The following is a 70,316-nucleotide window of genomic DNA, read 5'->3' on the forward strand; positions in this document are numbered from 1 at the left end:
AAGAACCAAAGGCAGGAGGTGAAAGGCAGTGTGGGAAATCACAAGTAAAGGTCTGATGCCCCTGAATCAGAATACAGATCTGTGGAGGAAGCAGCTGCTGTGGACACCAGAGTGTGTTTCCATAATCCTGAAGCCTGCCATTCTGGCCACACTTTAAAGAAGAGGATACTACCAGGTCTATTCTGAAGTGGGCAAGTGTGGCTGTTAGCTACCACAGAGAGGACCTGCCAGGAGCGCTTACTGAGTAAGGTTGCACGCCCAACCTCCCAGCCGCAAACCAAGGAGCTGAAACCAACTAACAGCCTCTTAGAGTTAAATTCCCTACCCACCCTTCCTTAAAGTCCCATGAGCCATCTACTACGCTTAGTATAGGGCTTAGCTGTAAGGGAGACAGATGCTAGTTCTTTCGCCGCCTCTGTTCTCGAAGCCCCAAATCAAAAGCTAGGCACTGCTAAGATGTACGAGGAACCCCAGGCCGTTCTGAGATCAAGAAAAACCCAAACTGCTAATCTCTCCAGGAGAGGCTCGGCGAACGCTGGGAATTGTAGTCGGCAGAGGCAAGTCTCCCGGATGCACGCTGGGACTGGTAGTCCGTTGCGCGGGCTCGCCCTTCACCTGGCCAGGGCGGGTGCCTCAGGGCCAATGGGAGCGTTGCCGGCCCGGCCTGTCCCGCCCTGCGCCTCCGGACGTCTGTGCCGGGACAGGGCCGCTGCGGATGCTGGGCCCTTGAGCTGAGTGCTTGCTGCCGGAGCCTACCTCTGCCGTCAACCGTCCGCACGGGCTGGGCCCAGGCGCCGGGACGGCGAAGATCAGCTGAGGAAGCTGAGGCTGCCATAGGACGCCGCCGCGGCAGGCTTATGGCCTCCATCTTGCTCAGGAGTTGCCGCGGCCGGGGGCCTGCCCGCCTCGCACCGCCCCGGGCCGCCTCCCCGCGGGGTAAGCGGGAGCTGCGCACTCGACCTGTTGTGGGCGACCAGGCGTCCGCACGGGACCACCACCTCTCCGGTCCCCGCGCCCCGAGGCAGCGCGGCGGTGACAAGCATCTGGTGGCCGCCTATGCTGGGTAGCTTTTGCTGTGACCTTAGTTGCCCTGGTCACTGCAGGTCACTGCTACCGACTGAGGCGCTGAAAAAGTTCCTTAGGGCCATGGCTTTCCTGGCGCTCCTCCCCTCGATGAAGAACGGAGCCCTGCCATGCTCTTTGACCAGTTCAGGCTTGGAAGCCGGAACTTTGGGACAAGGAGATTGGGTTGTGGTTGATGCCAGCATAGTGGGCCGCTCCCTGGGGTGGGGTGGCGGATGACCGTGCTTCCCTAGGAAACTTGTATGTGTCCTGTTTGTAAGTTACGGTAAGGATGAAACTTGGCCTGTGAAAGTGGGACTAAGACCTTATGGTTTCCTGGCAGAAGTACAGTTCTTGTCACCTTAACAGAATTGGAGAGCCGGGCATGGTGTGGAGCCAGGCGTGGTGGCACACGCCTTTAACCCCAGCACCCTGGAAGTAGAGGCATGTGAATCTCTGAACTCCAGACCATTTAGAAATTTCAGGACAGGCAGGGCAGAAGACCCTGTCTTAAAAACAAACAGTAGCAAAACCAGTTATGATGCATGGAAAGACAGCAAAGTATCCCTGCGTTTCATGAGGTTTTTCAAGCTGTCTCTGTCATAAGAGCTGTCTTCCTAGCTGTCTACCTGTTGATTTACTTGTTCAGGATACCATAAAGTACTTCTGCCCTTTCTTATTTATGTGACATGTTTATGGCTTTTAAATTACCTGATTGTGTGTGTGTGTGTGTGTGTGTGCGTGTGTGTGTGTGTGTGTGTGTGTGTGTGTGTGTGTGTGTGATTACTCCAGGTACAAGAATGTTTTCTGTAGTTAACCCAGTCCCCTTTGAACAAAAATACTGCTTCCCTGATAGTGGTTAGATGTAGAACCAATAAAGCAGTACTGGGTAGCAAGTCCCTGCCTTCCTTGTAATGATGTGCTGGCAGAGGCAACAGTGAACATTACATACAATGAACATCTTAACTTTTTAGTCATAGTGGATAAATTGAGGCCAACATTGTCCCAGAATGTTCTTTATTCTTGAGTACTTACCATATTCTTCACTTTTGTGTGACATACTTTATTTTGATTTTCTCATTATCTTCTTCTGTTACACCACATTACATTGGTCATTTTGGCTCTTCATGTTGTAACCGTTTCACAAATTTTGTGTGTTTTCCATGGCCTTGACAGCTTTGAGGAGTGCTTGGTGTGTTGTAGGATTTTTCTTTTGGTGCTTTGCTGATGAGTTCTGGAGGGGTTTTAAGTGTTTTGCTCATCGAATGTGATCAAGGCTCCACAGTTATATTGTTGATGTTGAGTTGACCTGGTTCCTTAGGGGGAAGTGTACCTGTCAAGTGTCCACTGTGAAGATCCTTTCCTTCCCTTTTCTGTGCTGTTCTCTGTGAAAGGAAGATACTTGGCATGTAAAAGTGGGACTGAATGATCCTGGAGTATGTGGGAGAGAAGCCAGTCCAGAAGCCACAGTGCCATTTTGTAAACCTGTGAGGACTAGTCAAGGCTCAGGAAAACTTGGAGTGAGACAAGTTCCTGCAACTCTAGACAGCTGCAAAGTGCTCCAAACCTGGAGGCTTTGCATGAATGTCAGTGAGAACATTGCCAGGAAGAAGCAGAGGTCTCCTGGAGGCCGGGTAAATCAGGGAAAGACGCTTAGTCTCTATCCCTGGGTCTGTCACTGAGCTCCTAAGGCTTTTGGAGTGATAGCGATCAATGCGTGTGTTACACATAAGGAGCCCTTTCTACCCCACCTGAGAAGAGAAGTCAGGCCTAAATAGATGCCTCCAGTGGGGTGGGGAGTATAGAGTGAGTGGTCCGCAGACCAGAGGGCAGAATACTGCTAAAAGAACCTGGGTTGGTCAGGACTCTCCTGCTTATGTTCCATGACTCTTCTGGCTACTCACTTGTGTCCTTTGTGATAAACTGTGACTCTGCTGGGTCCTGTGAGTTGTTCTAACAAATTATCAGAACCAAGAGTATTTTCACCCTTCAAAGTTGCTATTTTATTTTAGCTTTTAGAAAATGTAGGCACTCTTGTATGGGAATACGTGCTCTATGTGTGCAGGTAGGTGCCCATGGAGGTCAGAAGAGCTCAGAGCTGGAGTGACAAGCAATTATGAACCAGCCAGGATGAGTACTGGAAACTGAACCTAACCTCTGCAAGAGCAGCAAGTACTTTTACCTGCTGAGCCATCCCTTCAGCCCAAACCCCAAGTTTACAGAGAGCAGAACTGCATGCAGTCTGAGCAGCCATAGTGAAGTACAGGCCTGTGAGCCTGTCACCCTGGGTGCATCGATAGTGGAGCAGGAGCAGCCTGCAGTGTCATTTGAGGAAGCATAAGATCCACCCAAGCTCTCTTCTGGGTGCTATGGGGGTATTTCTGAGCCAAATCCTGTAAAAGTAGGATTGCAAAGGGGCAGAGAGAAAATTCTGAGCCTCTTTTGATTAAGAAGAATCTGGAAAAGTTTGTGTGCCCCAGGTGTGTACTTAAAATGTAACACTTGGTGCTTATGCTTGTAAGAATATAGCTGAGGGACAGCTAGAGGCTCAGGTTCTTGTTTTGTGACCTGAAAATCCTAGGACCCATATTGTGGAAAGAGAGAATCAAATCTTGGGAGTTGTCCTCTGACCTCTGAATGAGTGTATATATAATGAATAAATGCAAAGTAAAATTTAAAAACAGATGATTTTATATTTTAAAAATGTAGCTATTATCTTTGTTTTGCATTGTTTATGGTGGTGAAGGAACAACCAGAGTTTTCCCAGTGCTACCAGACGCTAAATGTGACCTCTTTCTCCCTAGAGCCAGAAGAGTTCCCTCCTGACATAAAATGGTAAATGAAGGCCTTTGCTGCTACTCCCACTGCTTGGAGGATTGGGCAGGGGGTCACCTAGCCCTGCTGTTTCCTGAAGTCTACTTGGGCCATGTGCCACTGTTGAGAATGGTACTTCTGCTTGTCACTGTGCAGGAAGCCTGTTCTCTCCTTCCTGCCTGCCTCACATAGCAGTGTTGTGAATAAATTCTCACCTTCATGTGTTAGAATTAGAGTGGATTAGGGAAAGTGTCAAAAATGTATTTCATCACTAGTGTTTTCCAGAAATGGCCTCTTTTAAAGTTTTTGCTTTAATTGTATTTAGTGTGTGTGTGTATGTGTGTCTGTGTGTGTGTGTGTCTGTCTGTCTGTCTGGACATGCTATGGCATGCTTGTGGAGGTCAGAAGACAACTTGTTGGGAGTTTTTTTCCCTACTATGTGGGTTCTGAGCATGAACTGGTCTTGGTGACAAGCACTTTTACCCACTGAGCCATCTTGCTGGCCCTGTAGAGGCTTCTTAGCATTTGTTAGTTCCCTGCCTTTGTCCCTTGGAATTGAGTTTCAGTCCATTGGACTATTTGTTAGGAGTCAGTGTGCCCTTCCCCTTGCCTAGCAACAACAGTGGTAGCTGAGTGGAAGGGGTTCCACGTTGGGAGAAGCCCACAAGCCTTCAGTGCTCCTCCCTGAGGCTCAGCCTGAGACCCATTTTCCAAATGGGAGAGTCCGTGCTGCTCCACCATGCTCTGAAGCCCTCCATCATTCACAACAATCTCCCAGAAACCTCCCACTTGGGGTTCCATTCAGACTTTCAAAGATGCCTGTTTGACACCTGTTTACTTACCTTTTCTTTGTTTCTGTCATAGGTAGTCTGAATGATCGAGCTTGTCTCAGTTGTACCAGGACCGTGGGGTTGACGAGCCATGAGTAAGTAAGCCCATGACTGAATATGACACCATACATGTCTGCTGGAGGCTGCAGGCTACATACCTGGACTTTGTGAGGGAACCGACAGCTTCTTCCTCCATGTTCCTTGGTTTTGTTTCTTTCAAATCCCGTGTGTTTATTTTGAAGGTTATAACGATATACTGTTGGCCAAGTTTAAGAGAGTTAGTACTCAGAATGCTAGTAGCACTTATGCATACCACTGGCTTTTTGGTGTACTTTTGGTTGTTGTTTTTGTCTTACTAATTTGGTTTTTGTTTTGTGAAAGAGTCTCCATATATAGCACCTGTAGCTTAGACTGGCCTTGAATTTTCGACAGCCCTCCTGTTTAGCCTTCTAGTTACTAGATTTACACTTGTACTCCAACACGCCCTGCCTGACATTTTCATTTATGTAGCTGGGTTTATCACTATATTTTGTCTATCAGCATCTTCCATGCTCACACACCTGTCTTCTTTATTAGCTTTCCATAGACTTTTGCCTAATTCTCTTCAGCTGTTTGTAGCAGCATTAGGACTGTTGGCAATCTGTGAGCAGGCAGACCTTTCCTTGAATACTTCGCTCTTTCAAGGATGCTTGCCTCAGGGATGCTCACAGCATGTCCCTCCCCTCACTCTGGAGGCATAGTGACTATGGTGTATTTAGCCCATTGACGGTGCCTATGAGATGGTGACAGTATCTCAGATGAGGCTTTGGTGGCATTGCAAGGCCAGTGTCAGAGTTTCTTGAAGAAAGTGGCACTCACACTTCCTGTTGTAAGTAGTCTTGGACCTCCACCAGAGTTGCTGTGCTTCTTGCACTGTGTCCTGCACCCCAGTCTCTACCTCAGTCTTAATCAAGAGGGTAGGGCCAGGAGATACCCTCTGCTATCAGCCCAGATTACTGAAGGCAGTTCATTTCCTGCTTCCATGTCCCTGCCCTTTTCTCTGGAGAGCAGAAAACCAGTGCTACTTTCTCTGCATGTCCCTGCCTCTCCAGCCCCTCGTCTCTGGAGATTTTGTGTTCACTTAAAGCTGTTAAGTAATTACTTGGCTCTGCAACATAAGCAGTGCTGCTTCTTGATACAGATTTAATTCCTTAAATTAAAGACAAGTCAGGACTAGAGAGATGGCTCAGCGGTTAAGAGCACTGTCTGCTCTTCTAGAGGTCCTGAGCAACCACATAATTGCTCACAACCATCTGTAATGGGATCTGATGCCCTCTTCTGGTGTGTCTGAAGACAGATAGTGTATTCATATACATAAAATAAATAAATCTTTAAAAAAATTAAAGACAAGTCAGCTGTGAAGACTTGGTCTTTTGTTAAAGTGCATTTGGTGTGATGCCTTTTGTCAAACGCTGAGATGAACAGATTGTCTAAGGTCCACAGGCTTCTTAGACAGTGCAACATTTCTGTGGCTGAATGGGTTCTGCACACCCATCATGGTCAGATCCCCACACAGCTGACTGAAAGAGTCCTCATGTGTGGGCTCCTGTTGGGTGAGATGTTCACTAATCAGATTTCTCTCTGGATAGTCTCAAGACTGCTGTCATGGAATCTTCTTTGTGCAAGTAAAGGCATTAATGTCTGTACAGAGCTTCTTTAAGTCTTGTTTGTTTTTTCAAGGTAGGGTTTCTCTGAATAACAGCCCTGGCTGTCTTGGAACTCACTATCTATACCAGGCTGGCCTTGAACTCGCAGAGATTTGCCTGCTCCTGCCTTAGCTTCTGCCTGTTGAATGCTGGGATTAAAGGTATGCACTACTATATCTTGTTAGCTTCTTTGGCTCTTCCTGAAGTGTGCTGGTGAGCTGGTGAGGCTTGGGGGTTTGGGGGAAGTTGAATAGGATTTGGTACAAAGTCTCTGGGTTTTGTTTTTGGTTTTTTTTTTTTTTTTTTTTTTGTCTTCATCATCTGCTTGGTTTGGTGGGTGGTTGATTGGTTTTGTTTTTTTTCAAAGGGTCTCTAGTTTTATAAAGTGCCAATACCAAATGAAGATTGGTGGAATGCTCTGTGGACTCAGTTTCCCTGCATAAGTCCACAAAGTGTGGGTTGCAGGTCCTATGATTTATGACTGAACTGGCTGTATAACCCTTGCTGTAGGCAGTTTGCTTGGCTTGCACTGAGATGCACCATATGCCGGTTTCCTTCCTAAGGTCTCTAGTCAGTATGCTAGGAACTAGCTCCTCACCCTGACTTCTCTGAGATTTTAGTGTCCTAGATAACTTCTGAGTTCTCCCTGTCTAAAACAGCCTTTGTGAAATGCCATTAAACCTACCAAACTCTGGAGGTTAGCAGCTTTTTGTTTCCTTTTGTGGAGTTGGGAATAGGACCTAAAGCCTTGCTTGCTAGATGGGCACTGTGCCCTTGGTACACCCTCAGCCCCAAGATTAACAACTTTTTTTTTGTTTTGTTTTAAACAGAATCTCTTATACCTAAAGCTGGCCCTTAACTCTTGATCCTACTACCTCCTCTCCAAGATTTTTGGTTAGAGTACGGATGGTAGCCGGGCATGGTGGCACATGCCTTTAGTTCCAGCAAAAGCGGGCAGAACTCTCTGAGAGCTAGGCCAGCCAGAGGTATTAGGTATATCCTGTCTCCCCCACTGCCCCAAAAAGACTTTTCCATTTTCTTTCAGAAAAAGAAGCACCATTTCTGTTAGGTCATGACCTTGGCCTTTAAGGCAGTTCCCAGGTGTATTCTGCCCTCACTTTCCTTTTCCACTGTCTTGCCAAGTGCTTGCTTCTGCCGGTCTATGATAATATTCTAGAGTTTGGTCACTTCACGTCACTGTGTTTGCTTTCTGCTCATCTCATAACAAGTTCAGGTTATGGCTGAAATCTTGTTGGCACAGCAGTGCCCACCTCTCCAGTCCTAATGCCTATGTCTCTGTAGTTTCAGGGCCTGCCTCAGCAGGAAGCCCTGCCTCAGGCCAGCTTCAGCTGGGCACATAGCATGGCAGCCTCAGGCCAGCTTAGCAGAGCGTGTTGTGCTGAGCATTATTAGCTTTGGGTCTCACTCTTGTCTGTCTACCAGCTGCTCATTCTCATTTTAAAGTGTTCTCTTTGAGAATATGTGCTAGATTTGTCAAGTACTTTTTTAGCATTGAAGATTTTTAAGATTCATATTAGAATGTAAAGAACTGTGCTTTATTAATTAAAAAAAAATGTTTTCAGTGCTGGGAATCAAAACCGGAGCCTTGTACTTCCAGACAGGTGTTCTCCATCTCCAGGCCTTGTTTGGTGTGAGACAGTCTCACTGTGAGATCCAGGCTAATCCCAAGCTCAATTCTGCCTCCCAGTACTAGGATTATAGATATGTGCCACCATGCCTGGCTTTAACTTTTTTTACTTATGTATTTTGGACATTTGCTTTAAAAGTTAGCTATGAAGTTCTGTTCAGCAACTTTTTAAATCAGCACTTACGGATGAGCGGCAAAAACTTCCATTTTAGCCAAGCAGTGTAAGAAATTTTTGTGTGTGATGTGGACATGCACTTGTGAGAAAGCACTTATATGTGGGTGCTAGTGTGTGCATGTGGAAGCCACAGGAAAATATGGACTGTCTTCCTTGATCATGCTCCACCTTATTTTTTGAAACATATTTCTCAGTGAATGTGGAGTTGACCGATTTTTCTAGGCTGGCTGGCAGTGAGCACTAGTAGTTTGCTTGTACCCACCTCCCTTGTACTGGGATTACTGGAGCACACACTGTATGCAGCTTCTGCCATGGGTGCTGGGGATCCAGATCCAGCTTCTCATGTTTACACAGCAAGCACTTTACCAACGGAGCCACCTCTCTAACCCATGCAAGAACTCTTGACTCCTGGACCTTCAGAGATGGCTCATTGGTTAAGAATATTGCTGGTCTTGCAGAGAACCCAGATCCCATTCCCACACAACCATCTGTAACTCCGTTTCATAGGATCCAGTGCCTTCCCTTCTGTGGCCACCTAACATGCACATGATACATATATATGCAAGCAAAATATTGCACATAAATAAATCTTAAAAGGATTCATGAGTTAAATTCACAGAACCCTCAGAAATGTTTTGTTTTTGTTGTTTTTTTAAAAAGAAAAATCTTGAGTCCTGGAAGTGACGTGTAATGGGTAGGTACACATTGGTATTGGTTTATTGTGGGGTTTTTTGTTTTTTTTTTTTTTTTTTTTTGGTTTGTTTGTTTGTGTTTGTGTTTGTTTTGTTTATTGAGACAGGTCTCTTTGTAGACCTGGCTGTCTTAGGACTCACTGTGTAGACCAGGCTGGCCTCAAATTTGGAGATTCATCCTCCTCTGCCTCCTCCTGTGTGAAAGTAGTGCACTGCTATGCTGGCCAGCTATACATACATACATACATATACACACATATGTTTATATTTTATATACATACAGTGTATCTATGTGTGTGAGTGTGCATGTGCCATGATGTGTATTTTCAGTCAAGGAACAACTTTTGGGAGTTGATTCTTTTCTTCTACCTTATGGGTCCCAGGGATTAAACTTTGGTCTCCAGGTTTAATAGCAATCACCTTTGCCCATTGAGCTTTCTTGCCTGCTCCCAGTATTGGTTCTTCAGAGAGAGAGAGAGGGAGAGGGAGAGAGAGGGAGAGAGGGAGAGAGAGAGAGAGAGAGAGAGAGAGAGAGAGAGAGAGAGAGAGAGAGTGTATATACACATTATAATGTAGGTGTTGATATCAGAAGACAACTTGGTGTGATTGGATCTTTCCTTCTACCATACAGATCTAAGGGGTAACTTGGGTCATCAGGCTGGTTAGCAAGTGCCTATATCTGCTGAGCCATCTAGCCGACACCAAATTTAGTGCTCACAGTGGCAAATTTTGCTCTGGGAAATTATACCATGCTAATGGGTATCCCTGCACAGCATAAGCCCAGCATATAATGACATCTAAGCTCAGAATCTCATGTTATGAGCTGGAACCAGGTACTAAGGATTCTAATATACTTTACTGTTTTTTTTGTGTTTTGTTTTTTTGTTTGTTTGTTTTGTTTTGTTTTTTCTGTGTCATCTAGTAGTCTGATGTGGTAGAACCATAGGCCTCTAAGTAGACTTGTCTGCACTTCTGGAATCATCTCCTGATTTTAGAGATTTACTCTGTTAAATTATAGCTGTTGTTTTTCATTTTTGCTGATGATAACGTGATTCCTTGACATCACTTTCCTGAAGAATAGAGTGACTTAGCCCGGCTGGTGTTCTTCCTGACTAGGCCTCTCCTTTGGTTACTAGCTTGCTTCATGCCTTTCTAAGGGTAGCCTGTGATTGGAGGCGCTAGGATGGCTCAAGGGAGTTGTCCTTCTGGGAATGGCCTATGGGCATACCTCTGACATTTACATAATGTTAATGAGTTAGAAACACTGACAGCAGAAGAGGTATTTGTGTCCTCCCTCTTCTATACCACCTGTGTGTGTAGGGTGTGTGTATGTGTGTGTGTGCTTGTGTATTTATGTCAGTCTGTGTGCCCCATTCCTGTTCTTGCCTGCCAGATAGCTGAGAGAATATGTAGCAAATAGTGTAAGGCTCATACACACTCCTCCTTTGGAAGGTATTCCTTAGTCTTCCTGACCCTAACATGAAGGCTGGATATTTAGGCTGGGCAGGACATAGGCTCAGGACCCTTATAAAGGGTCACCCTTGCTAAGATTCCCAGCTTTGTAATGTAGGTGGTTGGGTGCTATGTGCTAGTGGTTAACCACCCTGACAAGTGCGTATGTGTCACATTTTTTAGCATTTATTTATTTATTTATTTGTCTATTTATTTATTTATTTTGAGAGAGGGGACATGTATATGGGTGAACCTAAGCTATGTGCATAGGTGCATATGTGGCGATCAAGGACAAACTGGAAGTCAGTTCTCTCTTCGACCATGTGAACCTCTCAGGGATTGAACTAAGGTCATGAGACTCGATGACAAGCACCAATACCCACTAAGCCATCTGGCCAGCTCCAGCCATCTATTTTTTTCTTTTTCTTTTTTTAAAGAATTATTTATTTATTTATTTTATGTATATGAATATACTGTCACTGTCTTCAGAAACACCAGAAAGGGCATCCTACCCCATTACAGATGGTTGTGAGTCACCATGTGGTTGCTGGGAATTGAACTCAGGACCTCTGGAAGAGCAGTTAGTGCTCTTAACCACTGAGCCATCTCTCCAGCCCTACCCATCTATTTCTTGTTGGAATACTGTGTTTGGTTGGTGCTGTTTCACTCTGTTTGGTAGGTGATTTTTCTAAAGGGAAAGGCAAAAACCAGAGGAAGTTGGAGCAAGATGATGGAAGCTGGACCTGTAGTCTGGCCTCTTCACTAGTGCTAGATGAACACCAGCAGCACCAACATTAGTTCCATATCAGTCAAAAATTTAAGAATATTATTGTAATATATATAATATTATTATATAATTAATGTTCAGCACTTGCCCTAGCACGTGGAAGACCTTGTGTTCTATTCTTAGGAGTGCCAAACAAACAAGCAAACAAAGAAACCTTATAATGTGATTTGCCACCATTTGAAATGGCATAACATGTGTTAATAACGTTAGGAGCCTGTCTGTTGAAACCATGATGATAGCTCAGCGCTGCAGGCCTGATCCAAGCCTATTGACCTGAGTTTGCTGCCTGAGATCACGTGATAAAAGAATGGACTTCTGCAAATTGTCCCCACCTCCCCCAACAACAGCAGACTCTGATGAGTTTAAGAAGAGTAAGATCCTGACCCAACCCTTACCTAGAATGTTGTGTTGCCTGCTTCATCTTTGCGTATGTCTTTGCCTTGGCCTGTGGGCCCTTATATTAGCAGCATCAAGCCTTCTGTGGAAGCCACACTTCCTCACTGAGGATGGGAAGTGATATTTAAGCCTAATGATGCACTTGTCCTATGTGCAGAACTGTCTTTCCCTATATTTGGAGGTGAGGCCATGGTAAGGAGATAGGGCCTGTATCTCTCTGTTGGTAAGTAGATAAGTGGTACTCTGCGTGATATAATACTGTGGTTCAGGACAGAGTTGGTTCGAGGACTTCTTCACAGCCCCAAGATCATAGAGCTAGGGAAATCCCAAGTGTGGTGCTGTGGGGCTGGGTGGGGCTTGGAAAGAGATTGACAGCACTTTACAGGACCTTCAGGGAAATAGATGAAGAGGGCCGACTGGCGTGCATTTCACACTCACAGACACACTTTGTCATTGTCCTCACTGATCCACAGAATTGTCTGTACTACTCTTCTCTGCTTGCTGTAAGATCAGTGTGGGCTTATGATCTGTGACAGAGGACACAGAGTTGCAGTTTGGAGGGTGCCGTAACTAATGATGGCACTGGAGCTTTGGAGCCCAGTGAGTCCCATGCTTGGATTCTTTGTGGGCTAATGCTCTGTGCCAGCTTTCACTGGACAGCATACACTGTGAGCTGAGGCCGTGTGTGCCACTACTCTTATATGAGCCCACCTAGGAGGGATTATAGCTCTGGAGAGTCATACCTTGCTTCCTATTGCTTTGATAGGGCCATCACTTTTGGCTCCCTTTGTGATAGGTATATTTTAATATGAAATTACAAAGGAAGTTCCTAAAGCACAGAAAGCTTATGAAGTCATTGCAATTACAGCAAATGGATCAGCAGTGTGTGTGTGTGTATGTTTGTGCACGCGCGTTTGTGTTGGTGGTGCCGGTAGTGGTGGTGGTGCCAGTGGTGCCTGAGTCACGGGTTTTACTAAGCTAATACATACTCACTAAATTGCTCTGTAGCCCAGGTGTTTATTGTGTGTAGGACCAGAGGTGCATGTTGTAGCACCAGGATAGAAATAGAGGACAGCTTACTTACAGGAATTGGTTTTCTCTTACCGGTGGGTCCTGGGGGTCTCACTCAGGTCACCAGGCTTGGCAGCAGATGTATTTACTCACCAGCCCAGAGCTGCAGCTTCTGAGCCTGGAGGGATGGAGTCTACTTCAAAGCTCCATTCCTCACACGGGAATCCACCCAAGTGCTAGAGGCAGAGAAAGGGGGTTGTGGGAACCCACAGCAGGTCTCTAGAGTGAATTTGGAGTTTGTGGCCACCTAGAGATGGAACTGTAAATCACTGGTAGGGAAAGGTTTCTAATGTACATTTTAAACCTGAGGGAGGGTTGTACAGATCAGTTGTTTCATGGTCAGACTATAAGCTCATTACTGACCCTGGCTCCATATGAAGTCTGGAAAAGGTCTTGTACATAAACTCTCAGCTCCAGGTTAATTAGGCATGATCCCAAATAGCAGTTGGTCTTATTGGGTTCCTGGCAGCCCTGTGAGCCTGATTCAGTGTGGATGAAAAAGTCTAAGGTTCTTAGCTAATAGCTTCTGGCTGTGGCCTCGCTGCTTTTAGGGCCATTATGTAGCTCATTCTGGTGAGGCGGTACAGGCCTGATGACATATGTGCCTCTCATCTCTCTCTGGCAGGCGTTGGGTAGGTACATGCCTCAAAGAGTGTACTAAGGGGGAAGTGAACAAAGCTGGGGAGCCATGCTAGAGCCAGGTAAGGGAATGGGTCCTGGACTCTCCTTTGGGATTTCCTCTTTGTTCTAATGCCTTCTGTCAACCAAGAGTCACTTGTTGAGAGAGAATATCCAAACAGGAGAGACTCTTGACTCTGCATTCCATATCCTCAAACCCAAAGTCATGACTATCACTTCCTGCATCCTGTTCCAGGAATTAGGTAGAGTCCAGTCCAGCTCTCCTGTGTGTACATGTCCGAACTACTGCTGTGTATCTTTGGGAACTAGTAAGCCCTCCCAAAGGCTCCCTCCAAGGGAGTAGATAGTTGCATGCTTTGATCCACCATGAAGTATAGGTTGATGTTTGGGGCTGAGTGGTCAAGTAGGTGAGAGTTTCTCATTGCTGCTTTTATGTTTTTCTCCTTTTCAAGGAGTGTTCTGTCTCGCTGCTGTACTCCAGCCCACCCCGTGTACCTCTGCTTCAAAGGTGAGCCCCTCAGCTGTTGGACTCAGAGGCCTGAGTGCCAAGGCACCTTGGCAAGGGCAGCATGGACACCTGCCTCTGCAAGGTTGGTTGTTACAGGACCTCAGTACCTTCCTGTGCGCGGCTGGCACTCATCATCTCCACTAGGAGAGGACTCTGTGATAGAGAAGTCCCTCAAGTCCTTAAAGGACAAGAATAAGAAGCTGGAAGAGGGTGGCCCTGTGTACAGCCCCCCAGCTCAGGTGGTAGTGAAGAAGTCCCTTGGGCAGAAGGTACTGGATGAACTGAAGCACTACTACCATGGCTTCCGCCTGCTCTGGATCGACACCAAGATAGCGGCCCGTATGATGTGGCGCATCCTCAATGGCCATACACTGACCCGCCGGGAGCGCAGGCAGGTATGGGATACTCTACTTTTTCTGCTGCATGTTATTTTCTACTCCTTCTGGATAAAAAGTCAGGAAAGTTTATAGAAACAAAAGCCTGTCTCACGCTACTGGTGAGTTGTGATGTCAGTGCTGTTTCCTCCCTTGGTTCCCATACCCTTGAGGTCTGTCTCTGCCTCTACTATGTCTTCAGAGACACTGTATCCCTCTGAGGAACTTTCTTAGAGTTATTTCTTTGGCTACGTGGGCTTGGTATGTAATTCCTTCTGTCTTGAAAAGTCCTTCTGTCTGAAAAGACCCTTCCTGGGGATAGGGAAATGGCTCAATTATTAAAAACACTTGCTGTTTTTTCAGAGGACCTGGGTTCAATTCCCAGCACTTAGATAGTGGTTCACAACTGTCCTGTGTGATACAAGTTTCAGGGAATCCTGTACCTTGCAAATCTGTGGACCTTGCAAATCAGGCACACATGTAGTATTCTTACATACATGCAGGTAAAACATTTATACACAGAAAATAAAAATAAATTGTAAAAAGGCAGGGGTGGGGAGTAGAGGAGTCTTAAACCAAGTGCAGTAGTGGCTGTGCCTGTGTCCTGGCCACCTAGGAGCCTAGAGCCCAAGGATCTCAAGCTAGCCTAGTGACCCAGTGAGACATCATCTCAAAAAGACACCAACATATTCTTCCCTGTCTGTGTCTCTAAGAGCTGCAGCTATTGCCTCCCTTCTGTCTTCAGCTGAAGTAGTGTTTCCAGCTTGACACTCGGGCTGTTCTGTGCATGTGATTTTACTTCTAGAAGTTCTGCTGGTGTGCGCGCACATGTGTGTTTATGTGCGCACAAGTGTGTGTGTGTGTGTGTGTGTGTGTGTGTGTGTGTGTGTGTGTGTGTGTGTATTCACTCGAGTTTTGGTTTGTTACCATCACTTTATTTGGTTTTTCTTGGTAGGACCTTTGTCTTTTTCTTTTAGTTTTTAGTTCTTCCTTTTAAATCTTCAACATTTTTGAATATGTTTCATTCCTGAAATGAGAATTTCTATTTTCTGACATTTATGGGAGATGGGTTCATTCTTTATTGTGAACTTTGCCCATAGTCACTTGTGTGTTTTAGTTTTTATGTGTGTATGTGTGTGGTTTTATATGGTGTTTGTTTGTCTTTTCTTTCTTTATTTTAGACAGGATCTCTAGTAACTCAGGGTGGCCTCAAACACATTATGTAGCTTTTGTTGACCTTAAACTTCTGATCCTCTTGCTTCCAACTTCCAAGTAACTATAGGTCTGTGCCACCATGTTTGGTGTATACAGTGCCAGGGTGGATCAAATTCAGGTGTTTTAGTTGGTGTTCTATTGCTGTGAAGAGACACCATAACCACAGCAACTCTTATAAAAGAAACATTTAGTTGGGGCTGGCTTACAGTTTCAGAGATTTAGTCCATCATCATCATGGTGGCAAGCAGACCCTTTATCCAGATCCACAGACAGCAAGAGAGACACTGGGCCTAGCTTTGGCTTTTGAAATCTCAAAGCCCAGTGACATACTTCCTCCAACAAGGCCATATGTATTCTAACAAGGTCACATCTCCTAATCTTCCTCAAGTAGTGCAACCCTCTAGTGACTAAGCATTCACATATCTGAGCCTATAGGGGCCATTCTCATTCACCAGACGAGCACTCTATTTTCAAAGGAATCTTAACTATGGGAACCTTGAGTGATGGAAGTGCTAAGCCATTTTCTCCATGCAGGTGCTATGAGATGCATGGGGCTGTGTAGGGATCAAGCCTAGGCAGGAAGCTGTGTCTGTTTTTCTAGGCATGAATTCTCCTTACCTCCTTTACACCTCTTTGTTTCTAGCTCTTGGGAATTTTCATAATTTATTTTGTGGGCTTTAGTTTTATTTTTAAAATAGATTTTTTTACTTTAAAGTGTGACTGTGGGTCTTTATGCCCGCCCCAGTTCCCACGGAGACTATTTTTAAGCTTTTGGTCTTATAGCTAGACATTGTTTTTCACTTGTTCATAATTCAGTTATCCCATTTATACTAATTTAAGTAACCACATGGCTGGTTACCTCTCCTTCCTTCTGGCCTGCTTCTTCCTCTGTGTCTGGCTGATTGAATCTCCTGCACTGGCTTCTTCCCAGAATTCCTCCCTCTGTCTGGAAGTCCCACCTTACTATTCTGCCTTTTGCTATAAAGCAGAGTTTTTATTTTAACCAATCAGAAGGTGCCTTAGGCAGACAAGGACAGAGACACATCTTTACACAGTGTACAGAAACATCACTCCAACAAGATAACTTTAGATTTATAGAGAAATCTTAGAGATGGTGCTATTCTTGGACCCCTCACCTCAGTCCCCTAATGTTTCATAATGGTCATGGCTTAGCTTTCTACTGTACTGTGAAATTTCAGGCTTGATTCAGTTTTCCAGCTTTCCCATTGATAATTTTTTTCTAGTCCAGGACCTTACCTTGTATCCTGAGGTACCACTGCTTTGTGGTGAAGACTAGCTGTGTCCTGAATATCGTAACAGTCCCCTTGGGGGCTTATTTAGTATTTGTCTGTTGCTCAGGCAGGTGGATATCACAAGGCATTTGACCCAGGTCACAGAAACCCATCTACAGCTACTATCTTGCACATATGTCCACCCAACCTGGGATTCTGCCCCCACCGTGCTCACTGCTTACTGTGCTCTTGCTGGTTTTCTGTGTGCAATCTTAGGTTCAGAAAGCATGTCCAGAACAAGTTCTGGTCCTCCCCCACCCACTGGTGTACATCTCTGGGAGCCTCTGCTGCCATCAACTCAGCATAACGGGCAACAGGTACTCAGGCTGTGGCAGCTCTCAGAATCTGTTCTTCTAGGGTGCCTAGCAGCCTCCCACTGCATTGTGGGCAGAGGGGCCACCTGTCTCTGCACCCCAGGAGCAGCAATCTGACCACATGCTCCAGCCTTAGTCTGACCTTACTTTCTCAGCCCAACTGCCCATGTTAGGTCCTGGTGTGTTTTTGTGATGTTCAGAAACCTACTCTGTTACCTGGTGATACCTTTGCAGTAGGCAGGCTGAGGACCCTTCATTGGCAGTGCACAGGTGCTTTGGTTGGCTGAACCAGCATAAATTAAAAGTGGTAGTCCAGGTGTCATAGTGCACACACCTTTCATCTCAGTACTTGGGAGGCAGGGCAGGAGGCTCTCTATGAGTTCAAGGTCAGCCTGGTCTACATAATGAGTTCCAGGCCATCAAGGGGTACATAGTGAGATGCAAACACTGTAACTCCTGCTCTGGGGAACCCCTACACCGACTTCTGGTCTCTAGAAACCTGCACTCACATGCACATTTTCACACACACACAGATAAATAATTGTGTGAGCATAAGTATGTATACAGCTTTGGTTCTCAGTCCTTCCTTCAGCTCTAGGTCACTCGTCCACTGGCACTTTGCATGCCAGTAAACAACTAGCTTGGTGGGCTGAGTGTGTTAGTGTTGTTCAGTGTATATGCAAGAGGCCTTGGGCTTTTTCCTGGCACACACAGAGAAAGAAAAAAGAAAACTAGCTTCTTGATTTCCTTTTGCATTGAAGTCCATGTATACATTGATGTACTAGGGTCACATTTTTTTTTAACAATATCAAATGTGTTTAGAAAATACTTATTTTTTTTATGTGTATGACTGCTTTGCCTGCGTGTGTGTGTGTGTGTGTGTGTGTGTGTGTGTGTGTGTGTGTGTGCGTGCGTGCGTGCCTGGTAACCTCAGAGCCCAGAAGAGGGCATCAGATCTCTTAAGACTAGAATTACAGATAGTTTTAAGCTGCTCTGTGGATGCTGGGAATTGAACCTGGGTCCTCTACAGGAGCAGCAAGTAGTCATAATCAGTGAGGCATCTCGCTAGCCTAGCCCTGTTTACCTTTTTCCCCTTAGACAGGGTTTTACTGTGTAGCCAATGCTGTCCTGGAACTTCATATGTAGCCCAGAGTGGCCTCAAACTCATAGTGATCCATCTGTGACCCACCTGTCTCTTCTGTCTCTCAGGTGACAGGACAAAAGGCCACACCATTACTCCCAGCAGCTTTTTCCCCCACAAGTTATCACTATATAACCCAGACTGGTTTTTGAACTCACAATTCTCTTGTTTGTCTTTCCCAAATGCAATACCATCACGATGCCTGGCTTCCCAACCCACATTTATTCTCTCCCTCTTTTTTGTTTTTGTTTTTTGTTTGTTTGTTTGTTTGTTTTTTAAGACAGGTTTCTCATGACAGCTTACAACTGCCTTTTGTAACTCCAGTTCCAGGTGATCTAACCCCTAATACAGTCATGTGCAGCCAAAACAACAATGCTCATAAAATAAAAATAAATCATAGAAAAATAATTAAGTGATAAATTTTTGTGTGTATTATATATACTATACCATGTGTGTACAAGAGCCCACAAAAATCAAAAGAAGGTGCTGCTTCCTCTGGAACTGAAGTTGCAAATGGTTACGGTCCATCTGTGGGTGGCAGGACTCAAAGTTGAGTATTCTATAAGTAGCAAATGGATTTTATCACTGAGCCATTTCTTCAGCCCCAACCCAACCCGTCCAGTTTATTTTTGAGGTTGGCCTGGAATTCAGTCTTGTTTAACCTCTTCAGTACTCGATCAAAAACCTAGTCAACATTATTATTATTATTATTATTATTATTATTATTATTATTATTATTATTATTTAGGTGGTATATAAAAGCAAAAATTGATTATTTATAGGCTGGAGATGGCTCAGAGGATCAGGGTTTGATTCCTAGCACCCACATAGTGGTTCACAACCATCTGTAATCTGGTACCAGGGCATCTGACACCCTCCTGGCGTCCATTGGCACCAGGTACACACACATACACACACAATTAAATACTTATGAATAAAATAATATTTTAGTACAGGTATACATTGTATGGTGTCCACTTTTTTGTTTTTTGTTTTGGTTCAGTGTCTTACTGTGTATGTATGTATCCCAGGCTGAATTTGAAATTCTGCCTCAGATTTCTTTCTTACTTTTCTTTTTTGTTTAATTATTTGTTTGTTTATTTATTTATTATATATAAGTACACTGCAGCTGTCTTCAGACACATTGGAGAGGACATCAGATTCCATTACAGATGGTTGTGAGCCACCATGTGGTTGCTGGGAGTTGAACTCAGGACCTCTGGAAGAGCAGTCAGTGCTCTTAACCATTGAGCCATCTCTCCAGCCCCTGCCTCATTTCTAAGTGTAAGGATTATAGCTGTGTGCTGTCACTGTGCCTGACAATGTCACCCTCTGTCTTAAAGATAATTGTAGCGGGATTAAGGTACCAAAAAAAAAAGAGTTGTAATTCTGCTTTTGTTGTTTTGTTTTTCTCTTTTTGGTTTTTCAAGACAGGGTTTTTCTGTGTAGTCCTGGTTGTCCTAGAACTCACTCTGTAGACCAGGCTGGCATAGAACTTGAAGATCTGCCTGCCTCTGGCTCCCAAGTGCTAGAATTAAAGGCATGTACTACCAGTGCACTGTGTAACTCTACTTTTTTATGTTTCTACACACTTAAGGAATTCTTTCTTTTATTGTATTTATTTATGATGCTAGGGATCAAGCGTAGGGTCTTGTATGTGATAGACAAATTCTCTACTATTAAATTACAGTCCCATCCAAGAGGTCTTTCCTTGAAAAACTTGCACTTGGGCCAGAAAAGCCAGTAAAAAAGCTTAATTGGCACTAAGGATGATTGAGACCCTGGAACTGGAGAGATGTCTCCTTGGTTTAGAGTGCTTGTTGGTCTTTCAGAGGATCTGTGTTCAATCTCAGCACCCAGATGGTGGCTCACAACCTCTAGTTAGACACCCTCTTTTGACCTCTTTGTGTACCAGGCACACACATGGTGTACATACATACAAGCAAAACATTTACACACATAAATAAATCAAAATTAAAATTATGCATAGAGATTGGGACCATTAAAAACAAGCAAGTACTTTCTAAGATGTTAGGGCATCTAAAAAATTGTCCAGAACAAGACCTGTAATAGACTCCACTATGGACAATTATATATTCACTTGAAGGACTTCACAGGCTCCCTACTTGCAGGGGGTGGTCCAAGATATCTTTCGAAGATTATTATCTTGTCTAAATTGTCCTCTTTTGATCCTGTCTTATTTATTTCTATATATGCCCTTTGCATCTGGTGACCTGTAGGTGACCTATCTCTTTTTATTGAAGGCCATTGGCATACAGTTTAGATTCTGAGAGAGAAACAGGCTTCTGAAGGTACCTGCCAAGAGCTCTCAAGTCACCCTGCGGCTCAGTTTGTAGTGAGGGTGAAAGAAATACCTCTGCTTGTTCTGTCACTGCTTATGTGCCCACATCTTTGCAGTTTCTCCGGATTTGTGCGGACCTCTTCCGTCTAGTTCCCTTCCTGGTGTTTGTGGTGGTGCCCTTCATGGAATTTCTGCTACCTGTAGTTGTGAAACTCTTCCCCAACATGCTGCCCTCCACATTTGAGACCCAGTCTATCAAGGTAAGGCACTGGGACTTCGAGTTCACTTGAATGAGTCTAGTCTGAGGACTGGAGAGATGGCAACACAAGTAAAGAAAGAGCTTGCACAAAAGCACAAGCTCTTGAACTTAAATCTCTGCAACCATGTAAAAACCAAGTGGGGTAGTTCATCAGTAACCTTAGTGTTTCTGTGGCAAAATATAAGGTGGAAACAGTACAATTCCCAAAGGATGATATGCCAGCTAGTCACAAACAACAAAGAAGAAACCCTGTCTCAAACAGGTAAGGACCAAGGTATCCTCTGATCACACCAGTGTCCACACTCATCTAAGTACACACACACACACACACACACACACACACACACATAGACACACACACACACAAATAGAAAAATTTTATCCAGACCTCCACACACTGTTTCATGTGTGTCAACTGGTTCTTTTGTGAAACACCAGCTGAGTCAAGTGATTATATCAGAACAAATGAGCCCAGAGGCCCCAAAGCCTCACTGTCTGGCCCCTTATGAAGCAAGTTTACCAACTTCTGCTATTGAGGTAGAGTAGGAATTCACAGACTCTTTTTTTCAACCATGAAATAGAGTTTAAGTTTATCATACTTAGATTTTGTTCTTTGAAGGGTATGGGGATGTGGGAGACTTGTCTTGCAGTGGGCAGTCCGAGCAGGCTTTGAGACTACAGGTAGTGGTGGAGTACAGAGGTCAGAATAGGGCTGGAGTATAACCTTCACTTTGCTCTCCTAGGAGGAAAGGCTGAAGAAGGAGCTCAGGGTGAAGCTGGAGCTAGCCAAGTTTCTCCAGGACACCATAGAGGAAATGGCCCTGAAGAACAAGGCAGCCAAAGGGAATGCCACCAAAGATTTCTCTGCATTTTTCCAGAAGGTGCAGTACCTCCCCCCATCAGAGGATGATTCAAATGCCAACCACCAAGAAGCATTTCTTCCTCTTCCTTCCTCCTTTCTTTCTCTTCTCCCTCCTCCTCCTTTCCCTCCTTCTTTTCCTCTTCCTTCTCCTCCTCAGCAGATTTAAGCTCCAAGAACAGAGTTTAAGCTAACTTCCTACTCCCTATGGTCAGTCCCTCTCAGGGGAGCTGTAGGTATATACAAATGTGGCCTCTTCCTACCAATGAGAAACAGGTATGGCATGAGAGCTCCGGGCGCTGCCCCAAAGCCCTGATGGAAAAACAACAGAACTAATCCCACTGGGAGACAGCAGCCTGGATGGCGTTGAGGTATTGATCCTCTATATAGTAGTGCCAGCCCAGGCCTCCGCTGCCTGAGGTCTGAGAGTCCGGTGAGAGGTAGGTGATATGCATCCACTCTCGGTTCCTTCCAGCTGGACCAGAAGTTAACTGTGGAAACAGGAGAATGCATAGTTTGAACCTACTGAATAATACTTGGGATTACTTCTGCAGATCCGGGAGACAGGGGAGAGACCCAGCAACGAGGAAATCATGCGTTTTTCCAAATTATTTGAGGATGAACTGACCCTGGATAACCTCACGAGGCCTCAACTGGTAGCACTGTGCAAGCTGCTGGAGCTTCAGTCCATAGGCACTAACAACTTCCTGCGCTTCCAGCTCACCATGCGGCTGAGGTCTATAAAGGCTGATGACAAGGTGAGTTGTGCTAAAGGTCACCTATTTTAGGGTACTGTTCTGACCACTGTTGTCTTGGTGTCTAGCCTATGTGTCTTGGTTACCTATTCTGTCTACAATGCTCTGTCTTTTCGTTTTTCTCTTACACTTTCTTGTCATTCCTTTTTCTTACATAGCTCAGGCTGGCCTAGAACTCACTAAATGACCCAGGCTAGCCTCATGTTTGTGGCAATCCTTCTGCCCCACGCTCTTGAGTGCTGGGATTACAAGCATAAACCACCAGCCCATAGTTTTGTTTTGTTTTTCATCTATGTGTACCCTGTGTGTGCCTGATGCCCCAGAGATCAGAAGAGGGCATGGGATCGGAAACTAGAGTGATGGGACTCTGACCTGTTGAGACACCTTTCCAGCCCCACTTTGTTTTCTTTTTTACATTTTTTTCTTTTTCCATTTCTCATGTGTGTGTGTGGAATTTATGTGTGTATGTATGTTTGCATGTGTCTGGGAAGGGTGACTGTTTGAGTGGGTTCACATGCATCTAGAAGCCCAAGGAAAATGTTGGGAATCATCCTTGATTGTTCTCCATCTTGCTCAATACAGCAGAGTCTTCTAGTCAAACCCATAATTCACCACCATGTTTAATTTCCAAGCCTTTGTGCTTTGAAGAGTCCTGTCTTTTAAGGCTGGTATCAAGTAACCCAGGCTAACTGCGAGTTCATGCTGTAGTCAAGATTAGCATTTAACTCTTTAAAACATTTTTTAAATGTTTATTTATTTATGTATCTATGTATATGCACACAGGCAATGGGCATCACACATTGTATGTGTGGAGTCAGCTCTATTTGCATGAGTCTGTTTTTAGTTCTATCATGTTGGCCTCAGGGGTCACACTTATGTCACTAAGCTTGGTGGGGAGTGCTATTCTGCTACCCTGGCCTTCAGCTCTTGTCTCCACCTCGTAAATACTAGGAGCTAGGACAGACAGCAGGCATGTCCCAGCACACTTAGTCCCAGCACTTTTTCTTTCCTTTTTATTTTGGACAGAGTCTCAGTTACCAGCCCAGCCTTGAACTTTTAATCTTTCTGCCTCTGCCTCCCAAATTATGGGATTCATTGGTAGACTATCAGACCTGGTTTCTCTGCCTTCATTCCTTTTTAATTTCTCTTCCCTCCTGTTTATCCATTTTTTTAAAGACAGACAAAGACTCTCTACTTAGCTCTGACTGTACTGGAACTCACTTTGTATACCAGGCTGACTTCAAAACTCACTATGTAGACCAGGCTGGCCTTTAAGTCACAGAGATCTACATGCCTCTCCCTGTCAGGTGCTAAGATTAAAGGCACACATATATCACCATACCTGGCCCTTATTTTTCTTTCCCAAACATATTAACCATAGTTCACATTCAGCATCAGAGGTCAGGGTATTTGGGAATCTTTGTCTTTGCTGTCCTTCTTGGTTTTTTTGAAATACAGAAACTGAGTAAGCCCAAGGGTTAGCTACATCCACTCTTGCCAGGATGGCCTTATGCTGGGAAGGTGTCAGGGAGCTAGCAAGGAGCGAGATGGCAAAGAGCTGACTTCTGTCCTCAGCAGGTAGTCAGGGTCACTAGGGACAAGTGTCAGATGGGGGCAGCAGAGACACTGAGATGTCACTGGGTGCTATGTGGGAAGCAGTAACAATAGCAAGGACCTTGTGCCCTGGTAGCCAGGGTGTCTGAAGAAGTCGGGACAGGGGGTGCAGACAACCCTGTAGTTGTGCTAGACTTGTGTTTACCTTTGAGAGTCAGCCAGTGCAAAACAGGAAGTTTGTGTCCTCCCTTGTTTTAAAATCCATCCCTTAATTTGTGGGTAGGACCAAGTAGCACCGTGGAGAGACACCTCTGTGACTTGTAGCAGCTAGGCCGCATGGAACCTCGACGAGCAATGGGATGTAGAGCACAAGGAACTGGTGCTGTGCCTCTGCTCTCTGTGGAGAAACAGCCAGGGGATGGTTTTGACTGTAGGATGTGAAATAGATCAAGGTTTGTGTTTGGTTGAGAAAAACCAGATAATAGAGCAACTATGGCTATTAGCTGCAAAATCATAACTGAAGCATCTGTAAAAGTGGTACCCACCCCAGTATCTGTAAAAGTGGTACCCACCCCACCCCAGCAGTGTCAGAGGAACAATGAGACTGAAAGTAGAATTCTATCCAAATTCTTATGCTGTGTGCCCAAGTGTCTAGGTCTGATTGAAAAAGCACCTGTCAGGGCAGAAAGATGACTCCACGTTTAAGACAGTTGCTGTCTTTACAGTGAATGTGGGTTTGATTCCCAGCACTCACATGGTGGGGTCACAACAATCTGTAGCTCCAGTTTCAGGACATTTTCTTTTCTGTCTTCTTTTCTTTTTGTTTGGTTTAGTTTGGTTTGTTTGTTTGTTTGTTTTCTTCTTCTTTTTCTTCTTCTTCTTCTTTTTTGGTTTATTTTTGACAGGCTTTCTCTGTGTAGCCAGATTAGCCTCAAACATAGAGATTCACCTGCCTCTGCCTGTGGGGATTAAAGGCATGGGCCACCAGCTTTGGGTACTAGGCACACATGGGGTACACATACATATGCAGGCAGACACACATACACATAAAATAAATAACTTTTAAAATTGAAAAGGAAGAAAGGGAGGAAGAAAAATAAATCACTTGTCATACTAAGAGCCAGGAGGAGGTCCATAGATAGAGAAAGGCAATTAGCAGAGAGATGCCGGTACTGAGAGAAAGACAGATGGGGGAAACTGAAGAGGTTTTGTTCTTTGTTTTGAGGTAGTCTTGCTTTGCTGTTCAAGCCAACATCAAACTGTTTCCTTAGATTTCTATAACTGCAGGCACATACCACTGCCCAGCTTCTGATAGAAACCTTGAAGCAGCCATTATATAGATGTTTAAATACACTTTACAACTGAACTAAGTGAACATCTCCCCGAGTGCACAGGGATTGAAAGAGCCACACAGGAGGCCTGGCGGTAGGGTGCGGCAGCAGCAGAGGGTGGAGCAGTGGACAGGAGCTGCCTCTGACAGGACAGGCAGGAACAGTGAACAGCACTACAGTCTGTTCACAGCACAGTGTCCAGTGTTTATGTTAAAAGGACCCAGAGGAATGGAGAAACAGGGTTGCCAGGACCACAAGAACCTGGAAGAACAAATAGCCTTAAACTCCCCAAATTCATTTATAATTCATAATGTCACAAATGCGTTTTGTGACAAAGGCAGAGTAAGCTGGGTGGTGGTGATGCATGCCTTTTATCCCAATGCTCGGGAGGCAGCAGGTGGAGCTCTGAGTTTGAGGCCAGCCTGGTCTGCAAAGTGAGTTCCAAGACAGCAAGGACTACCTAAAAACTCCGTCTCGAAAAAAAAAAGAAAAAGAAGGCAGAAGCAGGCAGATCTCTGAGTTTAAGGCCAGCCTGATCTACAGAGTGAGTTTCAGGATAGCCAGGACTATACAGAGAAACCCAGTCTCAAGTAAAGTCAGGGATTGAAATGTGACAATATCATTAGAACACTTCTGGCTGATTAGGGGCATCAGGTTCCTTGGGACAAGTTTGATCTTCACTATCAGAATATCTAATTTCTTGTTTCTCCTTTGCACACCACTACTTAACAAATCATGACTAATAACAACCCCTCATCTCTTGGGGCCCTAACATTTATACACCCTCTGGAAAGTCCTCAGAATTCCAAATGTCAAACAATCGTAGAAACTCTCTGCAGCTGGCAAAATCACATCCCTGCTAGAGCACAAAGGCAAATCATACTCAGCAGCTCTGGCCAATCTGAAGCAGCCACATACCTCACACCTGAGATTAAAATAAAACCGTATTCTTATAATATTTCTGTGGGTTTTGTTTGTTTGTTTGTTTGTTTTTTAAGAAACCAAAATTTCAGAATTGTCACTACACTAAACATTCTGTGGCAGGTCATGACAAGGCAGTGCTGGGCTGATTCTGCTGACAGGACAGAGTTCTAGCACTACTTCTAGGAAGAAGTAGTCCTCCCTGGCATCTTCTCTAGGCGGTGCATACTTGGAGATAGCCTTTTTGACATCCTGGGATTAAGTCTAGTCATTGTGCACTTTCTAGGTCCTTTCCTTTCTGGATGGTTCAAGTCACTTGAGACTCAGAGCCTGCTCTGGTGGCACTATTTTGTTGTCATCTTCTTATTCTTATTCTCATTCCTCCTCTTCTTCCTCCTCCTCCTCTTCCTCCTCCCTTCTACCTCCTTCCTTCTCCTCTTTCTTCTTCTTGTGTCAGGGATAGACCTTTAAGTCTGAAGGCAGTGAGCTATACCTCAACTTAATACCTCAGCAAAACATATCAGGAAAATGGCTGCTTCTACTACTTCTCCTTTCTCCCCTTCTTCCTCCTCTTCTTCAACCTCCTCCTCCTTCGTTTTTAAAGTTGTATGTATATGAGTGTTTTGCCTACATGTGCACCACATGAGTGCCTGGTACCCATGGAGGTCAGAAGAGGACCACCTGGAGCTATAGTTACAGATGGTTGTGAGTGCTAAGAACCAAATCCAGGGCCTTTGCAAGAGCGACAAGTGCTCTTGACTAATGAGCCATCACTCCAGCCCCAGGAAAATGGTTTCTAATTCAATACTTTTCTCCCAGTTGTGTTAACATCAATGTCATAGATCTGGGATGATATTGAAAAGCAATAATTGGCTTACTCTTTTTCCAGCTGATTTCTGAGGAAGGGGTAGACAGTCTGACTGTGAAGGAATTGCAGGCAGCATGTCGAGCACGAGGCATGCGAGCACTTGGTGTCACAGAAGACCGTCTGAAGGGCCAGCTGAAACAGGTATGCGGGTGGCCTCAATGGCTGGTTGGGGCAGGTTCATAGCTTTTTTCTTTCTGGGGATTGTCTACCTTTGCTCCAGACCAGCACAGGTTTGGGTTTGGGTTTTGTTTGTTTTGTTTTGTTTTTAAATTGTGTCGGTTTGGGATGGTCTCAAACTAGAAAAGCCTCTGAAGTTGGGAATGGCCCAAGCAAATGCATACCTGGACAAATGCCCAGAATTCCATCCTCAACACAGCATAGGACTATGCACATGCACACAAACCTGAATGTAGTGGCACATTCTGAGACAGAAGGATCAGAGTTAGAGGCCAGCTATAGAGTAGGACCCTGTCTCAGAACAGTGAAAGATGGATGAGTTGATAGATGACCTGCTTAACATGCACAGGCCCTGGATTGATCTCTGGTGCCATGTTAGCATGGTTGTACACGTCTGTAACCCAAGATGTGAAGGCAGGATAATCAAAAGCAAAAAAACAAGATTTTGCTCTGTTTTGTTTTTTTCTTTTGTTTTTGTTTTTTTTGAGAAAGGGCTTTTCTTTGTACCCTGGCTGTCCTGTGACTTGCTCTGTAAACCAGGCTGGGCTTAAACTCAGGCGTTTACCTATCTCTGACTCTTGAATACTGGAATTAAAGGGTACACCACCACCACCCAACATCAATCAGAAATGTAAGACTAAAATTCACATTTCAGACCACATTGCACCACCTTCTCAGTTATCCTGTGCCTGGTCTTCTCTGAGTAGGTGCTGGCATGTGACACTGTACTCTGCCCCTCGCAGCTCTGTGGCATAGGTGGCCTTTACCGCCTGCCGTCTTCCACATGAGAAGGCTTAATGGATGTGAGCTGTGAGTCTGATCTTCCTCCTAAATGAGCTTTCTCCTTAGTGCCCTTGGCAGTTGTTCTTCAGCCGCCGTCCCGTGTGCTGTCTACACATGTAAGATTAGTGGATACTACTGTCCCGTGTGCTGTCCACACATGTAAGATGAGTGGATACTACTGTCCCGTGTGCTGTCCACACATATAAGAAGAGTGGATACCACTGTCCCGTGTGCTGTCCACACATGTAAGAAGAGTGGATACCTCTGTCCCGTGTGCTGTCCACACATGTAAGATGAGTGGATACCACTGTCCCGTGTGCTGTCCACACATGTAAGATGAGTGGATACCACTGTCCCGTGTGCTGTCCACACATGTAAGATGAGTGGATACCACTGTCCCGTGTGCTGTCCACACATGTAAGATGAGTGGATACCACTGTCCCGTGTGCTGTCCACACATGTAAGAAGAGTGGATACCACTGTCCCGTGTACTGTCCATTTAACATATTTCTGCAGTCTTTTCTTATCCTCTGTCTTTCAAAGACTTCTTCACCACATGGATTCTCAGCACACACCAACAAGGCTGTGCTTATTGGGGAATTGGGGATCCAAGGTTGTGGTCTGAGCCTTCCTTCTGCTACTCCTCAGCCTTTTCACACACCCTTAGAGTTTCTTCCTTTCCTTCTTTCTTTCTTTCTTTCTTTCTTTTCTCAAGACGAGATTTCTCTGTGTAGACATGACTGTCCTGGAACTCCCACCTGTAGATTAGGCTGGACTCCAACTCAAAGATCCACCTGCCTCTGCCTCCTGAGTGCTAGGGTTAAAAAAGTGTCATCACACTTGGTTCTTTTTTACTTTTTTTATTTTTAATATCAAAAGTTCAAAAATGCTTTATTCTCAGACATGGTTTTTGTTTGCTTGTTTGTTTGTTTTTATTCTTTAATCTTTCTTTACAGTCTAATCTTCTTCTCCCTCCCAGTCTGCCCTGACCACTCCCCATCCCATACCTACCCCACCCCTACCCCCAGGCCTCCCTACTCCCTGGGGCCTCAAGCCTCTCAAGGGTTAAGTGCATCTTCTCCATTTATTACTATTTTTACATGTATGACTGTTTTGTCTGCATCTATGATTATGCATCACATACATTTCCATGCCCTTGGAAAGTAAGGGAAGGTGTTGGGGCCCCTGCAACTCGAGTTACAGTCAATTATAACCATCCATGTGGGTGCAGGAGACAGAACCGAGGTCCTCTACCAGGACAAGTGCTCTTAACAGCTGAGCTGTTTCTCTGGCCACTCTTCTCATTTGTTGCTCTGTGTGTGAACAAGATCACAACACTTTCTGTCCCCTTGAGAGGTTGTCGTGGTGTCAGTGAAGTGCCCAGATAGACATGAGTTCATGCAGACCTGCACGTAAGAGTCAGCTCACTCTATGTTCTTGGGTGAGAGTCAGAGGAGAATTGCAGAAATCTGTTCACTCATGCCACCTGTGGGATCTACAGGTCAATCTCCAGTTATAAAGTCTATAAACAAGTGTATCAATCCAGGTGTGGATCTGCCTTTAAGCCCAGCACTTAGGAGGCAGAGGCAGGCTGGGCTCTCAGTTAAAGGCAAGCCTATTCTACAGAGTGAGTTCCAGGGCTACACAGAGAATCCCTGCCGTGTTGTAGGGGTGAGAGGTCTCTACTTACTAGACCACCTTACTGGCCTTCAGTTTGTTCTTACATAGTGTTGGAGGTGCAGCCAAAGGCTGTACATAGCTGGGGAAACACTTGCCATTGAGCTACAGCCTCAGCCCTCTAAAAATTCTTTCTTTTTTGTATGAAACCAGATCTCACTATGTAGCCGTGGCTGTCCTAGGACTTGCTATGTGGACTAGACCGGTCTTGAATTCACAGAGACTCATTCACTTCTGCCCCTGCCCCCTAAAGTGCTGAAATCAAAGGTGTCAGCCACCACATCCAGCCTGCCCTCCAAAATTTAAAAAGAAAGCAGGAACATTTTTTAAGGCAAGATCTCAAACTATATGGCCCAGGCTAGCCTCAAATTTCTAGGTTTCCCTCTGCTTCAGCGTTTCTAAAATTATTTTTATTTATATCTAAACACATGGTCTATAAGATAGCTCCATGAGTAAAGATGCTTGCCTCCACATTTGACAACCTGAGTTCGATTCCAGAACCCATGTAATAGAAGGGAAGGAGGACTCCCAAATGTCATTCTCTGAGTTCATGTGCTTCTGTGGCATGTGCTGCCACCCCCTTCCAAATAAATAGACGTAAAGTAAGTGAATAAAGATGTAAAGTTACAGACAGTAATAGGTACCATGTAATATATCATACCCTAGCCTTTTTAAGTGCCTAGGCTACCATAGATTGTATGGTCCTCCTGCCTCCGCTAGGGCTGGGATTACAGGTAAGCACCACCATCCCTGTGCCAGCATGTTTTTAAGCTCACAGCACACTGACCATTCTCAAGGTACCTGGAGCTGATGATCAGTTCAGCTTACTGAAGGGTATGCATGTGTATATCTTATATATATATGGTATATTTTTAATATTTATTTTATTTGTATGGGTATTTGAATGAATGTTTGTGTACCTCATGCATACAAGTGCCAGTGGAGACCAGAAGAGGGTGTCAGGTCCCCCAACTAAACCAGAGCCACAGAATGAAACCTTGGGGTGGGTAGTCCATCACCTTGCAGGAGAGGCACTGGGGCTGTGGGTCAAGCAAGGACAGCATGCCCAGTGACTGTGCTTTGTTTCCAGTGGCTGGACTTGCACCTGCATCACGAGATCCCCACATCATTGCTCATACTGTCCCGGGCCATGTACCTCCCAGACACCCTCTCTCCTGCTGACCAGCTAAAGTCCACCTTGCAGACCCTTCCAGAAATTGTGGTATGTATTGTCAGAAGACCCATTGAAGATCTATTGGTTTGGGATGGGACCCTTACCTCCACAGCTGTGGGAGCTCTTCCAAGAGACCTTGGTCTTTCTGTCCTTTCCATCAGCTTCCTGCCTTGTCTCCCTGTCCAGCCTCCTGTATAACACAGTCTCGGGCACAGCAGTGCCAAGGTGGCAAATCTGAATTGATGGATTATTTTTTCTTATTCTTTAACTCAAACATCCTCGATGGATGCTATCTTAGTCAGGGTTTCTCTTCCTGCACAAACATCATGACCAAGAAGCAAGTTGGGGAGGAAAGGGTTTATTCAGCTTACACTTCCACATTGCTGTTCATCACCAAACAGCAGTTTTTGTGTTTGGGCCCTCCCCCCTTGATCACTAGTTGAGAAAATGCCTTACAGCTGGATCTCATGGAGGCATTTTCTCAACTGAGGCTCCTTTCTTTGTGATAACTCCAGCTTGTGTCAAGTTGACACAAAACCAGCCAGTACAGATGGGGAACCTTACCCTTAGAAGTCTTAGAACCTCTAAACACAGGAGTCAGCATGCTGTTGTGTACTCTGTTGTTTTGTATGAAGCCTGGGTGGTAACATTGCTCAGAGAGAGGTAAGGGCACTACTCTGGCACCTCAGGCTCACTGCAGTTACCTTCTTTATTCTTCTTTCCTCTGAAGGCAAAGGAGGCTCAGGTAAAAGTAGCAGAGGTCGAGGGTGAACAGGTAGACAACAAGGCGAAGCTGGAGGCCACACTGCAGGAAGAGGCTGCCATCCAGCAAGAACACCTGGAAGAACTAAAGAGAGCTGCTGAAACCGTGGTGAGCAGCCTGCACTGACTGACAGACACTGTGGGACCCAAAGCTGTCCCAGGCCAAGTTTCTTAGAGCCTGTCTTATAGCTGTGTGTGGCTCTCAGGCCTATCCTGTCTTTCTCTGTAGGGGTCAATATGGTTCAAGGACACAGGAATGCTTGACTGTAGAACTACAGTTCCCAGGGACAGTGCAATAGAAGACATGATGTGACATCTATCTCTCTGGTCCCCATTGGCATAGGAGGGGCCAACTTAGCAACCAAGCAGGAGTCACCAAGAGACCCACCTTCTCAGGGTTGTTTCCTACCAGTTGCTGACTCCCCATAACTGTGCTCACCTCTTGGCTTCCATGGTCTCAGAAGCTGCAGGAAGCTGTAATGTTAATAGAGCTTGGAGTTGCCCATGTTATTCATGTGTATCCTTCAACTAGTCTCAGTCCCAGAGATGGAGCAGCATACTCTGACTGAATCTGTTGTGGTGGCCTCAGGTGGCTGGCCCATCATGGGTGGAGGAAGCTACTGTTGCTGGATAGTGATCAGTCCGTCTCCCTATCACTGCAGAGTATTCCAAGTATTCCAAGAGTATGCTGAGTGTGGAAACAAAGTCAGGTGACCAGGGTGACAGTGTGGTACTGCTTACATTTCAGAAGGACATCCAGCCAGAAGTAGCAGAAGCCACTGTTCCTGGGCAGCCAGGGGCCGAAGTTCAGCCCAAGGTGGCTGATGTGATCCCGCCCTCAGAGATACTGAAGGACACGGCCCCTGTACTGGAAGGTTTGAAGGTGAGCTTCATGACCAGGAGAGGAGCACTGCCTGCTCCTCCATAGGACCCAGATTTGATTCTCAGCACTCACATGGCAGTTCACAGCTGTCTATAACTCCGTTCCTCAGGAATAAGGCATACATGTGCTACATAGACATACATGTAAGCAAAACACACCCATATACATACTCAAAAACAAACTTTTTTATGATTTATTTATTACATATAAGTACACTGTAGCTGTCTTCAGACACACCAGAAGAGGGCATCAGATCTTATTACAGATGGCTCTGAGCCACCATGTGGTTGCTGGGAATTGAACTCAGGACCTCTGGAAGAGCAGCCAGTGCTCTTATCCACTGAGCCATTTCTCCAGCCCAACAATCTTTTAAAAATGGAATATAGGATGGAAGCTGCGGAATCAACCGTGTAGACAAATGAGAGACTTTCTTTTGTCTGCAGAAGGCAGCAATCCTACATAAACATGGAGGTCTCTGTCTGACTTAGGGTAGCTGGCTAAGTCTGATCATTCCCCTCCGTACAACTTTTAAAAAAAAGGAATATAGGCCTGAGGGTGTGGTTCCAGTACGGTGCTCTGTGCATCACATACTCAGGGCCATAAGCTTAGTGCCTGATGCTACAAAATAGAAAAATATGACCTTCCATCCAGTATTGGTGAAGATGTGAAGGGCCTGGGTCGCTTTGGAACCAGCAAACTTACCCTATGCTCTGCACCTGTACACAAACCTTCACAGCAGCTGTTGTAGTACTGAAAGCCACTCAGAAGGAGAAAGCTGTTGCTGGCCAAATTAGAAATACTTTACCATTAGATGTCAAAATGAAAGGAAACACAGCTGGGACTCCATCTCCTATAACATTCTAGAAAACAGAGGCTGCCCCATAGAGCAAAAGGCAGGTAGGTCAGTCTTGCCTGCGGTTGGGCTCCTGCGAAGCAGACGGGAGCATTTGGGGATAAGCAGTGTGCTCTCTGTGCTGGCACACCCAGAAGATGCAGACAAGTGCCATAGGCAGCAGAGCTGGAGCTGGCCTGCAGCTCACTTGAGGCTGCCCTCTAGTGCTTGCTTGTCTGGGGTGAGCACAAAGGTTTCAACACTTAGGGGCAGAAGCTGTTTGTTCCCTTGACTTAAGTTTATCAACTTACTCATTTCTTTCCAGGGAGAAGAGATTACCAAGGAGGAAATTGACATCCTCAGTGATGCCTGCTCTAAGCTAAAGGATCAGAAGAAGTCCCTGACCAAGGAGAAGGAGGAGCTAGAGCTGCTGAAAGAGGATGTCCAGGACTACAGTGAGGTGGGTGGACATGTGGTTCTGGGAAACAGACCGTTGTAGGTAGCCCTCTATCAGACACTAGAGTGGATGGGAGGATGATTGGGCCACTGTGCAAGTAGATGAGACCCTTGTTGCCACCAAGTAGGTAGTGACAGCTATCAGAACCCAGATGTCATGGAACAGCTTAGTCACTTATGCTTGCAACTGTACTTTTTTTTTTTAAAGATTTTATTTATTTATTATATATAAGTACACTGTAGCTGTCCTCAGACACACCAGAAGAGGGCATCAGATCTCATTAAGGATGGTTGTGAGCCACCATGTGGTTGCTGGGAATTGAACTCAGGACCTCTGAAAGAGCAGTCAGTGCTTTTACCACTAAGCCATCTCTCCAGCCCAGAACTGTACTTTCACTCAGAGCTCTCCACAGCACTTTTTTATCCAGTGGTTGTCCCTCCCTCCTTTCCCTGCCTCCCTCCTGTCCTTTCTTCACCGTACTAGATAAATGTGTTCCACTAACTACATCCTCAACCCCAACAGTCTGTTTTCTAAGGTAACAATACCATTATCCTCACATCTCTGGGAAAGTAATGAATTAGAGATTGGTGCTAAAAATCAGTTTTCTACTTCTCTCATCTCCCTGTGGTAGTCCCCTCTGGCTAAACTTCTCCACCAGAAACCACATTTCTCACTAGACAAGGCAGTACCTCATTCCTCTCTGCTCCTAAACCACCCCCTCCCCTGTGATCTTTGACCCATGTAAAGAATGACCGTGCTTAGGCTTCCTTGAGCCTTTGTGTTTATTCATTGCTAACTACAAAGGAAGTTGAAATTCAGAATAGTTTGTAAGTTGAACTTACAAAACTAAATTGATAAAAATAAATTTACATGAGAGAAATAATATTCTCCAATTTCTAAGCCTGAATTTAAATCTTGTTTCGTTGATTTCTGTTTTGTGGAGCTGGAGATCGAACTCAGGAACTTGTGCTTAGTACCTTAGACCACAAAGCCACATCCCAGCACAAATCAATGACTTAATTTTTCAAGTTTAAATTAATGTAGAACCCTCCCTCTTTTTTGGTATAAACTTTAAATTAGGACTTACAGGAGATCAAGAAGGAACTTTCAAAGACTGGTGATGAGAAATACGTAGAAGAATCTACAGCTAGCAAGAGGCTGTCAAAGCGAGTACAGCAGATGATCGGGCAGATTGATGGTCTGATCACACAGCTGGAGACCACTCAACAGAATGGCAAGCTGGGCCCCACTGAGAGCTCTCCCACAGGGTAAGTGAGCCTCTAATTCCAAAGTATACTCTCTGTCTCTACCTGTCCACCTCACCTAGGGACCAGGGACAGCCAGGATTACAAGAGGTCTTTGCTCTTATTTTTCCTCCCTTCGAAGCTCAGTTTCCATCTCCCCATGCCTGTTTTACCTGGGTAGATCACATCCGTCTCTTCCCTGCCTTTCCATCCTTTTGAGCTTTAGTCTTAACCCCACTTGGCTCCTGGTTCTTCAGACTGCCAGCCTTTCTCGTGCTTCCTCCCTTTTCTAACCGTGGTATTACGATACCATGTGGACAGTCTGCCTTTCTAAGCAGACACCAGGAAACAGTGGTACACTCCATGCTTTTGTGACCCAGCCATGAGTGGACTTGCCACAAGTCCTGACCATGAACTCTGCAGTGAGGGCAGGTGGCTACATCTGGGCTCAGCTCTACTCTAGGCCCTTGAATTGGTTGTTGGTGGCCTGGAAGACATGGGCCTAAGGACTTATGGTGCTCCCTGCTGTGGGGATATGCACACGTGTGTGGTGCCCATGGAGGCCAAAAGAAGGTGTCAGTCAGATCCCTTAGAGCTGAAATTATAGACAACTGTGTTCCACCCGACATGGGTTCTGGGAACTGAACTCAAGTCTTCTGCAAATACAACAATTGCTTTTAACCGCTGTGCTATCTCTCCAGCCTCAAGACTTTTTTGGTTTTTTTTTTTTTCTTTTTTTTTTTCAGTTTTTGTGAGTGTGTGTGTGTGTGTGTGTGTGTATGTGGTATTCCTGAGCATGGGTGTTAGTGTGGTATTTGTATATGTGCTGTATGTGTAAGTATGTAAGTATGTGTGTGTGCTGGTATAGATGCTTATGTGCACATGGAAGCTGTCAGCCTATAAGCCCATGATCCTCCTATGCCTGCCCCACCCAATAGCACTGCAGTTATAGGCACATGTGTGACCACTACCAGCTTTTTACATGAGTTCTGAAGATTTGAACTCAGGTCCTCATGTAGTAAGAACATTGACAGCTCCCTAGCTTCCAAGGATACTTTCTGTAAGTGTTCATGCTAGCTTGCATCTTGAAGGGAAAGAGACTTAGGATCTCACTGTGGGAGACGTCATGCTGATATTTCCAGTTCGTGCATGATCAGAGCTTATGGGAAGAGCTGTGGGTAAGGCATGAGACCAAGCACCTGGCCAATATCACATACAGACTGTACTCCCCAGGGAGAGTGTCATCAGCATCAGTGAGCTCATCAGCGCCATGAAGCAAATCAAGCACATTCCAGAACACAAGCTGATCAGTTTGACCTCAGCCCTGGATGACAATAAGGACGGCAATATCAACATCGATGACCTTGTTAAGGTGGGTCTCAGTGCAGACTGAGCCAGGAAACCTGGCTGCTTTCCTGTTTTAGGACCCAGGGGTTTGTGGAGGAGCTGCTTATTCAGAGCTTTAAGACTATCAGGAGGGGTCTGGTTCATTCATTCGTTAAGAGTACTGGCTGCTCTTACAAAGGAATGAGGTTCAATTCTTCCCCCCACACGGCAGCTCACAGCAGTCTGTAACTCTAGCTCCAGAGGATCTGGCACTTTCACAGATATGCATACAGGCAAAACACCAATGCACATAATAAAAATAAATAATTTTTTTTACAAAAGAAGACTATTAGAAGATCAGGTTTGCAAGCCCAAGTGTCTCAGCCCTTTGCTTTCATTTGAAATCCCATTGGAGTTAAGAAGTTACTAAAGTTTCAGACATACTGGTAAGATAAGAAAATGTGCCCCTGGCCTGCCACAGGTCCACTCCAGCATGCCCCCTTGGACTGTTTCCACATGTATCCTAGGACCTTGCATTCCTATTAGATTTGAGGAACAGGGTAAACACCTCTGCCAGGACCCCTTTCGGGGCCACCTGAGACCTGAGAGACACTGAGTAGGTAGAGCCTATAGGAATAGTGGCTAAGCTCCAGGTACAGCAGCCCACAAGACCTGAGTCAAGATCCAGGGGAAGTCTAGAGTCTAGCCTACAAATTGTCATGGACCTACTTAAATTACGTCATGGTTTTGGAAAAAAAAATTGCCACTGTCATCATGGTTTGCCTGGCAAGTTTGTGGTTTTTCTATATATAGCCAGAAATATTGGTTAATTTCCTTTAGTTCCATTTTAAAACAGGCAATATCAGTATTTTTTCTCCCCTCAGTCTACATGGCAGGAGCAGATGCACCCCAATGCCCACTCCTTACGGTACCAGGGAAACTATGTTCAGGGCAGGTCCTAGGCTTCTAGTAGTGTGCCAGGACCATGCTGGCTGGAATTGGGAATTGATGCCAAGCCCTCTCTGGGAAGTCTATGGCCCCTGGAGGTCTGAGGCTTGAGTGCCAGAGCAGCAAGAGGAACCCAGATACCCATAGCATGCAGTAAAATGGCAAATGCCCAGCCAAGAAGATGGCTCAGAGGAGTGAGTGCTGTCTCCCAGAGCTGTTGAGGGACAGCCAGTGAATGCAATGGTGTAGCACCTCCTAAGTCTCCCTCCCCTGTGTATATAGGTGATCGACTTGGTGAACAAAGAAGATGTTCAGATCTCTACCACCCAGGTAGCCGAAATTGTGGCCACACTAGAGAAGGAAGAAAAGGTGGAAGAGAAAGAAAAGGCCAAGGAGAAAGCTGAGAAAGAGGCCGCAGAAGTGAAGAATTAGAGCTGCCTGGCTTCCGGCCCCACAAGGTCTGCCTTCATCATGCTACACCAACCACAGTGGATGACACAAGAGTGATTGCTTTGAGGTGATTCTTAGTGGCAAATCTAATATTTTGTCTGGAATAAATCAGAAACTTCCATAATGAAGCAATTTTTTAATTTTCATCATTCCACGAAGATTCAGTCCGGCTGGAGCTGGAGAGGGTGGCTGTGTCTGGACTCATGCTATGGTGTGGTGTTAGGTACAACTGCCTATAGGGTCCTAGCTCCACACTGACCCCAGCTTCAGAGATGGCTCTGGCCAGGCTTGGTAGGAAGGCATTTCTCTGTATATGTTCTTACTGGATCAGGATCTGAGAGAGCCTCCATCCTGTGAGAGGAAAGTGAGAACCAACTGGACTCCCAGCACCTGTGCAGAGCCAAGAGGATGTGCCTGCGTGTCCTAATAGGCCTTGGGATAGGAGCTAGACAAACAAACGCAGGCTGCTCTGCTCTGAAGACACTGCCGTCAGTCTGAGGGATTGAGATTTCTAAATGCCACTGTACATAGATCTGTCTGCTCACCCTTCCACAGTTGTCTTAACTGCAAGTCCCTGACAGCAGTGTCTGTCCTGTGTGGATTCCAAGGCATGTTGACTAGAGCTCTCTCAATTCACCATTCATCTCCACTTAATAATTTGTTAACTGACTAGTACTGAATTTTCATATATGACCGTCCGCCTAATTCATGAGTAATTCCTAATGTAGTGGGTGACACACATTGAGGAGGCCTTGAAAATGAAATCATTTCTGTTGGACATCAGAGAACTGATGTCTACAGCTTGAGTATAACTGAGCTTTATGTGGCTTTCAATATAAATCTCAAGTCCTATCTCACAGGACAGTGCAGGATGGGGCTTCATGAGGGAATCTCTGTATGTTGTAGGCTCAAGGCTTTAGCTTCTTTAGCACAAATGCTCATTGCTGTGCTCCAGCCACAAGGAGTGAGGAAGTCCTGTGATGCCACAGAGCTGTCAGCATGGTGCTCTCTGCCTGCCAACAGCTCACTGGCTCCTCTCTGAGTGGACAGTCTAGAGCTCTTTGCTGAGTGGCCAGCAGTCCTGTGTCCTCACCACCACCTTCCCATTGTAACCCCATCCTTGGAGCACAGAGGGAGAAAAATCATGAGTTCAGCTTGGGCTACTTAGCAAGTCCCTGTTCAGGGGAAAAAACCTTGATTCCATATAGGATTTGGAACATGTGCAGAGAAACAGCAGCTAGAATGCAACTTTCTCAATTTCTCAGAACTTCTTTCTTGACCGTTCAAGGAAACATATTATGCTAAGCAGGAATAACATGATTCTTGCATATAAACCTGTGCAGAGTGACAGTGGAAGGAGCCTAGTGGCTCCATGGTCACATCTGAATTCTGGTGTGCTCTACAAGGACAAGATTACAGTTGCCAAGTATGTCTCCACAGTAGAAGTGTCTCCTGTGACCAGTGCTCTGGAGTCTGTTCAGTGTCTACATCATCTTCATTCTTTATTGTACTACTGGGCACTGTCGGTGGCCTGTGCTGGCTGCTGCTGACTCAGGAATCCCCTGCTGTCCCCCTTACCGCCATTCTGGACTCTGTCCTCACGGGTCACACCATCACCCCAGTGCAGGACCTTAGCAAACACACGTGCTAGAATGTCTACCAGTGAATGCCTGCCCCTTTGTTTTTGGAGTTGTCCCCACATCTGTTTGCTTTACTGCTGGACCTTATATAGTACAGCTGGGTCAGGGTTAGAAATACCAGCTCTACCAGGCAGCAGTGGCATCTCATGCCTTTAGTCCCAGCACTTAGAAGGCAGAGGCAGGAGGATCTCTTGAGTTCCAGGACAGCCAGGGCCATACAGAGAAACCCTGTCTTGAACCACTACCACCACAAAAAGGAAATGGCAGGTCCAGGATTGAGAACCGTATTCAAGCTGAGCATTTGAAAATTAGTGTGTGTCAACTGTACCTCAGTACTTGCCTGGGGCATGTGTTCAGGAGCTGAGATGTCTGCACCTCTTAAATGAAATTAAGGTTTCAATACAGGAGTCCAGTGTTTCTTCTTTCCGCTCCAAACCACCTTCCCACACAGGCTCTGGGAAGCTGGCACCTAAATTCCAGGCTTCTTTGGACTATTAACGTCTTGAATGTAAAGGGCACCGTGCAGTTCTTAAAAGCCATTCTCACGGTCTTCAGGCTGTGCCTCCTAGGACCATGTTGGGGGAACAAGTTATGTCCCCTCTTCTGTCTTCCAGGAGTCCCAGAGCCTGCAGTTAAATCACGTTCATACAACAGCCCAAAGTGATCATTCTGAACTCTGAGCAATCTATTCAAGAAATTGAATAGAAACTCAGACCGCCTCTAATGATTGTGCTATGGCCACCAGGTGTGCTCAGATTTTAGTGGGGCTTGGCCCTCCCCTTGGCCCCTAGGTGAGTGTCAGCTCACATTTGGGGGCTCAAGCCTTGGTTCCGGGCTCATGACTTGTGGGATCTGAGGAAGCCCATATACCCTCATCCTATGATACAGCCCTATTTTGTAGAAGCTGACAGGAAAGACTTCAGACCTAGGCTAACCCAGCGCCCTTGGGGCTAGCAGGCTGCACGGTGATGTTTTCTAAACACCTTGATGGAAGGAATTGATGGAATAAAGTGCCACTGATGACTTGTCTGCTGTATAATGGTGTGTCCAGGTGGGAGTTCTCGAGCCTGTCAACGCTCAACAGTTGACCACAGACTAGACACCTCACTGCCCAATTTTTTCTTCTCGTGAGCTGCACACAGTGGGCAGGAGCTAGGACCTTGGCTGAGGAATCCCAGGGAAATGTGTGGTCTGTGCCCACATGAAGTCTGCTCAGTCCAGGGACAGGATCCAGCTACCGGGATGTGTGGAGGACAGTGGGCCTGGTGAAGGCAGTTCCCCAACCCCCACCTTAGTGCTTGCTTTGGGACCTTAGCTGGGAGGAGGGTCTGGGTGTTAAGATAAAGTTACAGTATTCATCTTCTGATCTAATAAGTGACTGCTGCCATGAGACCAGGACACCAGAATGTAGTGTGTGGCCTCCCATAGCCATTCTTGGTGTCTTCTAGAATGTTTGAGATCACATTCGTTCCCAGGCTTAAGAAGTACAAGTCTCAGGGCAAGGGTAGGAGCTGATTGTTGGTGAGGAAGGACAGTCATCATTTAAAGGGTCCAGCATGCCCACTGGCTATATTGAGTACAAAGCGAACGTTCAGATGAGGTAGACTTAGACAGTAAATTCAAGTCCCGTCCCCAAGTGACTCTTGAGGGTGCCAGGGAGTGGGGGTGTGATCATGCCTGAGTCTCTCACTGGAAAAACAGGACATTTGACACACAGAAGGTTTCTTTCCTTCTTGGGAAGGTAATTCTTTTCATTTTTAAAAGTTTATGTTTGCCTGCAAGTATGTATGTATGTGTATTTCAGTGCCCACAGACCAGGTTATATCCCCTGAAACTGGAGTTGTGGATGGTCGTGACCTTCATAAGGGTGTTGTTAATAAGACCCAGGTCCTCTGCAAGAGCAGCGAGTACTCTAAGTAAATCACCGAGTCATCTCTCCAACTCAGAAGATAATTCTCAATGCTGGTCCTCAGAACACTAGGAACTACCCCAACCCAGGATGACCAGCCACAGGCCAATGGCAGTAAGGAGCGTCCTAGGATCCAGCTTCTTCCTGGTGCAAACCAAAGCCAGGAAACCATTCACCATCATTACTACACATGTTCAAAAGGCAAGGCAGTGGAATAGATTCCTCCACAGGAAACTAGACACAGAAATTGACTTAGGTCGGTCTTGGGAGATTTAAGTACAAATCCAGTGTTTGGTGACACAAAGCCACAGATATTATATTCTCACTGGTCAGTGGCCACCCAGGAAACCCTGGTGGTGCAGCAGCCCGACCTATGGCCCCTGCCTCTCAGGCCCACTCTTGTCCCCGTGGACCAACCCCTTGGTGCTAGAGCCCTGGATTTGAAGAGCCTCCAGGTTACCATACAAAACTGCTCAGCCTGGCACTAGAGGGCGCTACAGGCTGACAGCTCTCTAGGAATAAGAATGCATCCTCCTGGTGTCACGCCCCTGCACATACTTGCATACGTGCTCATATATGCACACATGCTGTTCTGCAGGCTTTAGTCAGATCCTTTAGATGCCTTCTGCCTAGTCACTATCATGTGTCTGTGTGGCTCTGAGTCCCTGAAACTGTTTGGTGCCCCTCAAGTTGCTGTGGGTAACCAACAGAGAGCCAAGGCCTATGGTTTCCCCTAAAGCCCAGTACCTCCCTGAATCCTCAAGCTCCTATTTCAGTCTAGAACTAAGACTCTAGTTCATCTTGACTTAGAAAAATCCCCTCACCTAGAAGGTGGACCTGATCCTAGCAAGGGGTGGAACCAGGGAGAAAATTCATTCTCCCAAGGTGTAGGAAGGAAACATTAAGTTCTCTCTACATGGAAATAGAACTTATTATGTAGACCAGCTTTGCCTTAAACTCAGAGATTGCCTATACCATGGCTTGACCTAGTGTAGATTGCTTAAACCAGGGGTTTAGCTACCTGCCTTTCCCCCAGAGGATTTTCAAATTAAGCACCCTCTGTCCTCATGAGATACCCATACCCTCCCATCAGGACAACCAGGAGACTGAAGAGACCAGAACACTTCCTTCACATACATATCCATGGTCCCCTCCAATGGACGCAACTTCCTTGCATCCTGTGCTTGGCACCTCTAGACTCTGGTAACCCTGACCAGCCTGCCACTTTGGGTCACAGGAAGGAACCCCCAAGTCCAGCTGTCCTTACCCTAAAAGAAGGAAAAGCAAACAGGCTCTTGGAGCCTGGGATCAGTCTCTTCTAAGGACCAGCCAGCAGCTGGTGAATCCCTGGGTGCTGTTCTCCCTCCTCCCCTGGGAACATACCTCAGAACCTGTCCTTACAGGCAACAGCTGTACAGGTCTCAGACAGAAAGCAAGGCACTCATGGAAATCAGAACCAGTTCTTTTTTTATATCTCTTTATTTTTTGGAAAGTAAGTTGGCTGTGTTAACAAAACCACATCTGCCAGTGTGGGCTGACAAACCATATGCTAGGCCCCCAAGAAAGTCACCCTGAGTCACTGTCCTGACCCTGTTGGCTGACAGGCAAGGGACAGCCACCCAAGCCTAGGGCCCAGTAACAGTACAAAAAGTAACAAAATTGCATTCATCACTCTCTCCCAAGCTTTGAAAGGTAGCAGTCTAGGCTATGAAAGTCTAGAATCACTGCATAGGAAGTGTTAAGCCTACAGCAAAACAACTTGTAAAAACTCAATAAATTATAGATAGATAGATAAACTTGTAACAGATATCTATTAACATCTGAACCTTCTTCCAGGGCCAGCCCCTCCCTGGGCACAGGCTCCTGCCTGGAATACATAGTGATTAGAATAATCTGTATGAAAAATACCAGTTCACCTTGAAATTTTTTTAAATCTCCTAAAGAAAATTCCTATATAAATCTAATCCCCCACAAAAGTGGGCCAAAGGAAACAAAAAAAAAAAAAAAAAAAGCTCACTGGAGCCACCTCTAAGTAGGAGAGCCACTGAAGCTCCGAAGAGCCGCATCCAACTTTGGCGGAGGCTGGACGCACATTCTCAGCAACTCCCTAAATTCAGCATAAATCTCTTCTGCTGTTAATAAGTTACAACTTAAAATTTCTGCAATATCCTGGGACTAAATGCTATAAACCTGGAGTCGAGGATTGGAGCTTGAGGGTTGATAAATAACTTTACAAATATACAGGTACAAATACACTGCAGTGGCAGAAAAGACCCTTGCTTCTCCACCTGCCCTTGCCATTTTACTAGTGAGCCCCATGGAGTATCTTGCTCCCTTGGGCCTCAGCTTTGCCTTTTTTCATATAGATATTCTTATATATATATGTATGTATATATATATATATATATATATATATATATCATACACAACATCTATTTATATAAATGTACATTTTCCTCTGGAATAAACCTTTCTGATAGAAGTTATAGCCCCCCCCTTCCGGTACCCGTAATTTGTCTCTGAGGGACAGGAAGCAGGCAGCCTGGAGGTGTCGCTATGACTCACCCCCAGGCATAAGGTGCCACGTAGGAGAGACTTGCCACGTAAGAGCAGAGCCTCCCTGCAGGCTCAGCTTTGGGCACCAAAAGACCAAGGCCCACTCTGGACATGGAGTCTAGCCTTTCTACAATGGTCCCTGTAAGGTAGCAGTGGGGAATGAGGGAGCCAGAACCCCGGGGTTGCACAGGGTGGGATTCTTACATTCTCATTTGGTGCTCCTGGCCCTGGCCAGTCAGGAGATCACTATACAGCAGTGCATGTTCCCAAGGGGCCTCTACACCCAGGAGCCAAGGATAAACATGCAGGAAGTCTTGTCTGTTGTTGGCCCGTTGCACTGGGCTGGCTAGGGTCCACTGTACACCAGCAGTAGCAGGGCGGGCTAGGGTCCGCGTAAACATTAGCTGGGGCTTGGTCTGTGGGACTGTTGGCCCTTCACGTCCGAGGTCCCCCATTACTGGGTGGGCCTGGGGGTAGCAGGTCATGGGTGAACACAGAGTCATCCCCGGATGAGCTGGAGCTAGGAGTATCCTGGCCACCTGGCGAGTACTGTTCAAATGGCACCGAGAGGTCCAAGTACTCCTGTTTGTTGGACAAAGTTATCAGGACTGTCCCTTAGCATGCAACCCCTTCTATCCCACACCATCTATGTTCAGGCTATGCCCCCTAAAGGCCATTACCTCCACTAGAGCTCCAAGAATAAACACCCACAGTAAGCAAGGCAGCCAAAGAGTAGGCAGGACTAAGTGGCACTTACGTCAGTTGATGTCACAGTGAGGATGCGGTCTAAATCCTCTACCAGCTGCTTGAAGGTGGGCCTCTGGGAAGGCACTGCATGCCAACATTCCCGCATGATCATGTACCTGTGGCAAGTACAACTAACTATAGGTCCCTGGACTGTTGCCCATCCCCCCTCACCCCAGCCACCAGTCCCCTACACATCCCAAGTGGTAGGAATCCTGCCACCCCAGGGATGGAGTAGAGGAATGAGCAATGCTCACAGGTCATGTGTGCAATTGGCTGGCTTGTCCATTCGGTGGCCCTCTTTCAACAGCTTGAAAAGCTCTTCCACTGGGATGCCGGGATACGGTGAGCCCCCCAGCGTAAAGATCTCCCAGAGGAGGACACCAAAGGACCAGCTGCCAGGGAGTGAGGACAAAAGGCCTGTTACTCCTGGTGCATTACTGCAGCAGCCCTGCACCAGGACATACCACCAATGGGCAAATTTGGGCACCAGGATAAGAAGCCAGGGCTGTGCTGGTGGCCCAATGAGGGGACCAGGACCCTGAAGACTGCAAAAGTGCAACTCGTGCCTCGTCTGTCTTCAGATCTCCCTACCCCCATCCTACACAGGGACACATACACATCACTCTGGTGGGTGTAGACTCGGTCAAAAAGGGCCTCTGGTGCCATCCACTTCACAGGTAGCCGGCCCTGGGCAGAGGGAGAAGTGTTGGCTCTCGGGTAGGGCATCCTGGTGGGGCCCTACACCCCAACCACACAGGACCAGAGCTCACATTTGTGGTCTTCTTGTAGTAATCCAAGTTGTGCACATCTCGGGCCAGGCCAAAGTCTGCAATCTTCATCACGTTGTCCTCAGTCACCAGGACGTTTCTGGCAGCCAAGTCTCTGTGAATACACTGAGGAGACAAAAGGAACCTGGGCTAAGCTGACTACTCCCCAGCTCAGGCAAGCCTGTCGCCCATTCTTCCCTTCAGTGAGCTCCCACTGGGCCCTGCCTCTGCCCACCTTCTGGGAAGCCAAGTATTCCATGCCCCGTGCCACCTGGTAGGCACAGGACACTAGATCCTTGCAGGTAAGCTGCTCCTCTGGCAGCCTGCAGGCATCAAAGGAGTAGTCCATGCCTGGAGGCCTCCGCGCCCGAAGGAACTCTCGTAGGTTGCCCTTGGCTGCATACTCCACCAGCACATACAGGGGCCCTAGAAGCACAGGCACCTTAGAGATGCTGTGAGACTCAAGAGCCCCATCCACCAGCATGCCCACCTACACCTGACCTACCACCCTGTGTGCAGGCCCCCAACAGGTTAATGATGTTCTTGTGCTTGCCGATCATTTTCATCATCTCCATCTCAGATACCAGGTCCGACAGGTCCTTGTCAGTGGCGTCATCTGTGCCGGCAATACAAGTGTTAGCTGATGTAGCCCCATAGCCCTCAAATGTCCCTCTCGACTTCCCTCCCTCCTCACCTTTCAGCATCTTCACAGCCACGGTGACAGGTTTGGCAGTGCGGTCCTTGTCAATGCCAATAGCTTCTGCCATGACAACCTGTCCAAAGCAGCCTTCTCCAAGAGGCTTACCAAGTGTCAGCCTGCCCATGGAGACAGAGGCAGTGAGTGTGTGACTAGCACCCCTCAAACCTCATAGATCATACATGTACCACTGTATCTCAGAAGCCCTAGGGGACAAAGAATGGCCCCTCAAACCTCACCCTGGAATATCTCAGGAATATCCAACAGGGCCCTGCCTGGTAGCCACTTAGCCCCCAACCACAGAACCCCCACCAGGTATAAACTAAACCCCACCAAGTACATATTGTGTCCCTCACCACCACTGACCGGGTCCTGGATAGCTCCCACTTCGGGTCAGCAGGCAGCTCAAGTTCAGAAACATTGGCCAGAACAGGACCTTCTCCTGAAGACAGCCGGGCAATCCGGACGAGAGGTGTGTTGGAGTTCATAGAGGAGTTAGATTCCAAGGATACCTGCTTGGGTCATCAGGACAGGTTGGTACCACACAATGTGGGCTGGACATTGGAAAAGGGGTAGGGTGGTGGAGCCTCCAAGATGGCAAAGTCAAGTCTATGAGGCAAGGTGTGAGGCCTAGTAAACGGTTAGCTGCTCTGACTTCTGTACAGTGTACAGTGGTGACTGAATACTACTAAAAATGTTTTGCCCCTCAGAGTAACCCGAACTCCACATAGAGATCAGAGATAAGGAGGTATCACCCCACCCAACCACAGAGAAGTATGTCCTGGGCAGGCCCCAGCCTGCTGGGACTCTAGGAGACTCAAGACAGGACAGGGAGCTCAGAACCTGGTATCTACTTTCTGTTACCTGTCGCTTAAGCGGGAAGCGAGAGACCTTGTGCACGGTGGGCGAGCCCAGGCCCTTCTTTGGGGGACTGCGCAGGCGGCAGAGCGTCACTGCAGCCACCACCAGGATGAAGAGGAAGAAGCCCACCCCGTAGCTGAGGACACCTGCGTACACGCTGCCAGCCTCATCAGCTTCCATCAGCTCCTCCTCAGCTGCAAAGACACAAATTTTGGAGCCTCATCCAGCCTTTTCAAACTTTCCCCCTGCCGGAACCACAGGCCCCAGTGGGGGAGGGAAGGGACCTGGGATACTGGGAGAGGAGGGGCTCAGGCCCCTCCACTCACCTTATAGTGTAGTCAAAAAACATCTGAGAGTCAGCAGGGACCACACCCAGGAGAGAAACCCAGGAGAGAAGCCCAGCAGAGCCAGAAGCACCCACACCGATACCCAGGCACCCAGGAAATGCCAGAGCCTCAGATCAGGACTGGAGGGAGCCCTGCTAGAGAATGAATAGGCCCTTGCAGGACCAAGATGGGGCAGGTTCATCATGTTTCCATACCAAGCACAAGGCCTGGTGAATTTCGCAGGATGGGCAGCAATAAGCCATAAGGGGCCCCCTGCCGTCCCTGGCAGCTTTGGCATGTTCTGAGACAGCACCCTAAGAGGACAGGTGCAGCGTGAGCAGCAGCAGAAGCCAGTACCTGGCAGCACCACCAGCCACGCAGAGTGATGGGAAAACCCGATAGAATTGCCCGCCAGGCAGGTGTACTCCCCCGCGTCCTCAAAGGTGACATTGTGCAAGGACAGAACCTCTAGCTCCTTGTCGGTGGTGTTAGCGCCTGCGGTCTACAAAGAGAGAACAGAGCGCGATAGGCGAGTGCCAACACCTCCCTTTGGGTGCCACAGCAGTCCACATGGAGATGATCCAGCCAGGCTGCAAGGAAAACGCCGCCACCACCACAACCTTGGCCACCACCATGGCCCTGCCACAGCCACGGAGGCCCAGGGCCCTCTGCCTCCTGCACTGAGGCACTGAGCCTGAAGCCAGTCCCTCCACCAGTGGTGAGTCCTCTGTCCCAAGGTGAGCAACAGGCAGGTGGGCAGCACAGTGCCACACAAAGGCAGCATGCGGAGTTAGTGCAGAAATAGGAGAAATGCAGACAAAAAGATGAGCAGACAGATGTATGATTGGAAGCCAGAAGGCATCAGCCAGCCAGGGATGGGTGTAAGGTCAGTGCTTACACACAGCGCAGAATGTGGCCCCTAACAGGCTCTGAGGATTTTCTAAATATGCCAAGTGGGGGGGGGGCGGGGGTGCAAGAGGACAGCACAGGCCTTGGGGAAGGGGACTTTGAAGCAGATGATCAGTCAATGGTAACTGGGGGCTACCAGTGTTGTTGAGGTATCACAAGTAGAGTTCGAGCCACAGGCAGTGTCAAGCAGGACAAGTCGTGCAGGGCATGCAGGCAGATGCATGGCTGGGGCATTGGAGCTGGAGCTCAGCGTGCCAGGCAGGCATGGGACAGAGTCGTTACCTGCTTGGGGCCTGTGAACACGCAGCCAAAAGGCCTTCTCAGCCACGCCTATGAAATTGGTGGCTCGACAGAGGTACTCGCCCCCGTCCCGCTCCGACACATTGGCCAGGCGGAGGCGTGCGTCTGCCTCCACATTCTCACTGATCCAGGACTGCGGGGACAAGAGACTGGGCTCAGGCACACCCCGAGCCAGCTCCAGAAGGATGTGAGGATGAGGCAGGGTAAGGGAGATCCCCAAAGATGGGCTAGGGGCTGGGCAGCAACACCTGGAAAGCTGCCTGGAGAGGAGGCACATCATGGCAGTGGTGGGCGTGGTCTCAGACAGAGACCTCTCCATGTCTGTCACCACAGGTACACATACATGCTTACATACACGCATATACAGAGAACCAAGGAGGGGGAGGGGGAAGAGAAAGAGAAAACCTGTAACTCACAGCCTCTAAATCCCAAGGGGTCATTTTAGGGCAACCAGCTTATTCTTACAAACATCCACACCCATGGTGAGAGGCACATTGGACAGGACCCCCAGTGGCCTTTCTCAGCAGCCAGGATTCCTGTCCCAACTAATGCCTGTTCCCCTCCCCCCAATCAGACCTCCTTGTCTCTCAACAGCTGTTTTTCTGGGCTTCCAGTGTCACAAAGTCCTGACTCGGGTACAGTCAGAAGGAGGGCAGGACAGAGCCAGTGTTATGCAAGCAGATGACACCAGCCAATCCAGGCCAGCTGGAGAGCATCTAGCTAGTCCCATGGGGATCCAGAGGGTTCTAACTCAGCAGTCATCCTCCTGCCCTGGGCCACCATAACTGTCACCCAAGACAAGGCTTCTGCAGGCTCAGCCCTTGGAGCCAAGTTCCATAGCAGGGCACAAGTAACAGAGAGCCTGCCTAGAGCTCAGAGCAGGTGACATGCACTGGGACTAAGCTGCCCCTTCTCTGAAGCTCCAACACCTGGGTAAATCCCAACATATCCCTCAGCCAAAAGAGATGTATGGACCAAGGCCAGGGCAGCCCCAGCTGAACCACCCACGCACCCAGCCACCAGCTGGCAGTAGAGCCTACCTTGAGTACAGTGACGTAGGGTGTGCCATCAGGGCCCACCTTGCTGCCGTTCACCTCCACATGCTTCAGCCACTGGATGTGTGGCTGTGCATCGCTGTACACTTTGCAGTGGAACTCCACGTCACTGCCCAGAATGGCTGTCTGGTTCGCCGGCAGCCCAGCCTGCAGGATGGGCCGGTGTGGAGAGCGCTCTGCAAGAGGCAGTCAGGTCAGGGGCAGTGAGCTAAGGGGCCCAGGGGTGCCCTGCCTTAGCCACCCGGCCTGGCCCTCACCCAGCACATCCAGGGTGTATGTCTGCCGGATGCTGCCAAACTTGTTCTCAACCACGCAGGTATAGTTGCCACGATCAGAGGGCACCACGCTTTCCATGACCAAGCTCCACTGCTGGTGCCGAAGCTGCAAGTAGTTAGTCCGTGAGTAGATGCAGGCTATCCCTTGTCTCCTGGCTCCCTCCAGGTCCCTTTCCCAGACCCACCTTGATGCCCCCAATCCGATGCTCCCCTCGGAATTCTTTGCCATTCTTCAGCCAGGAGATGGAGGGGGTAGGGTTGCCCGCAGCTGGGCAGCGGAAGCGTACAGTGTTTGCAGCTGGAACTGCCAGCAGTTTCTTATCCATACGCTCTGGTCGAGTCCAGTAAGGAGCCCCTGATGGCACAAGTGCCCATAACAGCTGAGATCAGTGCCTTCCAGAACTTTCCCTGCCTGCTCACCCTCTATCCTGTTTCCCCTTCTGTATCGAGAATCCTTTGCTCTCCCTGAACGGGCTCCCTGAGCCTCGACACTGCTTGTACAATTGCCCTACTCTCAGACTTGAATGTATCTTCTCCTCGCCCTTTGGTGCAGGCCCACAGTGGGAGGTCCCCAGAAGGTAGATTCCAGTAGGATGCAGATCCTAGAGGCAGCTAGCCGAGGTCATCCCACCAGTCCTCAAAACCCTAGTCAGCCTCTGCAGTACTCAGGGCCTGGCCTTTCAGGTCCTGCTTCCCCACACTGAGTACTCTGATTCCTCTGGGCTGGGTGGAGACAGCCACCCTGCTGGGACTCCTGAAGCAGCTGAGGGGCAGACAGAATAGGGAGGCAGGGCACCGTGCATCTGTAGGTGGAGGAGACACTGCTCAGGGGAAGAGAAAACAGTCTGCATATGCTGGTGAGAGGCCTCTCTAGGCTGAGCTGCCCTCCCAGGCTCCCAGGATAGCCAGTAGGCTTGGCACACTCAGAGACTGCAGTGACTTAATGCTGCCCACTACCAGCAGGGTCCGCAAGTGACCCTTTCATCACCTGAGAGCCCAAACCCATGCCGGGTCTAAGCACTAAATACAGCCTGGGGAGGGCAGGAGGGCAGAAGCAGACACAAACTCGGAGCAAGGCCACTGGTAACGTGGCTGGTGCAGGGGAGGGGGGAGTGGATACCTGGGTTAGAAATTTTGCTCTGAGCAACCTTCTAGTAGCCAAAGGGAAAAGGGGAATGAGAAGCCAAACAACTCCTCAGGACAGGAGCCTCTATTGGTTGTCAGGCTAGATTCCTGTGTAGATTCCACCCTAAAATCTCATGCAGGCCCCTGTACCCCACTCTCCTTGCCCCGACAGAGACTCATTCCTGTTTTCCCATTAATTCTGTTTGATTCCTCTCAACACCTTGTCCACACGTCCCCAGAAGTCTCCAAATGGTCCAAGTACTCAGCCCATAAAGCCTAGTCTCCCAAGTTATAGCCACACACACATACAATGTACACCTTAGCATGGCACAGCCTCTGTCCCCGCCTGCAGGCCTGAACCAGCAACCACTAATGCCCTTAATCCCTGGATCCACGTATTTCCCAGCAACCATCTGAGCTCCATGCCTGGCTATCCTCACACCTGTGATGCCCCTTCCCACTAGAGTCAAATCTAAAGTCCCTGCAGACCAGCCCTGCCTCCTGGTCTACCCACCTATAGCAGTGCTCCTCTAACTACCAGAGAGGCATCCCAGCCTCGGCCAGCTCTAATCTCACCTGTGTCTTCAGCCATGTCCTCACCATCTTCATCATCTCCTGAGGATGGAGCATCTGCAAGTCACAAGCGGGGGTTTTCTGTGATACCCCTATATCCAAAGACCTGCTGCTTCCCATATCTGAGGTCCACTGCCTTTAGGACCCACTGCCCCCTCCCTTTGGGGTCCTGTCTTCAAAGGCCATTCATTCAGATGGCATGTACTTAGGTACCCCTTCCTGTCTATCAACAGCCAGCAACACTCTCAGCCACCCTGCCCAGGAGTGTCCTGGCTATACAGCTGTTCAACATACCTTGTACTTCACCCACTAAGCACTTACCTGTCACACGCACACTGAAGTGGCACAGCACACGCCGAGTTAACCGCTGCTGGCAGCTGTAGACCCCTGCATCCTCAGGGGTGGCATTTAGCACTTGAAGCCTCTGAAGCCCCGCCAGGATGCGGTGGGAGGCCACCAGACCTGTACCATCCTTAGCCCAGACAGTGGGGCCTATGGGGGCACCTCCAGGCAGATGGCAGGTCAGCTCTATGGTGTCCCCACTGCCAAAGACCACCTGCTCCTGCTGTCTAGGTTCAGGCCCTGGAACCTCTGTGGAGGAAATGGTAAACTGTGAAACAGGTTCTCCAAAGCAGCAGGCTGGGGGCCCAGCACTTTACTTTGCAAACACTCTAGCAGAGGCTGTAGTAGGTAAGTGAGGAGTGTGCTCCTGGAGGTCCTGCCGGACAGTGTTCAAACCAGGGGTGGAAAACTAGTTTAGTAAGAGCCCTGTGGGAATCAGTGTCTCGGGTCTGTCAATGGTCTGCTAAGGCTTCTGGCTCTGCCCTATAGGAGGAAGCTGTCTTCCAGAGATAATGTGGAAGAGGCACAGCCCTCCTGATACCCAAACCATCTTTAAGTGCCAAGAAGGGTTTCGGACAACTCTGCAGTTTTAACACCTGCCCAAAATGCCTAAAGCCCTGAGCTCATCCCAGCAGCACGAAAAAGTTGCCATTCTTCCTCTGATCCTTCCACCGTTTGGAAATGTACAATCAGTCCTTAGCTCCCGGGAGGCACAAAAGCAGGTTGGAGACAGGCTGTCCTTCCCTGGCCTTTGGCTCAAAGCTCAGAGAAAGAATAGGGAGCCCTTTCAGAACCCTCTTTGCACCCAACCCTCATCTTGGCTTCTAAACCAGTTTGGATGGAGAGCCAGGGAAGAGAACACACTTTAACAACGGGAAAGAGAAAGCTAGGTATGGTGGCTCAATCAGAAGGCTAAAGTAGCATGGTGTGAGACAGTCTCAAAAACAGAAAATAAATGAAAAGTGAGAAGACAACACGGTATCATTCACGAACACGGGTGGGCAGCCCTTGCTTGCATACACCACTAGGGCGGCCATTCATGGGACCTGTGCATCTCTACCAGCTGGGGGATCCTTGGACAGTCCATGCCTTGAAACTTACATACCCACCTCACATAACAGCCAGCTAGGTACAACAGAGACAGACATTAAGGACACCATTCTAGCCTCTTAGGTCTCTCTCTAGTCAGTGGCTGTGTGAACCAAGTGAAGCCACCCACCCTGAAGGCTAAGAAACTGGAGTAGCATAGCTCCTCCATTAGGCAGACACAGGTAATACACCTCTCCCCTGACCAGGTGCTGCCCAGCTCATAGGGGGCCCAAGACTTCTCCCTCAGGAACACACCACCAGCTGGGCTATCTCCCCCAGGCTTCCCCTGCCAGGCCCGACAATGCCCATCACAGGGCAGCTGGGCTCAGGGCCCAGGACAGGAGTGGGTGGTCCTGCTAAGCAGACCTCCTTCCTCAGATCCAGCTGGACTGGCTATAATGTCACTTGTCATTCCACCGACGCATGGCCTAGATTCGAAGCCCAGCTGTCCACTCTGGCCATACCAGTCCTTAGGCCCAATTCTGTCTATCTAAGAGACAGCCTACAGGCTCAACATCTACCAGGAATCTGACAAAGGGAACCATATATCCCCAAAATATCCACAAAGCTCATGTCCTTCAGAGCCTCACAGCTTTAAGCTGTCCTAGGTAGGTCCCATAGCCAGGAGCCTACTATCCTGAGTTCCAATTCTCCAATCCTGCTGCCATGTCCTATGGGGACCACCCAGTGCTACAAGCTGCTAGAGTTCTCCCTCCACAGAAGAGCAAGAACAGGCTGGTCAATAACCTCAGTCCAGGCCTTGGCCCAAGGACAACAGCCAGTTGGTTCCAGTTTGGTCTGGGCAAGACAACAGGTCAAGCCATTCACACAAGTATTTGCTTAAACTTAATCCAAAGACAGACTGGAAAAGAACATGGCAGCTCCCAACCCAGACCCTTGGAGAAGCAGATGGCTGGAGGCATAGGGTGTCGAGGGGAAATGGTTCAGTCAGCTCAAAGAGCGGAACTTTGATCTGTCCATCCACCTTGTCCATTAGAAACTAGGTGAAACCAGACACCTGGACTTTGGGGGCCTTGGGCAACAACATATTCACCAACAACAACCACCCTATGGTCACAGGGCTTAGAGGAACTTCTGACCTGAGTCAGGTAGTGACAGGGAAGGACAGTGTAAGACGGGTGCTTGAAACGATACAACACCGTAGACCATATTCCGAGGCAGTAGAAGCAGAGCACTGGCCAGGTAAACTCCCACTCCCTTCAGCCTCCAGGAGTGCAGGAGGGACTCCCTAGGCCCCACCAATAAAGGAGCAAAATGCAGCACACAAGCACTGGTACTTCTGTTGTCCCTACTACATGCATCCCATAGCACCCATCCTCATTGCTACAAGCTACTAACATGGACCTGGTACCATAGGCTCACTGCTGCAGGCTAAGGGACACTGTCCCAATAAAGTTGTGCTGGGCCTAATGTCTCCTAGATTGCCTCGGCTTCCTCCACTACGGCATAATGTACAAATCCCAACTTGCAGATCTAAGGTCCAGAAAGACCTAGTTAATTGTCTACAGCCTGTAAAATCGGGTGTGCGCATGAGGGGCATCTATGCCAAAGCCCCTTGAATCAAACAATGTAGAGAGACCAGCGACGACCAGCTGGTGGAGCGGGGGCCGCATCCTCTGCCTGGAGGACCCAATAGCCCAAGTTTTGGTCACTGCTGTTGACACGTAACAAAACCAGCATCAAACAGACCTAGTCTGAGGTTGGTCACCCTAAAGAACTCCAGGGACTTGGACTTTGGAACAAAACCAGGACACAGATCTAAGTGACACCTGCTTTGATAATGAACACAGCTGGTGTGTAACCAGGTGTATGAGGAAAATAACCCAAGAGAAAGGAGGCTGCCCCAAAGGGCCCTGAAGTCAAGGCTCCCTCCTCTTCCTCCTCCCCACCCCCACCATCCCACCCTGAGACACTCCAATTTTAACACTTAAAGTCAAGTAAGGAAAATGGGGAAAAAGAAGAAAGAAAATTCCAGAGGCTGAGCAGGCTAATGAGGGCTTACAGGGGATTATCTGGTTTAATCCCCCAAACAACCCTGTTACCAGTCCTCTCTAGCCGGACAGGTGAGGAAACTTAGGTTCCAGGGGAGTACCCAAACTGAGGCAGGCCCAACCACAAGTGGCTTTGTTCACAGCTCTGTAATTTCTCAACCTGGCAGGCCACCTCTCCCCAGTACATCATCTACCCCCTAACCCACCCCGGGTAACTCCTTTTCCTTCTAGGCACAACTGCAAAAGGGGGGGGGGGTTCGGGTCCCAAGTGAAACCGGAGACCTGGAAGACAAGGGGATTCTAGACTCAACATAGGATCTAAAACGTCAGGGTCTAAGATTAGCCCAGGTTAATGAACCACCGGGAGGGCCAGCAGGGCTCAAAGTCCAGCCTTGCGAGAGGGAGGGGGAAAGGGGGGCAAGGGACGTGAAAGGCCCTGCTTCTGCAAGCCGGCCTAGGGGATCAACCTCTGGACCCCTTACGGGAGTTACTCTCTCCCACTCTAAGCACACCAGCAGGGCTTGCCCCACCAAGGGTGGCCAGGTTAGTCTGGGACCCAGTCCCGCCCCACAGCCCTTGACCCTACCCAGCTCCAGCTTGGTAATTTATGTTCGCAGGGAAAGCGCCCGCCCGGACCTCTGTAAACTTCACCAGGTCTTTGTATTTTTACAGCCCGGCCCATCTCGTTAAGGAACCGGATTAAGTTTATTGGCCTATCAATTCCCTACCTGTCTCACCAGCTCAAACTCAGAAGCGATGGGCGGGCGCACAGCCCACCGATCCCTAGCGGCCTGGCTCAGCTTCGGTTCCCGCAGCAGGGTCGTGCCAGGAGGCCACCGTCACTGCCTGGAGCACAGAGAGGGTGTGCGCTCCGCCCCGCCGTCCCTACCCGAGCTCACTGACACCCGACGCAAGGAGTAATATCTTCATCTGAATGCACATGCTAATGTGGTCCCGTCGCAGGCCATTCGGCGCCCGGGAAGCCAGGCAGTCCTAGCAGGCGCTAAAAGCGCGCGCTGACCTCCCGACCGCCTCTGTCACGCCGCTGAAAGACACGCACATTCAAGCTCCCGGCCCACTTTCATTCATAAAAAAAAGAAAAAGAAAAAAAGAAAAAAAATGACATTGTTCCAAGAGGCTGCAGCCGCTGGAGAGAGGGGCGCGGGGGCGCTGGGAGGGGCACACCGCCATCTGCCTCCTCCCGCTGCGCCCGCCGCACTCGCACCTCCCCGAGAGGCAGCGCCGCCATCAATGCGCAGTCTGTGGCCGCCGAGGTACAAAGGAGCGGCTGTTCGTGCCTCAGCTCGGGTGGGGCGACAGCTTACCGAGCGAAAGCCTCCCTTCGCGCGGCCTCCCGCCAGACCGCTGCTCTGCTTTGCCACGCTGCCACCGGGCACAGCCGGGGGCCGCGCGCGTCGCACCTCCGGGCGGCCGCGGGACGCAGAGCGGACCCAGGCTCCCTTTCGTATGCTTGGCCTCGGGCCCCGATTGAGGGCACTCAGTGTCCCATCGGACTTTGGCGGTCAGCGGGGCTATCTAGGCGGCGCCAAGATCCTGGGACAACCGCCCCTCATCTCCCAGCGTGAGGCCTGCAGGGCGGTCCGTGCGCGCCCCTGGTAACCGACCCCTCAGGCCGCCTACAGGATAAGAGGGGAGCGGCGGCACTGAAGCTGTCACCTTGTCATGCGAGACACTGATAGCTGAGCTTTAGCTAAGATACTACTATCCACCGCGCAACGTCCAGCCTTCCTTTAGCAGAAGCAGAACAAGAACTGTTCCGTGAGGACGACGGAACCAATAGCAGGCACTTTTCGTCCTCTCAGATCCGAGAAGCAACAATAGGAACGTGGGAAGTCAGCTTGCGTGCCTTCCCGACCCGCCTCGGCCTGGGACCACCGCCACGGCGCACCGCTCCCTGTGACGCCTGGCACTTGGATGGTGGCTCTCAGCCCACAGACACCTCTAAAAACTGCCGCGTCCGAGCTGTCAGCGATCTGTGGGGCGGGGGACAAAACTCGGGCACACTGGCCCTTGTGTTGCTACTCAACCCGACACCCCTTCTTCACCCAAGGGCTGTTCGCCCATGCCAAAGCCCCTGTGGTCCAGGGCCAGCCCCCGGAAAAACACCTTGGGTCAGTCCTTACCTGCCGCTCTCCGCACAACTCGCTGCTCTGGACCTGGAGGCTCGGAAGTAGCTCCAGCCACAACCGCCACGCAGAACACTAGCACGCAGGCCGGGACTACCATGGCTCCGGAGCGGGGGCCGCGGCGTCCTCAAGCGGCGCGCGCGGGCATGCTGCAACCCCCTACGCCCGGCTCCGGCGCCGGCGGGAGGGCGCCGCTGCGGACACTACAGGAGGAGAACACAAGTTACTCCGGAGGGCAGCGGGGAAGCGCGGCCTCGCTCCTGAACCCGGACCCCCGGCCGCCCCGCCCGCCGACTTCTAGCCCTCCCGGGCTGCCTGGCGCCGGCCGCCTCCTCCCAGCCGCGGTCCCTCCCTCCTCCTTCCCTCCCTGGTAGCCGCAGAGCCCTCCCAGGACGGCGGCAGTAGCCGCAAACTTTCCAGAGCGGGAAGCCGGCGCCTTGCCGGGTCTCGCCGCACTTACGGACTGCTCCACTTCCAGCCCATCGCACCCCTGTGTACTTCTGAGCCCGCCCGGCCCCTCCGAGCGCCAGCCGAATTCTTCACACCAACCTGGCGGCCGCTAGAGCCCAGCTCACCACGCGCAGCTCCGGCTTCGGCTCTCGGCCCGCTCTTCCAGGGTCTCCTCTGCCCCAGTGGCCGGCCGTCCACCGGTGAGTCCCCCCGCCGGAGCGGACCGCACGGCGCCAGCTGCTCCCGCCACCCCCGCTGCCACAGCGCACTGAACTGGGGCTGCCCGGCGCGCAGCAGCGGGGGGGGGGGGGGGGCTGCTCCCGCCACGCCCCGAACACGCCCCTTCCCCGGCGGCCAAGGGGCGGGGGATCTGAAGAGGCGTGGTCAGGCGGGGGCGCCGGGCGGTCCCGGAGGGCGTGGGAGCCCAGCTGGGGCGGAGCAGGCGAGGCCAGGGTCGCACACTCGACCCCTTGAAGCAATGCGGAGCTCAGGACTGTGGACCAGCATGTTTCTCCCATAAAGCTGTGCTCAGGGACTCAGAGGATTGACCTCGGTGAGGGTCCAGGTGTTAGGGCGTCTTCCCTGGGAACTGACCCCTGAGCTGAAACCTGTGCAAAGAGCGCTAAATCCTCAGGTGCAGAGCCTGACAGTATTCCAGGAAGACAAATATGTGTGAAGAGGTCTTTTCAGTGAAAGATGGAGCAGAGTTTACACGATGGAAGACACAGGGATTGCACCCTAGAAAAGGAGGACACGCTGCTGTATTTATCAAACCAACCAGTGTCCCAGCATCCTGCTCAGGGATGATATCCACACTTTCCCAAGAACACACAGGTTTGGAAGAAACTTACTACCCAGCCTCAGAATAACAAGAACTGGGGATACAAAGTAGGGGTGCCTGCCCTGCCCTAGGGCTGCCTGAACTTCCCTGTAGATGTCCTAGACAGCACACCCATCGAGGGGACACATTCCATCTGGGGAGTGTCACACTGACAACTGGTCCCTGGAGGATCAGCCTGGTCACCCCATCATGCTGGCAAGCTGTAGGTCCTGCCTGGAAGAACTTCTGGTACAGCACCCAACACCACCCTGAGACTGATGGCTTCTGCGTCTACCCTCACAAAGCAGGGAACCTTGTCTCACTCTCAGTCAAGCTCCACAAAGTCCGATGAGACCTATGGGAGCCAGATATGTGGGGTCTTGGGCTGTGTGTGACTTGAAGGACTTCACACTGATCGTCAGGGAAAAAAAAAAAAAAAAAAAAAAAAGGCAAGTGGGCCATGAAAACCCTTCACTGGCTCACTGATCACTCTTGTCTTTGCCAGAGCAGGGCCCTACCCCCAGAGCCTTCATGCTATCCCTGTGTCCACCCTAGGGCTGGACAGCTCTGCCTACTGTGACTCCTGCTCTGGCCAATCACCCCTCCCTGCAGACTGGCTAGAATCCAGTCCTGGGTTCCCATAGCACCCTCAGGCAGCTGCCCTCAGGTCCTCTCCCAGGATGCCGCCCCAGGGGGTCATAGCAGACATTCTCCCCTAATCTATTGGCAGATTAGTTATCAGTAAATGAACCAGAATGTGAGCTCTGACCCCTATTTCCCACCCCTTTCGTCTGGAGGATTTACCAGAACCCTTCACACCCTGTACCAGCTGGGAGTTAAGCATCCATCCAAACAGCAAGACTTCTTTATTTCTGAGATGACTTATTTGTTAGAAATGCCCAGTCAGGAATCCCAGGCCAGTGCTGACTGTTCCCTGAGCCCCACAGCCCAACAGAGCATATCTCTCAAGATACCTTGTTTTTCACTGGGCATGCAGAAAAGAGGATTCCAGACAGGGTACTTTGACTCCCCCATCCTCCCCCAACCCTGTGGCCTGACACTGGCCAGCTCTTGTAGACCCCTGCTCAACTGCAGCAGTGTGGGGGATTAGCCCCCTTGGTAAAAAACTAGCTGTGTGTGCGTCACAACTTGTGTTCCTGTCTTGAGCCTATTTCCAGATTAAAATCTGGTTGTCTTAAATTTGCTTTTCCAATTCAGGACCACAGAAGTCTGAGGTCAGGTTGGGTTGGCTGTGGGCCCTGAGGAGGCTTTTTCCTGCCATCTCACAGGGCTTCTGCACCTTTGCCATCTCTCCCACATCTTCTGCTCGCATAAGGACACTTATGGTTGGATTTAGAGCTGTTCATAAAGTGCAAGATGACTTCACCTCAAACTCCTTCCCACCATTATACTTGCAAGACTCTTTTTCCAAATAAGGTCACACTCATGGATCCCAAGAGTCAGCACACAAACCTGCCTTTGGGGGAAGATACCTTCTGCCCACTGCACACCTGGCACTTCCTGGTCCCTGGACATCATGCACATCCTGACATGGCCTAGGTCTTATAGACTCTCCAACATGGCTGCCACTGCCTGGACTCTGCTGATTCTTTTCCTTTTTTTTTTTTTTTTTTTTTAATAAGCAAATACTTTTAAAGATGTACTTATTTTACGGATATGAGTACACTGTAGCTGTCTTCAGACACACCAGAAGAGGGCATCAGATCCCATTACAGATGGTTGTGAGCCACCATGTGGTTGCTGGGAACGGAACTCAGGACCTCTGGAAGAGCAGTCAGTGCTCTAACCACTGAGCCATCTCTCCAGCTGACTCCACTGATTCTGTGGGAGCCAGTGTCAATATAGTCCCTGTGTGTCATATACCAGCCCCAAGTAGCTGCAGCTAACTTGCCTTGCGCTTGATACCAGAATGTAATTCCTGGAAGGATGGTCTGTTTTCAGTGTGATTTTCTTATACGAAGAGATTCTTCCCAAGTTAGTAGGTTCAGCAGGAGTCTACCTGCTTCTCGGAAAACTACATAAGATGAGGCTAAGCTCCGCCCCCCCCATTCTGTCATCAGTGCAGGATGATGCCAGCCCTTAAATTTCCATGATGCTGCCTCTAACTTAGTTATCCCAAGCCCCTCAGCTGAACACTAGGCTGTTATTGCAACCAGGCTCTGAGAAGGTAGTTCTCTTTGGACCATGGCAGAGTCCCAGGGGACAAGGGTTGGAGCCTGCCAACAGCTAGTGCTGATGATAGGGGGTCTCCTAATGATAAAGTCCCCTTCCGTGCCTACACCTCCTGGCCCACTTCTGGGGGACTCATCAGCTTTCTAAGGCTCAGATAGATGGATGGAGTCTTCTTCAGTCAGACATACTAGGGACAACTCGGTAGTGGGGGGGTAGTTCTTCTGGAGAGACCTGAAATCACAACTCACCTCTTACCCATAGGGTTCCTGGCAGGTGACAGCTGCTATAGGCCACAGTGAGCCTGGAACCCAGGCCGGGGGAGCAGTGGGACCCTGCCAAGGTTGCACTCAGGAAGGGTGCCTGATCCAGCAGGGGCAGCTGCCATGAGGCTGAGTGAAGGGACAGGGGAAACTAAACCCCAATGGACTCCACAGCCTGGCTAGAAGGACTGAAGGCTTTCAGAGCCCCAGCGCTGCTCTGTCTCCTCCTAGGAGTCCCCATTCCTCCAGCTACTGGGAAACATCATAACTATACACCCATAGGCTTAGGAACCAGTACATCACCATGGGGAAGGGGCTCAGAACTCTGTCTTAGAAGACTGGCCTGACCCGGTTCCCCCAAAAGAAGAAACAGGGCACAGGTTTGAATGGCCATGTGAAAGTGTGTGGGTAATTTCTGCTTCTCAAATTCATTCTTATAATTTGAGGATTAAAATAAAAGCACATTTGATTTGCACATGGAACTTTAAAGAACATGAACAAGGAAAGAAAGTATTCCAAAAACCTTCAGCCAATACTAGCTACTATGTAAGATCCTTAATTTTAGCTGTGAGCTTCCTGGCAGGTTGAGTAAAAAGGGCAATACAATGAATCATGCACGGTTGGGAGCCTGGATATGCTGTGATATTCCAGACCAAGCTTTCTGGCCTTTTTGCCCCTTGGTTCACTCAGACCACTAGACCTCAAGTCCTAACTTTTTTTGGTCTGGAAAATGTGCCTGAGCAAGTGAAGAACGGGGAACAGAGCTGTGGAGGAACGCCAGGCAAGGGTCAGGCTACCGGACAAAGAGCTACACGGCAGAAGGCAGGGAGATTGAACTAGGGGCAAACCAGGGTGCCTCGAAAGCCCCTAGGAGCAGCGTGTGTGCACAGGGCAGTGCCTAGCAGAGAGGGCGTGAGGCCTTGACAACCCAAGGGACTGGCAGGGCCAGGCCGGTAGCTGCTGAGCCGTTCAGAAATCTATTTTCCTAAGCTCTTGGCCTGAAACCTCAAGTGTATTTTCCCTAAGTTTTATTTTTTTCTTTGACCCCAAACTCTGGTAAATTTAAGGGAAATTTAATTATGGTGTTTCGGGTCCATTTACACTTAAACCCTCTCAGCATTTTTTCCAGGACCCTTTTGCAGTTCAGCACGCCTTGGGAGCCTTCTAAATGAATGTTTTATTATTATTTTTTTTGAAAAGGCCTTACCCCCCTCCCACCCCCCAGGACTAGCCTTCCTGCCAAGAATAAACAAGTCCTAACTCTGCAGGCTCCAGCAGAACTAGGAATCTAGGCCCCAGGGCCCAGCAGCCCTTGCCACACCCTCTTTCTCCACCCAGTGGGTCTCTGTTACACTGTACCCTTCTCGGTCACTGGCTCCTCCTGGCATCACCTATAGCCGGTCTTGCTCTGTCCCCCTCTACTGGTGGGCCCTTTCACCCATCATCCCTGTGTGACCTTCAGCCAAGCTCCATTCTTTAAGTTTAGAGCAGCATGCTGGGGTGGTGTGTGTGTATGCGAGAACACTCCACACACATACTGCTGAGTTCCTAATCCTCTCGCAGATGGATTGGGTTGGGCGATCCAGGTCTTTGTGTGGTCAGGAGAATGTGAAGGTGGTAGTCTTGGTGGTTCCTGACAGAACCCTCACAGAAGTCCCATTTGAAAGATGGGGAATAAGGAGGCACTGTCCCCATTCCTCAGTCACCAGAGGTGACCACATTCCTCCCAGAGATGTTTCAGCTGAGCTTGGAAACAGTGGAATGTTTAGAGCAGTGAGGACCTCACCAGCCCTGGGCTAGGTGCCCCATCAGCCTGAGGAAAAGGACCAGCCCACCCACAAAGCCTGGTAAGCCTCTAAGGATGCTGGGGATCCTGGGGGATGCAAGAACTGCTAGCACATAGGTTGCCTATAACTAACTGGAAGAGGGAGCTATTTGCAGAGAACTCACCAGATAGAAGCTGCCAACTCACGACCCATGAGGCCACTTCAGGAGCCTCACTTTCCAGGAATGTCCCAGCTAAGATCCTGAGTCTTCAGCAGACTCCAGTGAGCGGGTACAGCCATGCCTATCACCTGGGTCTCTGCCCTAGTTCACGAAGTAGGCATACTGGACCTGGAAGTTGAATTCGGGGGAGACAGAGGTAGAGGCCACTTCCCTCTTCAGTCCACATCTGAAGTGCTTTTACAGTCTGCTGGACCCCATTGGAGGGACTTAGTGGTATCTATCTAAGCCCTATACCCCATCACAGGTGGGAAAGTTGAGGCATGTTCTGTGACCATCTTTTTTCTCTGAGAACCCCTTTCGTTGGGGACTTCTTACCGGCTGAACAGAATGTTCACCTGAGATGTTTCTACCCAAAGGGCACATGTATAGTCCAGGTACATTAAGAGGCCTGATGGGTGGGCAGGCAGTTGCTCCTTACATACCCATCCCCACATGGCTCCCAGGTCCTCAGTGACCTTGCTAACTATTCTGGCCATCCTTCTCTCTGAGTCACCACTTGCTCCCAGCCTCCAAGGTCCCAGCATTGAGTAGGATGGACAGGCAGGGTCTACAGCTCCTAATAGAGATGTCTGCATTGCTGGAGGCCCTCTCCTCCTAGCCACGCCCATTGCCTGCCCCTCGCCCTGGCTGCTGACAGCTTTATTGTCTACTAGCTTGGGCTGGATAGGGACTGAGGGTGTGTTGAGTCAGCCCTCTGGGGTGGGAAAGCACTGACCATGGCTGAGGCAAAGGTTAGGAGTTTGATATGGGGGTCCCAGGCAGTGTGCACACCCCCAAGAGTCCACATATCTTGTCTGTGCTGACCTCAACTCAAACTAGGCTGTCCTTCTGGCCCCAGCTAGGGAGTAGGGGGTCCCATGGCCTCTCAAGCCCAAGTCAAAGATGCTAACAGCTGGCTGGGAAACGGATAGAGAAAGTTTAATTCAGAGGAGCAGGGCCAAGTGGAGTTCCTGAGGTGGGCACTCCACACTCCTCTTCTTGGACACTGATGGGCCTCAAGTTGTCCTGCCAGGTCAGCTTAAGAACCATGCCCCAGCTGGTTCTTAAGGTATGTGGTGGTGGCACATACCTTTAGTCCCAGCATTCAGGAAGCAGAGGCAAGTGGATTTCTGCAAGTTGGAAGCCAGCCTGCTCTACAAAGTAAGTTCAAGGATAGCCAGGGCTTGAAACCCTGTCTTGAAAAAAAAAAATACAAAAACCAAAAAGAACTATGTCCCAGCATTCAGGAGAGCCTGTCCAAGAGAGCCAGTCACCACCCAGAATAGTGTCTCTCCAGTACAGGGCAGGGATGAAACCCAGAAAGGCAGCTGGGGCCAGAGCCCCGGTTCTCAAGCCGAAGTTATCTTAGAGCTGGGGTCTGTGTTGCCTCAATGTGGATTAAAGCAGCTTACCCAGCCGCCACCAGAGCAGGGTTCCCACAGTCATGTCCCCCCTCCCTACCCCTCCCCACTGCCCAGCAGGCCTCATGCAGGCTTTGCTGCCCCAGCCTCCTTGTCCACAAAGACCCTCCCAGACTCCCTTTCCCTGGAATGTCTTCCTGAGCCTGTATACCCACTCTTGTGACTCTGTGGCCTGTTCCATAGCTATCTGTCACCTAAGGATCCCCATCTTTAGGAAGGCCATATCTGGCTTCTAGGAGGGCAGGACAGGAAACATTACCGAATCTTTAGTTAGAGGGCTACAGGGTCTATCTCTGGGCAATGCACCAGTTCATCTGGAGGCAGAGGCACAGAACAGAGGACTCCAAAGGAGGATCCTATGGGATCATTGACAATTCATGTCCTAGGGATGCCTGTGTCCTCAGGGCACTAACTATAGTAGCAGACTTGATAGAAAGGCTGCTGTCAGCCAGATCCTTGGTATTCCTGAAGAAAAAAAAAAAGTTCTGTGAGCTCCCATTGCCCCTTGCCTGCCTGGGTGCAGAGAACTGGGTTGGGCCTGAAAACTGGGTCAGAGCAAGGCTGGGCAGGCCCCCTGTGCCAGCACCGCCTCATCTCACCCAGCAGAACACATGCCTACAGCAGGACAGGAACTCTCACTCAGCAACCTGGGGCCGTCTGAATACATCTGGCCCTGTCCTATATGCAGTCATGTGTGATTGTCTGGAAGCCACAAGAGCCTCAGCTAGAACTCTACGCTTCCTCCAGCCACACATGTGCCTACCCTACCTTGGAAAAGTTGCAGCCTATACCAAGCCCAGGATATTCCACTTCCCAGGCTAGCCCACCAAAGCTGGGGAGCCTGAATATAATAGGCAGCCTTAATGATCACTGCCCTCAGGAAAGCACTCCCTGCTGAGACTCTGCACCCCTGGACAAGTGGTTGATACAAAGTGTAAAGTCTTTACAAGGGCAGCCAGCTTCCTACCCCAAGGCACATAGCAAATCAAGAACCACCCCTTCTGCCTGCCCCCAGGAAAATCTATCCCATATCCTCCTGGTATAGCATATCTTCCCACCCAAGGACTTTCAGGACACCCAGAACAGCCCATTTCACCCATGGCAACCCTAGAGAAGATACCAGGACCAGTAAGGGCTATCCCATGGTTGTGGGGTTAGCCTCACCCTGAGGGGGGGGTTCCCTCTTTGCCCAATATTCACCAGTGTTCATTCTGATTGTATAAAGGACAACTTGGCTTGGCTTACAGAAGGTGGGATGCAGCGGAGCAGGACTGCGGCTACCCCTAGTAAATACCCTTTCCCAACACCTACTCCTTCTCTGGGATACCATCTGGCCCCACAGAGACCTGGCTTTCCCAGGCCTATCTTCACACCCCACCAGATGAAGTTGGCCCCAGTCCCCTTTACTGAGTTCCTTAGAGGGGGCAAGTCCCCAAACCATAATCACCCACCCACCCACCTATTGGTGTTAGAAGACCCTCTACTAGCTCCTAAGACTAAGAAATTCTGCCCAGAACCCTTGCTACATTCACACATTTCACACATGGGCTGCACCTGCCCAGGGGTGAGGCTCCCTGTCACTCTGAGCCCCCACATCGGCTCTCAGGGACATGTCCCTGTCTTACCTTGCACCACAGAGTAGCAAACCACTCTTCTCTCTCTCCCTCCCCCCCCCCCCCGCCATGTTCTCCTTGTAAAGGGCTTAAAGGATTCTAGTGCACGCTACTGTCAGGCTCACATAACTGGTAGTGCCAGAAACCAGCAGGTTAGGCAGGTGAAGACTCGATGGTGCCACTCCCCAAGGCCTCTCTCTATTCAGCTTCTCCAGGCCTGGCCTGAACTTCCTGTTCTGAAAGGGAGGGTGACACAACCCCACCTGCCTCAGCTGTGCTCAGTGTTGAAGGTAAGAAAGACCTCCTGCCCTGCCAACAAGGACCCTTCCCCGTCAGGCCTCTACTCTGGATCTCTGAAAGTCTCATACTTCCAGATCCTAAGTGAAGGCTCCTGAACATCTCTAATATGCAGGATGACAAGCCCCATCAACACCAGCTTTGATAGGGTCCCTACTAGCTTCCAGCCTTGGCCTCCAGCAAACAACCACCTGACTACCCTTCCCTTTATTAAGCAACGTTGGCCTGGGGCCCCAGCTCATGAGAAGTCTTGGGTAGGTTTACTCTGAAGTATTATTTCTAAAATGTGGGCAAACATGTATAACTTGGGATGAGGAGAGGGCTTAGAAACTGAAGACTTCTGGAGGTCACAGGATGGATCTTGGGTACATTGTAATCACAACCATCAGCCTTCAGGCCACCCTCAGCCCTGACCAGGAACAGAGAGAGCTTAAAGATGTGACAAAAAGCATCTGAGGAGGAATGTGTGAAACAAGAGGTGGATGGAGATAGATAAGGGCTGAGCAGATAGAGACCTGGAATAGGTCCAGGTTCAGAGACAAACAGGATGCTTGTGACCTAGCAACAGCAATGGTCCAGCAGCAGAGCATAAACACATGAAGGGGACCATGTTAGTGCCTGTGACCAGACCATGAAGGAAAGAGGTGGCCCAAACCCTACCACAAGACAAATTCAGAGTCTGCAACTTCACTCTTTCTCACAAGGAACTCAGTCCTGCCCCCCCTGTCCTTGGACAGAATCCACCAATGCCACAGAGAAGGGGCCTGACATCCCTCAGCCCATGGGTCGCCCAAACAAGCCATGTGGATCAGGGGTAAGTGGCACTGCCAACAGCTAGACTTACTTAAGGAAGCCTTACTTTACTGATGAGGAAACCATTAGGTGAGTTCTCAGGAGTGTGTACCTTGTGCTTCTAGACTGAGTTGGGATATTAGAATCCACTCTGGGGTAGTATCTCAGTTGCATGTATGCTACTGTACACCAGTCCCCATCCATGGCAGACATTACTAGTCAACTACAGCACTGTATCTAGGTAGAAGTGGCTCTCTTAACCTTAGAATCCTTCCCCACACTTCTGCACCACTATAGATAGAACCCTGTGGCGATAAATCTGGTGAATTTTGTCACATCTCTAAGTTCTCAAAAGCCTAGTGATAGTGGCACACAACACCTAGCACTCAGGAGGCAGGAGAATCTCTATAAGTTCAAGACCAGCCTGGTTTACAGATCTAGTTCTAGGACAATCAGGGCTACACAAAGAAAACTTGTCTAAGGCTGGAGAGATGGCTCAGCAGTTAAGAGTACTGATTGCTCTTCCAAAGGTCCTGAGTTCAATTCCCAGTAACCACATGGTGGCTGAAAACCGTCTGTAATGAAATCCAATACCCTTTTCTGGTGTGTCTGAAGACAGCAACAGTGTACTCACATAAAATAAATAAATAAATCTGAAAGAGAGAGAGAGAGAGAGAAGCCTTGTCTAGAAAACAACAATGTTGGGGCTATAGAGATGGCTCAGTGGTTAAGAGCTCTACCAGAGGTTCTGAGTTCAATTCCCAGCAACCATATGGTGTCTCACAACCATCTGTAATGGGATTTGGTGTCCTCTTTTGATGTGTCTGAAGATAACAACAATGTATTCATAGACATAAAATAAACAAATAATTCTTTTAAGAAATGTCAAGTCTCAGCTCAGTCCCCATGCCACCCTAGGTCTCAAGTGCTTCTCTCAGGAGCTCTGTCCTTGGTTATAGACCACTGGGTTCCTTACCTAAGGGGGATGAGCTGAGACAAGCTGAACCCAGCCATCATCTATCTGCATTTTCAGGAGTACTCTGAGGTCTTTAGATAGGGTTTCAACTTGAAGTGGAATCTAAAACTCAAGACCAGCTCATCAGTTACTGGTGAATACCTGGGTTAAGGCCTTTACCTGTGGTCAGGCCCTCCAGAAGCAAACATGGCCCCAAGGAAAGTTGGCCAGATGCAGGGATTAGTTGGACACAGAAGCATCCAGGAAGAGCACCAGATACTGACTCAGTGTTACTTGGCAAAAAAATTTACTGGAGAGACACAACATATATGTAAATTTACTCAGCCAAAATGTGGAACCCACAACAGACTAAAACATCCAACTGGTGAAATGTGAGTTTTATTGGGGTTACTTAGAGAGGAATGGGTGAAGGGTTACTTATAGGAGCAGAAATGATTCAAAGACAACTATATCACCAAAACCTATCCCAGCACAGGGCAGCTCCACTGAGTTTTGTCCAAGCAGTTGTCTGAGCCCAAGAGTTACTTTGTTGGAAGGGAAACTCTCCGGTTTCATTGCTTACTCTGTCAGGAAGGGGCCTAGTGAATCTGATCAGTTTCAGGTACTTCCTGAAGCTATTTTGACTTGTTTACCTTCCTGCTTAAGGAGCTTCCCTACAGGAGATAAAGTTTCCATCTCAGAGGAAACGGTTGCAACAACATCCAGGTGCCCACATCAAGGCTGAGTGTGACTACCAGCTGCTATCAGGAGGATCTGGGACCTGCCTGCCTGGATGGATGTTTCCTGTCCAGTGGGCAAGGACTTGTGGCCCTCAAGGGGAATAAGAGCTTTAAGGTAGCCTCATGGACCCTCCATGTTCAGGATGCCTAATACCTACCAACTCACCCAAAATCCAAACCTACCATATTTGGATCTCTGGGAAACTCCTGGAAGCTTTGGTGTTGAGATCGTAGCTGGCCTTACCACACCTTCTTAGGTGCACTACCTCTAGCATACTAAAACCTGCCAGAGAAGCTATGCCAGTATCTTGGACACTCTAGTGGATGACACTTCATGCTAGGAAGCAGTTCATTTAAGTCCTCTGCTCAGTGATGAGGGAAGTTGGGGGGAGGGGTTGGTGGTGTGTGCACTAGTGCCTGAAGCCCACTAGGAGACAATTGGCCAGGCTAATCACTGACCCTTTCCTAATCTAGAGCCAGTTGCTGTGCACTTACTTGTAGGTGGGGGCTTTGTTGGCGCTTCACAAGGGAGGCTGAGCCTGGTGAGGCATTAGGCTGCCAAAGAGGAAAGAGCCTGTTGCCGGAGCAGACGCAGCTGCTCTGCAGGGTGAGCCTCATACTTCCTAGAAAATACAGCTTTTACAAATCATGTTTATTTAGGTCAAGAAAACAAAAGCATTCCAGAACTCCAGAGAGAGAGAGAGAAATATTGCTGTTAGGCCTAGGTTTGTTTTTTGGAGGGTTGGGGTTCAGGAGAGGGGTTCTTGATACAGGGTTTTTTTTTTTTTTTATAGATCTACCTGTCCTGGAACTCACTCTGTAGACCAGGCTAGCCTCAAATTCAAAGATCCACCTGCCTCTGCCTCCTGAGTACTGGAATTAAAAGTGCACCCCACCACCCAGCTCTTTAACTACTTTGTGTGTGTGTGTGTGTGTGTGTGTGTGTGTGTGTGTCTCGCGCAGCCCCGGGCTGGGCTTGGACGCCCGCCCCCCGGGGCCGCCAAGAACTGCTCTACCCCTCCGTTCTGGCTGCCGGGAGCAGCTGAGCTCGGGGCGGGCAAAGCTCGAGGGGACACTTTAACTACTTTTGAGCCCCATTGCAGCCAGGGCAGGGACTGGGTTAAAGCTCGGATAGAAGAATGTTTGCCTCAAGTGTTAGCCCTGGGTTCAATTCCCAGCACCACATAAAACCAAGCATGGTGTTATTAACATTTTTAAGACCGAGGCAGGAGGATCCAGAAAAGTTTTCAGGCTAGCCTGGGCTATATAGCATATTCCAGTCCAGTCATGGCTATGTAGCCAGACCTTGTCTCAAAACCAAAATAAACTGAACAGTAAGTAGTGTGGTATATGTCTTTAATCCCAGTATTCGGGAGGCAGAGGCAGGCAGATCTCTGCGAGTTTGAAGCCAACCTGGTCTACAGATCAAGTTCCAGGGACATCCAGGGCTACACAGAGAAATCTTGTCTCAGAAAAGAAACAAAAAACAAAAATAAAAGCCAAAATACAACAAAGAAAGAATAATGTGGTCATGCATGGTAGCAAACACTTAAACTACTAGCACCCAGAATCTCAATTCAAGGTCAGCCTGTGCTGCATAATAGGGTCTATCTTAAACAAGCAGGGCGTGGTGGCATACAGCTTTCAGCTCAGCACTGAGCCAAGGCAGATGTATCTCTGTGAGTTCAAATCTAGCCTGGGCTACAGAGCAAGTTCCTAGACAGCGAGGGCTACGCAATGCGACCATTTCAAAACAAACAAACAAAGCAGAACAGTGCAGCCAAGTTCAGCAGATGAGACAC

General features: G+C 48.6%; 2 protein-coding genes across 7 annotated transcripts; one reads left to right on the top strand and one right to left on the bottom strand.

Moving 5' to 3' along the window:
* The first annotated feature begins 683 nt into the window (after positions 1-683).
* On the top strand, positions 684-40,320 carry LETM1 (leucine zipper and EF-hand containing transmembrane protein 1). Of its 2 annotated transcripts, none has more exons than XM_080928600.1 (14): positions 684-936; positions 4,741-4,801; positions 13,704-14,154; positions 20,514-20,657; positions 21,400-21,537; positions 22,070-22,273; positions 26,966-27,085; positions 30,672-30,803; positions 31,486-31,626; positions 32,266-32,400; positions 33,558-33,692; positions 34,770-34,957; positions 36,167-36,305; positions 37,490-40,320. In XM_080928600.1, exons 1-14 carry the CDS (start codon positions 858-860, stop codon positions 37,637-37,639), a joined length of 2,217 nt encoding a protein of 738 aa, XP_080784726.1. In that variant the 5' UTR covers positions 684-857; the 3' UTR covers positions 37,640-40,320. The 2 variants fall into 2 exon arrangements, with proteins under 2 accessions (XP_080784726.1, XP_080784727.1); XM_080928601.1 differs by having other exon boundaries at positions 31,486-31,623.
* A 2,394-nt stretch (positions 40,321-42,714) lies between these two features.
* On the bottom strand, positions 42,715-57,678 carry FGFR3 (fibroblast growth factor receptor 3). Of its 5 annotated transcripts, none has more exons than XM_080914027.1 (18): positions 57,537-57,678; positions 56,985-57,190; positions 51,719-51,988; positions 51,401-51,454; positions 49,885-50,054; positions 49,682-49,805; positions 49,410-49,600; positions 47,518-47,662; positions 46,838-47,028; positions 46,340-46,485; positions 45,971-46,092; positions 45,782-45,892; positions 45,512-45,702; positions 45,280-45,402; positions 45,126-45,196; positions 44,764-44,901; positions 44,520-44,625; positions 42,715-44,344 (listed from the first exon to the last, which is right to left on the bottom strand). In XM_080914027.1, exons 2-18 carry the CDS (start codon positions 57,085-57,087, stop codon positions 44,198-44,200), a joined length of 2,403 nt encoding a protein of 800 aa, XP_080770153.1. In that variant the 5' UTR covers positions 57,088-57,190; positions 57,537-57,678; the 3' UTR covers positions 42,715-44,197. The 5 variants fall into 5 exon arrangements, with proteins under 5 accessions (XP_080770153.1, XP_080770152.1, XP_080770156.1 ...); XM_080914026.1 differs by having other exon boundaries at positions 46,340-46,488; XM_080914030.1 differs by lacking the exon at positions 47,518-47,662 and adding an exon at positions 48,352-48,502.
* Between the last annotated feature and the right edge of the window lie 12,638 nt (positions 57,679-70,316).

The sequence above is a fragment of the Micromys minutus genome (assembly GCF_963924665.1).
Source record: "Micromys minutus genome assembly, chromosome: 1".
Classification (NCBI taxonomy): Eukaryota; Metazoa; Chordata; class Mammalia; order Rodentia; family Muridae; genus Micromys; species Micromys minutus.

Coding starts and splice junctions, on each gene's coding strand:
- LETM1 (XM_080928600.1), top strand. CDS start 858: ATGGCCTCCATCTTGCTCAGGAGTTGCCGCGGCCGGGGGCCTGCCCGC. Junction 21,538..22,069: donor TCTCTGCATTTTTCCAGAAG/GTGCAGTACCTC, acceptor TTACTTCTGCAG/ATCCGGGAGACAGGGGAGAG. Junction 34,958..36,166: donor ACTGAGAGCTCTCCCACAGG/GTAAGTGAGCCT, acceptor TGTACTCCCCAG/GGAGAGTGTCATCAGCATCA.
- FGFR3 (XM_080914029.1), bottom strand. CDS start 57,087: ATGGTAGTCCCGGCCTGCGTGCTAGTGTTCTGCGTGGCGGTTGTGGCT. Junction 48,503..49,409: donor CCTACGTCACTGTACTCAAG/GTAGGCTCTACT, acceptor TTGTCCCCGCAG/TCCTGGATCAGTGAGAATGT. Junction 45,197..45,279: donor ACTACAAGAAGACCACAAAT/GTGAGCTCTGGT, acceptor CCCTCTGCCCAG/GGCCGGCTACCTGTGAAGTG.